A 62709-nucleotide genomic window follows, 5' to 3' on the forward strand; every position below is an offset into this window, starting at 1 on the left:
TTGGTATCTGAGAAAATAGCTTTGCTAGCCCTCCTTCACGTACTTCAGTGGTTTGGGGCTGACAGCTGACTGAAGCATTTCTCAATCCATTCTCTTCCCATCACCCCGGCACTCATTTCAGGGGGCCTCTCTGCAAGAGGCTATTTGGAGAGCTTAGCCAAGAGCATCATGCAAGTGCAGGTGCTGCAGCCATATGTCTGGGGCTGATTTGGCTGTAATTAGGGAATTTTCAAAAACCTTTCCAAGCGGGAGAGAGGGAGACTTGCTGTAGTGGCTTGCAAACCATTCCCCTCAGCCTGCAGCCAGCTGGACACCATGGTTTGGAAAGGTCTGATTTTCAGAGCAGAACAACCAAAATTGTGTCTCAGAGAAAGAGACAAAGGGCAGAAATGCAATTTGTCCTTTAAAGCAATCTGTAGTTTTTGGTGGATTCTTGTTTTGGCCAGCAAAGTCTGTATTTTTGGGTGTGTGTTTGCTTTCTGGCCATGCTTGGAGGTAAGGCATGAAGTCTACAGGACCCTTTGTCAGGAGCAGCATCAGGGCTCTGCTCTAACACCAGTCATTTTAACCGCAGACGTAATAACCCCAGAGAACAAAGACAGCTGAATTCATCAGCTAATAAAATTACACAAATTGTTGTACTGGGCCAAAGAGCATCTGAGATGTCTCCATCCCCACCAGGGATGAGGTGTGTACCTGCTTCACAGAAGAAGGATTCAGGGCTGGGGCACTGATTGGATTGTGGGGCTGCCACCATGACAACAGAGGAAGGAACCAGCAGCGGAGCTTTCAGACACATATAAAACTGACAGTAACAAAAAATCTTGCATTGAAATCAGCTTAAAGCAGTCCTGGAAATTACAGTCCTGAGGGCATTATTTGCATGCCAAATAAACGAACGGGAATGAAGCATGTTGGTTACGTATAAGGCATTTGGCTAAGCATAAATTATTAGGGACAAAGCTGCAGAAGCCTATAAAGGAAAATCTTCCATCTCAAAACATATAAAATTCCTTCAGTGTGCAGGCAAACCAGCACATATCTTTTATCTAGACTGTCAAAAAAATAAAGAAGTCATGGATAAATGAACTCAGGCACTCGTGAATGCCCTCGAGGCCTGTCGCTGTGTTACTAGGTACTCACCAACCTTTGAAAAGATGGTTCTGAGAGGAAGAAATCGCAGTAGTTGTAAATGGTAGAGAGTTACAAGTGTTTGAAAACAAACTGCTTATTTTAATTACCTGTCATTGTTGATGAAACAAGAAGTAAGTCAATGCCATTGAAACACTCCAGATTCAAAATTGCCTAGGAGATGGATTTTTTTTTTTAATAGAACGTAAAATTAAGGCAATTAAGTACTGGCAAGACCAGGAGTTTTGCTGGAACGAGGGGCTCACAGAGCAGCTGAGAGCACCTGGAGGCAGATGAAGGGTGGGAGCCTGAGCTGCTGCGTGCTATCTGCCAGTCCCCTCTCTTCCTTTCATCTGTTCTTGTGGGAAAATGCTGGACTCGACAAGCGGCTCCATGGGCTGTGGAACTTAAGAAATTGATCAGTGATAACTTTCTATGGGTTTGTGTCTTTGACAGGCTGAATTCTCTAAGGTTGCAGTGCAGCTCTGCTGTTTATAAGACATCAGAGAAACCATCCACTACGAACGTCCTAACCACGGGAAAAGCTCAGTGGGAGCTCACACTGTGTTAATCACCTGGGAATCCACTTGAGAGAGAAACCTGGCCTGAAGCGTGGCTTTCCCAGTGGCTAACAAGGCATGCACTCCCACTACAGTTTTTCCCAGGGTTTAGTTCATTCATTGCCTGTCTCTTGGTTACAGAGTGACCCTTCTTTGTCACTCTTCTCTTTCCTGCCGCTCTAGCACAGGTGTGCTGGGGTGCTGAGAGAGCACCATGTCTTTGCAGGCCACTTGGACCTGGCTGCTAAAAGCCCTGCAATGGGTTTTCACGCATGTTTCTGAGCTCTGACTCCTGCCCATGTTAACTGCACCATCGCAGCACCCCGAGTCGGGCTGTGCTGCCTGCTGCTGCTCCAGGGCAGGTCAGGGGACCGCGTGCAGCCTCAGATTATCTGTGTCGGGCTAATCTCATCCTGGGGAGGTGCTTTACTGCTGCCACCAGCACCGGGAGCTCGTGCTTGGCATTGCCCTGCGCAGGGTGTTTTGGAAAAAGCCCAAAGACCGCAAAAGCCTACACCCATGCCACTGGGTGAAAACATGTTTAGTATGGACATTTGTCTGCCTGTGTGTAAGTGAGAGTAGAATAGTGACGGTGATAACAAGAACTGGGTCTGCAAAGTAAATCCCACATGCAGCGTGTAGGCGTGTCTGGATAAAGGGTGAGGCTGCGCTGGTGCCAGCTCTCTGCTGGCTGGGTCCTGTGGCAGCTCCTGAGGTGGTTTTATAAAATCCCAGCAGGGCTTGCTTTTGCCCAGCACGGCCTCACTCTGGGACCGGGAACTTTTCTGGCTGCGTGTCTCCCCGCCCCAGCCTTGGCCCTTTGTACCATGACGGATTGCGCGAGGGGAAGCGGGCAGTGCCCCGGGAAGCGGTTGGGCCGCTGTTTGACAAACAGGTTGCTCAACACTGGGCTGACGTTACTGACCACATCTCCCACTGGCTGCTGAGATAGTGTCTGCAGGCAAGCCTCTCAGCTGAGCTTGATTCCGTCTGCCTCCTCCTAAGGCTGCAGGTTTCCCTGTTCATGTGCAAGGCTGAGACCCAGGTGCTTAGAGGGGGAGAAGAAGCCAGCAGCAAGACATGATTTCCTTCTCATTCATGCAGCAAAAGGAGCTGGCACAGGGCTTTTGGGCTAACGTGACAGCTTACGTATATGTCAAATGAAACCAATGCCCCTGTACCAAGAGCTCCGCACGCCCAGAGCTGTCCCCATGGGCAGGCTCTTCACAACCACGCAGCGGGACCTGCTGTGCCTTACAGAGGCTGGAGGAGCTCGTGGGGCCCTTTGAGCCTGCAGGTCCCTGGACCAGAAAAAATAACCCCACTAAATGTGAATTTCCAGGGTTGGGACATTGCTCGCAATTCTGACAGCAAAGGTTATTTTCCTTATTTGTATTACAGTTGTTTGGGGGCTGCAGGCATGGGTTGGGGGTCTGCTTTCTGGGATGTCAAAGAGCCCCGGAAGTTGAGCACTAAAGACTGGGTCTGCTTCATCTGGAGAAGCACAAGGCAGAGAGCTCAGGATGATGCAAAAAGAGAGCTTAAAAATGAAAAAAAAAAAAAAAAAAAAAAAAGATGCAACAGAATAATGCAATGCAAATAATTTTATGAATAAAAGTGTTTGTTTCTAGAAAAGATCTAGGCCTTTTTGTAGCCCGTGAAACCGAATTTTAGGGTTATTCACACATATAACGTTTCTACGCAGCATCTCATCTATAGGAATGACACTTTGTATGTACAGCTGCCCTTCTCTTGCACAGCCATTGCAGTTCCTCTTTGCTTTGTCTCCCTGCCCTTCCACTTTACGTGCAGTGCTTGCTGGAGCTGTCCCTGTGGCATTGCCCCGTTCTTTGCCTGGGAGCCCAGCAGCCCGCCTTGCTGCTCCCTCTGTGTGCACGCGCTCCTTATGCTGAGCACGCAGTTTGGGAAGGATTTCCTTAGGTGGCATTTCCTGATGATTTCTGACTAACTGCAGAGGAAGTCCAACCAAAGACATGATGAATCTTCAATTTTTTAATTTTTAAAATAACTTAAAAACCCTGACATCTCTTATTTTTGCATGGCAAGCAGCCTGCCTGCTACCCTGCTCATGGCCTCATCCTCACGGATAAAACACACACCAAAGCCAAATCCACCTTCTGCTGGGAAGCCCTTGTCCTATTCTGGGAGCTGTATTTGCTGGCTTCAGTCCATCAGGCTTGCCCAGCACTCTTAAGGAAGTAGTTTGTAGCCTGAAAGAATGCTCCTTTGGATTTTGTCTCTTTCAGAAATTAAATTCCATGCTCAGGAGCTTGCAATGTTTTCATGCAAGGGAGCAGCTCCAGCCTCCTCTTCTGGAAGCTTCCTCTCTTGGTCTGTCTTGAGCTGCAGAAGTGTCAGAGCTCCTCGTGAACCTGGGTCTGGAAGTCCCAAGCCAGAACAGCAAGTAGGATTCCCCATGCTCTGTGATGCTCGGGTGGGGAGGGGAGGGAAGCAAAGAAATAAGAACAGCAGTGGCAACATCAGCCACTTCTGGATTGCAGCACAACCACAGGCACTCCCAGGAGCTCAGCTCTCGGGCAAAGCATGAAGTATGTTTGAATGCAAACCAAAGTGCAACAACAACAAACATACGCAAGGAAAACACCCAAAGGCTGCATTAAACTATAAAACTTTTGGCAAGAGCCACGCCAGCAGAGCAAGGGCAGTACAGGAGGGCGGACGGGGCTGAGTCTCTGCCAGGCAGCTTGCAAGGAGCGAGCGCTGGAGGTGCTGCTGCCGCCGCCCCAGGCACTGCTGTCAGTGTAACAGAGCCAGGCCCCTCTGCGCTGCCTGCGCAAAGCGACCGGGAGAGGAGCTCCGCAGGCTGTTTGATGGAGAAATGCAGATCTTAAGTGCCGGCAAAACCCAGTGAGCAGCCTGTGTTACTTGGTGGCAGAAGGCTACGGCTCCGTGGACCCAGAAGCTTTCTGCTGCTGGTGCTGGCCCTCGGGGTGTCACTGCCCCCCAAGTGCACTTTGCAGAATCACCAAAGTAGCTTGCAGAGAGGCGTGAGAAGCCTGAGAGCTTCCTCATTACATCCAAAAAAGTCACAGCTTAATAATAGAATGAAAATGGAAAATAAAATGAAAACTGTCGTAAATTCAAAGAAAAATGTGGCAAGTTTCCCTTTGTTTATCAATTAAAGACCACAGCTACATTTTATATTAATTTATTAGAAAAAAAAGATACACAGTTGAATGTGCAAATATATACAACAAACATTGCAATGAAATGTCAGGAAGGGAGAGCTCCTCCCCTCTATCAATGACTTTCCCCTTTGTAACAGTGATGACTGCTTAATGCTTCCCCACAGATTTACAAATACAAAAAAGTGTAATGCTTCATTTGCATGAGACGCAAGTTTTATTTGAACAAAAAATATTCTGGCTTTGAAACGACAAAAGTCTGCTATTTTGGTGGTTTTCTTTTTCTTAACCTGAGCAATTTTTGCGGAACAGGGGAACAAAGGAAAGGCATTGCCCTATGCTTCGTTCTCATCACAGCATCTGATGGTCTTTGAATTACTAAACCACTGAATCACTTACAGTTAATGCAACTCCCAAACCCACACCTACGATGCAAGCAGCGGGACGGGGCAGCACGGGCTCTACCCTTGGCAAAGTGAGCTGGTCCCTCCACCACCCAGCTTGAGTTCAATGGCTGTAGGCATTACTCAGGTAAAGTGTTCCTATCCAACAGTAAGGTACTTAATGCCATCTCCTGTAATAAAGGAGTTATAAATGGAAAACACAGCTCAGTCCAAAAGAGTCCTGGATCCTGCAATGCTCTTTGCTCATTGCGTGATCACTGAATGACTGCAGAACTGCTTTATTAAACCCTAATCGAGTAAAGGCGTTGGGAATGAGTGCAACTCCCAGTAAGCACTTAAATCCTGCTGTCTTCGGGAAAGAAGTTCAGAGCAGATTAATCTCTTTATGATTCTGCAGGATTTATTTCAGGCAGGTGTTTTTGCGCCCATTGGCCGCAGGCAACGACACCGCTCGGCTTGCTGTCCTCCTTGTCATGCAATCCAGCTGCATCTGAAAGCTCCACAGAGCCATGTTGCTATTTAAACAGAGCCCACTCTGCCTGCTTAATGTTCCTCTCCGCTTTGAATGAGAACTCCCAGCAATGCTGGAGAAGGCACTACAGGTCCTGAGCTGGGCAATGCTGGGTCCCCAGGGGCCGGGAGCTTCACAAGGAGCCGTCCCGTGCTCACCAAGGTGCAGAGCCTCCCTCTGCACAAGCTCCCCTGATATTTTTAAAGAACTACAGACAAATAACAAAATAATAGCCCTACAGCAAACAAAAGACACTACCAGGAGTGTGCCTGGCCTCCTGCCTGAGCTACATTTTCAGACATGACACGTCAAAGGCTGATTCAGTTGCCAGGTGCTTTCACAGTTTTTCTTTCGGCTTTGGCTGAGGAGCAGAATGAACCGAGCACTGGCTTCTTTTCTCTCCAGCATCTCCCCTCCTGCCAGCAGGTTGCAGGGATGTTGCCAGCAGCCAACAGGTCTATCACTGACGGACCACAGTGGGGCTGCTGCTCCATTTCAGACTGAAGACCCCAGTGATGGGGGTGACTGCAGCAGAGTTGGCTTTTGCCATCCTCACGTCATCCTCCTTTTCTTTACCCTCTTTGGGGTATTGCAGAATTTGACTACATGGGAGAAAAAAAAATGCTTTCGGGGAGGACTGTTCTGCTTTTAAACTTATTCTGTAATTTTTTTAATTGCTCCTGTTTTGTATATTGTACTTGCACAAGAATGCATCTTATGGACTCTGGAGCAGTTGGACCTTAAATGAGAAACCTGAACATCACCCCAAACTTAACTTCTAGTTTAAAAGTGAATGTTAGAAACCAGTAAGCCGTGTCTGATGGAGATAAGACAGCTCTGGGGGCAGGTAGGAGACACACAGAAGTTTAAGGGGGGACGGACCGAAGGACTGCAACATCCAAACTAAATGTTTATGTCTATTTAAGAAAACAAAACCAAAAGAGCTTGCTGTTTTGTAAACTTCTGAATGACCCAGTAGCCAAGTTTTGTCCAAGTTTAAACAGTTTTACAACAAACCACCACAACAAACGTGTCAGTTGTCCTCAGTAGCTTGGTATTTTTCCACTTCAGAAGATTTTCTGACAGCATGAAAAGAAACACTCCAGTAGAACATGAGCTGATTTGCACGCTACTGCAGTCTGAATCAGAGGCTAGCGTGTCATTGCTTTGCAGTTTGGGCTCTGCAGCAGCTTAGCATAATTGTGCTTGCCCTTTACAGATGCTTTCTGTACTTTGCAAGGTTCCTGAGTGTGATGGTCCCCTACCACAATGCACACCTCAGCTGAGTGTAAACTCTGTACTATAGCATACCTTGCAAGCTCTCAGTGACACTTTATTATTTGTACGCTTTATGACAGCAATGTGTTTGAGCAGAAAGGCCCAAGTCCTTGTGAGCATGGCCCTGTGAGCTGTGCTCTCTTGCAGCCCCCAGAGGTGTGGATCCCCACAGTCCAGTTCTCCTCTCCCACAGCCCCACTGGAGCATGGCTGTGCAGCACTCACCTACACTGGGTTTAGGACCAAAAAAAAGGGGGTTCAGAAACTAAATTTCACACCAGATTTTGTGCTGAAAAGCCTGGATTCTTTGTGAAACTTTTCTGGACATCAACTTTCATTTTAGAGCTTTGGGTGGGGTGGAGAAGAGGGAACATTCTGCAGCATAAATCCAATTTTCTAAGCATCTCTAACCCAGGACAATTTCTGCCTGTGAGGCCAGGTGACCAGTTTGCCCTTGGGTCAGTAGAGGTGCTGGAAAACCTCATTGCTCTTGCAGGGTGTCACCCGGGTACCCAACTCTGCATTTGATCTAAGGAAACAGCAAGACTTGTGAGCACTTCAGCTGTCCTGAGGTAGGAGGAAAGCAGTGTTTCTGCGCTCGAGGCGGCCTGCAGGGCATGCAACTCAGCCCACCCAGTGAGCCCAGAGGCTGGAGGGAGAGCAGTAAGGAGGGGCCTTCAGTGCCAGCGATGTCTGCAATGATGTTTCCATGGCCGCTGCTTGGACAATCAGCATTCTGGGGAGGTCTGATGATAATGCAGTACAACAGGCACAGGATGGGGCCAGTGACTTGGCTCTGTCAAAGAGGAAATCTTCCATGCTGGCAGGATCAGGCCTCTACGGCCAGTGGGACTTACCTGCACGAGCAAAGACTGCTGGATCAAATCCGGTGTGGGTCACCACACTGCAAACTGCCAGTACTGCAGTGGCTATGTGCCATCTTAAAATAGATTGCAGCCGAGCTTTTAAAGTTAAATATGTCAAACTATGTACATATACGATCCTGAGATAGTGTCCCTAACAAAACCCAAGGTAGATAAGCTTCTTGAATGCAAAGGTCCTCACGCCACGTTGTTGTTCTCTTTTGGTAGGCCTGCTAGCCTCTCACAGACCACGCTGCATTTCTTAATTTCCCTTTTTTTGGGGGTGAGTCTGATGAAACAATCAGTTTGACAACTGCTACCAGAGATTCCGAATGCATTTCTTCTGCAGTTTGAATGAAAGCATTCTTGATCCTTTGCCAGGTCTCCCAAGACTTGCAGAAACAGGCTCACAGCTTCCCTTTCTATTTTTCAGCCAGCTGAGAGCTGTGTGTCAGCAGCCTCCTGCTAGAGGAGCAGCTGTGCTGTGCTGAAGACACTCCTCAAGATAGGGAGAAAACATCAGTAGTAATCAGAGCGAGAGGTGACAAGTATGAGCCACAGCGGAGAGAAGAAGCCTAACACGATGGTCATCAACCAGAGGGTCAATGCCCACACGTCCCAGCCCATCAGTACATAGTCTTGTTTTGAGCATCTGACAGCATCAGCTCAGAGTCAGACCATTTACACACAGGGGAAAAATATTTTCCAAAATTCTCTTTGCTTGAGCGCTATCCATTTAAAAAGTTCTTCTTATTGTTTCAGTATTTTAGCCCTTAGTTGATTAGTCATCGATACCTGTCAGATGCTTGCTGCCACAGGCAGCCTGAGCATCCACAGTGTTTGTAGGAATATCAAAAAATAGCTTTAGCAACTAGAAATTATGCAACAGAGGAAAAAGGCAGGACCAGCTAGATTAATGCAACATGTAGTGGATTTGTTAACATTAAGTGTATGACTTGTCCCAAAATCATGCCAGAAATGGTACCATGTAGCTTACTGGTAAGGGCAGTAATAAGAGTAATGCATTACTTTAATAATCAGTGAACCACTCACTCATTCAACATACTACTTCCAGCTGAAATCAAAGGTTTCTTGTAAAAATGCCGCTCCTCTGTAAGCGTCTTGCAGCTTCTTCACTCTCTCTGCCTTTGAACTCTGTGATAGCTGCTTCATTGACATCATGGTTCCAGTGCAAAAAAAAAAAAACTCCTCCAGATCCCAATCTTCTTCCTTTAAACTTTTGATTGCCTCTCATCTGTCCATTCCTGCTTAGTGTTCTGTAAAGCCTGAGTCTTCTGTTCATCCACCTGGACATAGTCCACTCTCTGCTCGTCAGAAAGAAACGGTTTCTGTGAGAGACAAGGGAGAAAAACATCACATTCATTTTAGAGCAAGAAGGGATGCTAGGGAAGCCTGGCTTGGTTTTTTGCTATCCCTTATTTTCTGATTGCCTCACTTCACCCTGAAGCTCGCAGTGACATCAGCTGACAGAAGCGTTGCTTTACAGCCTGCAGTCATCCATCCGCCACCCTGTTGCTCAGCCCAGCACATGAGTGAGGGAAACGGCTGTCCTGGCTACTTCCATGCAGATCACTATCCTCATCAAGCAAGCAGTCCTGCTAGTGGGATAACCTGCCTGCACTTTAACCAGGGGGACAGTTTGCATTCAAGAAGGCTTTGGTATCCAAAGTCTTTTGCCTCCAGCAGTGCTAGTTGATGGGGAAAACGATCTATGGGACACAAAACTTCCCAAGCACAGTATTCTTTGCTTGCAGTGGTACCTGCTCACCACCTGGCCAGGCTGTAATTTCTTTAGAACAAGGATTGCATTTTCTCAGCATTGCTAAAGAAATTGTTTTTGGAGATGCAAGAATAAGGATGCACATTTTGCCGTGTTACAAGAGATGGTACAGTTTTATCTGGTGAATATATCATGGGCTGTAAACTTGTTACTGCAGAGATTTGGGGGAAAACTAGCAGGAAAGGGTTTGTGGAGACTCAGTGAAAATGGGAGAGCACGCAGAGATCCTGCAAGCACCAACAAGCTTGCCCACAAGCCCTCACTGCTGCACAACCCCAGGGCACCTAGAAGAACATGGCTCTGGATTTTGTTTTCCTCGCAGTAGATACAGGGTGAGGAGGTCTGGGGTTTTTCGCAGGGGACTCATACCTTCTGTACAGGGGATGGGGAAGCAGAATTAAAATCCAATGCTAAGTAATCAAGGTTAGATTTCCTTGTCCATGGAAAAGCACCACTGTATGGAGATGTTGCCTGTCTGTGCTCCTGTCGGGAAAGAAGAGAAACTTTTAATGCTCTTAAAATATGATCCCAGGAGGAAGCAGGACAGCCTTGGATGCAGAGACTCTCTCGACAGCAGGAGTGAGGACAGCCAGCACCCACAGGGCGGTCCATGCCAAAGGGGCATTTGGTGACTAGCTGCAGGGTAGTGCTGATTAGCTGTCACATGCCATAAGGGAGTGGAGAGTGCCTTTTCCTCCTGGTAATTATAGCAGAACAAGCAAACCATGCTGAATCTCATCCTGATTTAGACAGTATTCTCAGGAAGGAGCTCAGCTTCTCACCCCAAGCCCCTGGAAGGCTTAGATTTGTGGGGTACCAGCTGAACTACTGTGGGGGTAACTTTTCCAAATCTAGCAACTGAGAGTCTCAGGGAATGAACAGACGATCACAAACACGTGGAGGGTTTTAACTGACTGGAAAAATCAGAAGGGGAGCAGTTACACCTGGAACTGCCCTGTCGAGCAGGTTTTGATCTATTAAAGATGTGGGTTAAAATTTGAGATGACCGTTTATGGATTCTGTGGTCAGTTTTGCAATGTATTTGAATAGCCTTTGCTGCTGGGCTTCAGCTCTGGAGCCAAATGTATAGACAGTGGCTCAGACTGAGGGATTTGAAATGAATTTCTACCCAAAACTCAAAGGAAACCGAGGTTCTGGTCTTTTGCAAGATACGGCTAGAGAGTGAATGAAGAAAAGGAAGCCACAAAGCCAGATGTTCTTCTCTCGTGGGATGGGAAGTGGGGTTAGTGCCACCAGCCAAAGCAGAAGCAATAGGAGACTGTAATGGGTGTTCTGTTTCTGCACAATATTTGGTGTGTTTCTTTAGGAAGTGCGCTAACGGCTTTCTGTCATTTCCTAGGAGATTTTGCACGGCACACTTTTGAAAGGTGAAAAGATTTAATTTGCCTTTGCCTTAATGAGTTCTCATGTAAATATGGCTGATCCCTGTGATCTCTTGGAACTGCTCAGCAACATTCGTGGGCGAACAGCTGAGTTCTGCAGAGCAGAAGAAGGGCTCCCCTTATCTCTCTGTAAATTGGTCCCACTGTCTTTGGTTTAAAACCGTTTCATCATTTTTGTTAAAACAGAAGGCAAAGGACAAACCTCCTCAACATTTTTTCTTAGAAAACAAACTTCTACATTCTCCACCGATGTGACAGAGCAGAATAAAGCAAAGGATGGCTGTGTGAAAATGAAGATTACCATATGAATGTAACTTTCTTCCTCTTCTCCGGAAACTGAATTGGCAAATATTCTTGCTGAATTAATACCGTCTCTTTCTGGTGAGATAAAGCTCATTCGATTGCTATGAAGAAAAACACAGGAGAGGTTAAGGAAGCATCTTACAGATGCTCTGAAATGAAGCCAAAGCCTGACACAGTCCATATGGTGAATAAACTCACACTAACGCTGCAGCCTGTATGGAGAGGATATCCAAAAATATTCCTTAGTTCTAGAAAAAGTGTTATAATCTTGTAATTGTCTTAGTTGCTTTTATTTTGGGGGTTTTAATGAAAGTTTACCATCTCTGCTATGACAGAAAGCATAAATATTGGAGCCATTCTCCATCAAGGGGCACAAGCAGAAAGTGTTCATTTGGGTAACGAGTGACAGTGGGGCAGTTCATTGTGTGGGTACCTGCTTCTTGGAGATTAACATGAATTAATCAGCTACTGGAGGGGAATGCAGAGGGACTTGGCTGGCTTTGAACACCATGTAAACACATGCTGTCTGTGAGTAGAGATGGCTGCAACTCAGCCCTTGTTCAGGGAAATCTCTTCCACTAACATTGCTGTCAGAGGTATATCATGAGTGAATTATTGCAGGCTGGCACAATGGGGTTAGTTACTAGGAAATTGGATAGCTACTTCATGCAGCATGAGCAGTGTAATTCCTTCTGCTTTATTAGTTCCGGACATAGTCCTTTTTTAGTTTTGTTAATGTGAAACATGCAAACTCCCTCTGAGCTCATTATCCTTCAGGACTCTGCACTGTGTCAGCACTCATTAACTGTGGCACTCTGGCAGGGATGCTGGGAAGGGAGGCTACCAGGCTACCCTCAGGCAGCCTGTGGAGGGCAGCTGAGGGGTTACCAGCTTTCAAGGGTTGGGCTGGGAGAGGGATCAGCACAGCCAGGCTTTCCCTCAGGCACCTCGCTGTGACTTTCCCCACTCACGAATTCTCTGAAGTTGAAGTTTAGCGATCACAGCAAGCACTCCAGAGCACAGGTTAGCTCTGGTCTTTTTAAAAGGAACCTTCAAAAAGGACTCAGTTTTGAGCAAACCCTAATCTGCAAGATAACCAACCTACGTCTCTCCTGGCAGCACTGCGTGATGCTCAGCTCACTGGAGCTACCTGTCTTGACAGGGAACCTTGACTTTTAGAGACAGCAAAAAGCCTGGGGGATGTTGGAAGGAGCCCTGTGGAATTCTGGTTTGTGGACTTTGCCAGGAAACTCTATCTTGTGGAATGTGATCAGTTATTTTTAACTCCATTCCACAATGTTAATGCTTGAAAGATTGCAGTGGTGGGTTTCTTGTTGACTTACTAAGGCACGGTCCACATCCTGGTCACGGCAGCATGCTCCCGGATTGTGGAGAGGTTTCTCAAGTCCAAAGGAGGTGGCCGTGCTGCAAGGAGATACAAAAGGAGCTACATTTGCAAGAGCAAGACTCATGAAAAGCATGGATTGATTAGGAAAATGCAGTTTTTTAATAACAGCAAGAAACTAACAGAGTATTTCACAAAACTTAATTGATAGAAATCAGTAACAGATGACTGCTTCAGTCAGTGCAGGAAAGCAAAGTTCCTCATTTATCCAAAACCAACAGAATAAATACAACGGGCATTAGGAAAACAAATGCCCTGCAAGACGCCTGTCCTGTGTGCTGCCTGCAAGGAGAGCGCAGTTCACCTTCAGGTCAAGGCTTTGGGCTCTCTTCTAAACCCAAAGGTCCTACATGTGGAGAGGATCACCCCTCACACCAGTGTACCTTTTCTACTCAGTTCTCAAAACGCTCTGAGAAAGGACCTGAGCTTGCTCTGCTTTCTGGCAGCACTCTAAATTTCTCTTTCTGCTTCATGTAGCATTTCCTCAACAAATTTCTGAGTAGCTCTTTGGCTTTGTAGCCCAAAGAGCTTAAATACAGACTTGGCTTCAGCAATTTTTTCTCTGCAGAGCCAGATTTTGTGCTCAGTATATCCTCTGGAAGTGCAACCCAAATTTTGGAAATACCATGAGAGGCAGAAAGGAAAATTACCATCTGCAAAAACATGTACAGGAAATTCCTGATGAAAGAGGGACATTTGCACCTACCAAATGAAGATCTAACCAATGGCCCACATCAGGTGTGAGGATGTGAGTGCCTGGACACCCTGCTCCTGGAAGGCAGGAGGGCTGGTGAGGCAGCAGGACACAGGGTTTAGCCCCCTGTCTCCCAGGCTACATCCATGTGGCCATTTGCAGAGTGGATCCACACTCCTGCACTATACAAACACATGAAATGTCCCAGAGGAGGCCACCTGTGTCCCCTCCACCAGGGCCCTCGGCTAGTGGTTGCTTTTTAGGTCTGGCCTTACATTTCCTGCGAGGCTTGAGGTCTCGGTTCACTGGGGGCGGCTCCAGGTCGGAGGGCAGCTCGGGTAAGGGGCTGGTGACTTTTTCAGTGCTGACAACAGGGAAGGTGAAGGTGGCCGAGCTGGGGCTCATGGGGATGTAGCCGTCAGGGGAGCAGTCGGAGCCAGGTGCCGAGGGAGAGGTGCTGGGGCGCATGGGCACATAGTTGTCTTCTGCTCCATCCACAGCTGTTGAGTAGAGCGGGGAGAAGCGGCAGGGCTTCGATGGCGAGGGAGGAAAGGAGAGAGAAAGGGTGGTGAACAAACAGCTCGCCCTGAGCAAACTGAGAGGTCTTGGGGAGACCTCACCAAGAAGCGCGTCCTGGAAGGACAGGAGAAACATACATGATCAGATGCTCATGCCAGATGTGGAGGAGCCCACAGCTGAGCTCTGACACTCACTGCTGGAAAGTAAGACCAAATTTATGGGTAACTTCAGTAGGTTAAATCCTCTGACTTCAGCAAGGCTGCATTTGCCTCTTCCAGCAGCAATTCTGACCTATGATATGAAGGAGGCCCTTTTATACGAAAGGAGAACATCTGATGAACTAGATTTTTGCAAACGCAGGAGCTGAGAGAGCAGAGGTGCAGACATACAAGTTCTTTCTGACAGCTGAGAACAAAAACTAGAGATTCATTTCATGCAGGTTGGTGCTGGCTGAGCATTGAGGAGAGAGGACCACCAAATCCGCAAGCTTTCAAAGAGGAGGTAGGCATCAGCTGCACACCACCAGGGCTTGCATATCAGCAGCAGAGGAACTCTCACTCAGAAAACAATGTTCAATGCCAGGCAGGAGGCTGGCTGCATGATGCTTGATGGTGCTACACATAACCCACATCTGTCAAAAGCTAAGCCAGGAGCTTTGGGCTGGCAGAGTTCTGAATCGCAGGGGCTTTGAGGCAGAGACTTCCCTATGTTCTGAAGATCCTCGGGATCAGGAAGCAGTAGGCTTCTTTAGACCTCTTTTTTCAAGAGAGAAGCAGTTTTCTCAGGTGCTTGTGGTCAGCAGGTTTATTCTAGAGTTTACCTCTGTCCTTCACAGCAGACCTGGCATTTTCTGCTTTAAAAACGGGGGCTCCGGGTTGTGACCTCCCCGTCCCCATGGCCACTAAGAAGTGGCACAGAAATTGTCCAAAGCCAAGGGCTTCCTCCATTTTTTAAGCTTTTGCTGAGCACAGGAGAGAAGTGACTGTCTATCAGGATGTGAAATAACTCATATTCTGAAGTTTGTCGTGCACATGTGTTTAAATTTATGCAGAGTACTTACCAAATTCAAGCTAAGCCTCTTGTCTCGACTTCTTAAAGAACTGCCTTCCATGTCTGCTGCAAGGAAAAAATGTGATTTAAAATGTGGCAGGCCAGAGCAACCTCATGGAGATAACTGGAGTAAAGCATATGGCTTTAACATAACCATGGCTTAACAGAGATTGAAGAACTCCTGCTATTTACCCTAAATGAGGAAAATCAGTGATATACAGGAGCAGAACTAACTTGGTAGTGTTTCAAGAACAATTACAGCTATTTTAAGTATGATGAAACCAAGGAAAATACTCATATGTAACCCTGCTGTAAATGATGCTTCCCATAGACACAGGCAGTTTGCTGGGGAGAAAGGCTGGTGTGGTGCAGAGCAAGCAACCAAGCAGATCAACACTTGAACACAACACCTGCTCTAGCCCCTCTGTTGCCCATCTATCATATAAAAGTCATTATACCAAAAGGGACTGGAGGGAAGATTATTTTGTTATTGTTTGGAAAGCCATTTAGGTGCCTAGGGTATGAGGTGCCAGGGAATCACGTGTTGTACTGAAGGTATGTGACCAAACGTAACGTAGGGGAGAAATTCTCTTTGCTGCCCAGAAATGTTGATGTGATGCATGTGCCTTGTGCTGTGGAGGACAAACAGCCAGAGAGAAGGCCCCTGGTCATGGTGCCCCTTGTCTGGATTGTCTTGGTGTAGGTCAACTTCATTTTTTAAGGAAAAGGAAAAAAGAATGTCATTCAGTGCATGGAAGATCAGTGGTGGGAAATGCTAGGAGGTTTCTTCTCTGTGTGGTGAGATTTCACTCTAAATAATGGAAGACTATAACACTTTGTTTTCAAGAAGAGCAGAAAATAGGAACAGGGAGATTTGGAGGAAATAGAACTGCTGTCACTCCTACCTACCACATGTGTTTGAATATATATATATGTATGCACACATAGGTGTATATGCTTCTACCTCTGCTTACAACTACCATCCTACTTTAGAAAATGATTTTCTGTGCATAAAACTGTTTTCCTGTGCTGTACAGAGTTCCTGGGCAGGAGCATCATGAGCCCGCACCCTGCCCTGGCCCCCAAGACATCAGTGCTGCACTGCAGCAGGGGCGTGGGGCAATGCCAGCAGCAGCAGAAGTGCTAAGCAGGAAGGTTAGTGTGGGCTTAGATGGGTTTGGATCGGCAGGCACTGACTGTATTTAGTTATTTTGACAAAAAGGCATTCAGGCAACAGTAGGTGCCACGACATGGGTGCTTTACCTGCACTCACTGCCTTTGCAGCAGGTTGACTTACAGCAGCTCAGTATTTACAGGTTGCCGAGGGCAAAAAAATAAACTAAGCTGCAGGAGCCCACAAGGAGCAGCTGCTTTCTCTCTGCTTCTTTCTCAGATCTTTCTCTGTGAAGCATATTTTAGTTCAGAGTTTAACCTTTCAAATAGCTTCAGCTGCACTTAGGAGAAGGAAAAAAATAACAGCACTTATTAATTCATTGCTGCCCCCTGTCAGGCAGAGATAACCTTGCAGCATGGTAGCAGAACATGACATTTGGGCACTTAATCCTCTTAAGAGCATTTTGGCGTAAATTGGGATGGAGAAACGTTAACCATCTCAAGCGTGCTGCTGGTGTCGGAGCGGTGTATGCGTGGAAGCAGAAGTAATGTTTTTCAGGGAGCAAGCAGACGTAACAGATAATGAAGAACAGCATTTCCACTGATGGGTGTTTCTGCAAAAACCTTCCAAGAATTGTTTGTACATTGATAAACAGCCTGGGGCAGAGGTCTCCTTGCTCTAGTGCCTGAGCACTAGGGCAAGATCTAACAGCCCCAGGCACTGAGTGTGCTGGACTAGATGATCTTGGTGGTCTTTTCCAAACTTTATGATTTTATAGGGGGCTGGAGGACACTCGTCCATAAAGCCCTGCATTTTCTTTGTCATCCAAGAAGACATGTCACTGAAAAATAAGTGATGCTTTCCAGGTATTTCAGCTGCTTCTCTTTGTTCTGTGGCTCCACGGAATAAAACTCTCATATACTGTGTATGCTGGACTTTGACATCTGTATGTTCTGGATTTCCAACCATTATTTTGAAATGACTGTATTTCAAGAACAAGTGGAAATGCACCTCACCTGGAAGCTGAGCTTGCTTTGCAGCTATCTAGCTTTGCAGTAGGTTTTCAGGCTAGCCAGAAGGAAATGCAAGGACAGAGGGGATTTGCTGAAGGACACAGAGTCCCTGGTTCAGCCAGGATTACATCCCACCCCCAGCACCTCCCTGGCTTCCTGTTCTTTAAGCATATGGAAAGACTGCTGCTTTTATAGAGAGGACTCTGTGTGGAGTAGCACAGCCACAAAGACATCCTCCCTCCGAAGACAAGCCCATATTTTGACCTTCAGAAGCAGAAGGAGAGACAAGAACTGAATGCACTGATAGACAGGTTGAACACTGCTTGCAAACTGGTTTGGAGCAAACCCTTTGGGATGCAGTTTTGCACTCACCTTTCCAGTTCCTGACATTGTCTAGGCTGGACAGGGAGATCCTCCTGGGCACCAGCGCCACTGGAGCGCGGCAGGTCCCCGCGTGGCCGTTCTGCAGCACCCCACTGCCCGCCTCATCCCCTCGCCTGTCCGAGAAGTGGGTGGGCTTGGGGGGCCGTGGTGGGGGCGTGTTGGAGAGGACATCCAGCTGGCTCACACGATAGGGCAGTGTGCTTTGGCTCTGCTCCATTGGAAAGGTTGGCGTCAGCGGTGTCCCCAGCAGTGGAGAGGAGGAGGACAAGTCGCTGGCTGTCCCACTCATGTCCGTGCTCCTGGGCACCGTGCCTGGGTTTGCCAACGGGGCCCCGTCCTGGTGCACGGTGCCGGATGGCTGCACGAGGTACAAGGAGGGCTGGGACTGCAGAGAGTCGATGAAAACATCATCTGATGAGGTCTGCTCCAGCGATCTATCTGAGTTGGACCAGCTGTCACACCTGCATGGGGCACAGAGCAGGACCGGCATTGCCTTTTCTCCCAGTTGCAACTGGGTGAACGCATGAGTGTGGGAACCTGGGGGGTGCAATCTGCTGGGAGAACTCCATGAGCTGCTTTTCATTCCCAGTTGGAAAATGCCCGCTGATCCCTAAATGCTGTTTGCTTTCTGCTTGAGCTCGGCCCAGCGCAGGCCTCATCCTTGCCTCCCATGGATGCTCCTCTGCCAGACCAGGACTTCAGTCCCCTGCATCAGCAGTGAAGAGACTGAGCTCTCGCTGTACACGAGAAGCCCTCATGCCTCCACTCCTCAAGTTTCAATCTTTATGCTGCAGTGTTCACTAAAATACCTGTATCTACAAAGTCTGGTTCCCAGGCAAGGGGAGAAGCGGCTCCCAAAGCGAGACATCTATCGTGTTTCAGGAACTCAAGTTAAAAACCAGAGGGACTTTCAGAGAAGGAAGGGGAGGAGCAAGAGCATTGTTCTGCTGAGACTTCACCCTTTCTTTCCTTCTGAGGCAAATTCTTCAAATCCTTCTAAAGCTATGGAACGTCCCCCCGAGCTGGGGCATGGGGCACTCTGAGGAGCATCTTGAGCAGCATCAGGCAGAAAGAGCACTTGGGGGAAGATTGCATGGGCCAGGACCAACAGATGATGCTTGACTGCTCACCTTCACTATGAGGTGATCCTGTAAACCGGATTAGGCTGACAGCCTCCTGTTGGTTGCAACAGCCTCCCTGGAGCTGCAGGGCTCAGGGACCAGTTCACCCCCATCCCCCAGAGCATCGCTGGGCAGGCATTGGGTGGCTGCAGCCTAACGTGTGCACAGACCCCAGTTACCTGGTGTGGCTGAGCTTGCCCGACTCGCAGTTGGAGAGGAAGAGGTAGTCGGGGAGGAAGACAGACTCCGACTCGCTAGGGGTCTCCTCTGCAGCAGAAGCATCAGTGGCAGCGTGGTCTACCGAGAAGGAGGGATCAGCGATGCGGGACGCGTGGGTGGAGGCGGCTGGTGAGGGCTGTGGGGATGAGGTCGTGTGGGACAGGCTTTCCACTGAACCTGCAAGGGGAAGCAAGAGCCCGGGTGAGTGGCAGCGGGGTGAGGTGATAACTGGTTGCAGGGAGCATGCCTCTGTGGGCCAGATCCTGCACCGCGCTGCAAGGTGCGAGATCCCCAGCAGGTCAACCCAGTCCTCAGCACTGCGAGAGCCTGCACGCAGCTCAGCTTTGCAGTCACTCCTCTGCCCAGGGTCAACAACAAGGAACCAGCTCTCCAGTAATACTGAGACCTCCGCATCAGCCTTCAAGCACCTTCCTCCCTTAAGCTGAAAGAAGCAGGAGATAGTGGTGTTTTCCCTTTAAAGCAGGGAGGGAGCCATCTCTTTCCTTACCCACCAGCACGGCTTGCTGCTGCTTCCCCTCATTTACTTGGAGGTATGGTGTAGCAGTGAACCCCAGATTGCAAAGCGCTATTACACATGCTTAAGCTTACTGAACAAAGCATTTGCTTAATTTTAGGCAGGTGTTCACAGCAATGGGACTTCAGCAGCCCTCTTCACCCCAGTGATCATCTGAAAGACACAGCAATTATGGGCTTTCAGGCTAGTGAAGCAGGGCTGACAGCTGAAGCCTTCCCAGCTGAAAAATAACTTTTTTCTTTTTCATTGTGCTGGCTCAGGCAGTAACTCAGCTTGCAGATATTGGACTTGGAGCTGTCTTGCAAGCTGAGTGTGATCGAATATGCACCAGGCTAACTCCACAGGGACCTCAGCAAAGCATGTTCACGTCACCATCTGACCACATATTTATTAAAAAAAAAAAAACGCACAACGTACAAGAAAAATTAATGACATTCTGGATTATTAATGCAGAGAATGAGCAGGCCTGAGCTCCATCTGGTACTTGCAGGGTTTAGCCTCAGATTATCCCATCAGGAAAGGCTGTGGGCTGCACAACACATGCCAGGTCTGCACCATCCCCATCCCTCCTGCTTGCTGTGTGGCTGCTCTTTTCTGGCCTTCAGGGGCTTGGAGACCCACAGCCAGCTCCTAACAGATCATCCCCTTCCCTGCCAGCTCTGATGGTAACCAAACCAGCGTGCATTAAAGTTGTGCTGTGGCAGCAGTTGGGGAGAATAAATTATGCATGCTCATTTTCTAGAGAGCAGGCAGAGAATAGGTTTGGTGCCTGTCTCCCTCTTTGCCAGCATGAAAGAAGATGGCTTCATCTGCAAAATAGCTGTTTTGGTGGGTACTAAACCCAACATTTCTGCCCTGTATCGACAAAGATGCTGCAAAGGGTGCTTTGCCCATCAGTGCAGGGCCACTGCTTGAAAGAGGAGGGAAAAGCCTTCTGTTTCAGGCCCCAGCCCCAAAATGGTCATTGAGCAGTGGCAGCATGAGGACACAATGAAAGTGGGGGGTCCCTATGTGCAGCATCCCCCACACTGGGCTGCATGGGGGTGGAAACACTGCCAATGGTTGACATGAAAGAGCAGCCTTGAGGAGCACTGGGAGGGATTTCCTCCCACAGAGGAGGCCTGGGAGGAGCTGCGACACTTCCCCTTGACTCCACTCAAGGGCCAGGCACTGCCCTGCTTGCTTTGTATGGGAGCAGAGGGGGGAAATAAAGCAGTGACCTTAAGGGGAAAGCATTTCTGCAGGGAGAGCATGATCCCTTGGGGAACAGAGCTCTCAGTTCCCATGCTGCCAGCACACTACCTTGGCTGGCCGAGATGTCCCCAGAGTGGCTGCAGTGAGGTGCTGGGGAGTCAAACCAGCCCCAGGTTAAAAAGAAGCAAAGAAACCGTCGGAGAGGAGCAGGAAGGGAGAAGGTCCCAGCTGTGTGCAAATATGGGTGCGAGCAAGAGTGACCGGAGCTGTGGAGAGGTGTGGGAGCAGTGGATGGGGTGGAGGAGCAGAAATGCTACCATCCAAGCACCAGCATCCCAGGGGGACATGGGGTAAACAATTACTTCAGGTGATGCTGCTGACACCCTGGACATCAGTGTGGTCCTGGGTGCTGTGGGAGAAGGCAGAGCAACTGGAGATCAGTAGGGATTGTAAGGGCTGCACAGGGAAGGAGGCAAGGCATTCACATGGGATGTGGAGCTATACCTGAGGCCCATGGAAGAAATGCAGAGGGAATCTGAGACAAAAGGTCCCTCTCGGCCTTAGGAGCTGCCTGACTAGGTGTGGCCTTGGGGAGCACTTTATGCACAGTTACAGTCTTTAAAAGTAAGGCTTCCTAATGACAATGAAATGAAAACCAACTTTCTCCCATTAGAAGCTGCTATACTGTGTTGCACCCATCAGTTTCAGTATGCATATGAGATGTCGTGTAGCCACAGAGCTCCCTGGCCACCTCATCTAATTCCAAACCATGAAGGGGCAGCTCCTCCTCCTGCAGTGCCTCCCCAGAGGTGCCAGCCCCGCATCCCCTCTAGCCAAGTGCCATGGGGTGAGGGTGGCTACTGGCCTGTGTGCCTGCTGCCCTGCCCGCCCAGGTGCTTCCTGACAGCTTCTGGAGCTCATGCTTCCTCTCCACCGGCTCTTGTTGACTAAAAGGTTTTCCTGACGCGGCCAGCAGAGGTTTTGATAGCTTTGGTTTGGGTCTGGCTGCTTAAATGCCAAACCAGAGGCCTCTGGTGAGGAGGGCCTGACTCTGAGTCCAGCTTCCCTGCTGCTGGAAGGGCTGAGTACTGGGTGGTGTTTGGGTCTGAGTCACTGTACACACCCCGCTGCACTCTGCACATTAAGCAGAGAAAGCATTAGGTTTGGGACTGACCTCAGAGTCAATCTCAGAGCAGATTTTGAGAAAGATGAGAGGATTGAGAGTGATTGATTTCATAATATAATATTGGCTTTGAGAGTCATTTTAATACACTGAACAGCTTATTAAAATTTCCTGCAGTGGATGTGTCTTTCTTTTGATGATTCATTTTAGGAACTATTATTTTTTGTAACAGTAGCATTCATGTTAAAAAAGTATATGGCATTTAATAGAGCTTTTCTCTTCTTATGTTAATTTTCAAGGGTAATACGTTTGAACCTACAGCCTCTTGGGGGATTTAGGTGCTTCCAGAAATCTGGAGAAATTATCATCTATTTGAGATGTACTGTGCAACCTGTGGAACTGTGCAGACTTATATCAAAGGAAAGGAATAGGATCTGAACGTGCCCTGTGGCCTGACTTGAATACACTCCAGACCCAGCCACACCAACAGTAACTGCAGGACAAATTAGCTATCTGCCATTAGAGATATAGAGGTGTATGCCTGGAAGCTTCACTTGTGCTGTCCGCGATGCAGGCTGCAGGTTCAGATGCCATACTATACAATGAACCAAGCAAATGCTCTGCCCTGTGGGGGATATTTGCCTCGAGGAACAGAGCAGAAAGCTGGGATGCCAGCTCTCCAGCCTGCCAGAGCAAGGGCTGTCACTTCTGGTCCATCAACATCTACACTGGTGGTCTTTGCTGGGAGAGAAATAATACTGTGTGATACTGCCAATACTGCCCATGTGCAACCATTGTGCAGGGAATGTTATGCTCTACCAGAATAACAATAGAGTATTCCAGCAAAAATACATCTATTCCAGATATGGCCTTAGCTCCCCTGCCACAGATCATATCTTCCTGTGCACATCCTCAATGCAGTGCCAGAAGTATGCATGCACACTTGAGAGATGAAGAAATAAATTTGTTTTCTTTATTTTCTACGAGAAGACTTAACTTCATTTCAGACTAATTGGTAAAAATTATATTCCAAATAACATTGCAGTAAAAGCAGCAACTCAAGAGCAGTATCTTAGTTCCAGCGAGGGCAGATGAGTAGGAATTGTGTTCCTTACTGGTCCTTGGTTACCCTCGATCTTGAAAGGACTATTGACAGCTATCCCAAAAGGCCACCAGCTCAAATTTGCAAGTTGCAATGGCACAGAAAGATTGTGCCAGCAAGATTTCCTAAAGGTCTCTAAGATGAATGCAAAGACAACAGACATCAGTTTATAAAAGGAACACTGCATCGCTTCTCCCACTCCCAATTCCCCCCAGAATAAACTACTGAAAAAATTATTAAAGAAGGCCAGGAACTGGAATAGGTTAAAATGAAACATCTCATGGCCTTTTCCTTCCACTTGCTACCAGTTAATGGTATATCCCTGCAGCAATTGCAGCCACCAGGATTAGCAGATGGACCAAGGCAGGATAGTCCGCCCAGCCCACTGTGACACCCCTAAACATATTGCTGCCCTTTGAGCTATCTTGGATGGGGCCAGGTCTCTCCATCACCACCCTTTTCAGCTCTTCTGCTAGCTTTTATCACAGCAAAGGACTTCATTGTGACTCACTTTCTACAAAGCTCTCAAATTGCTGCTGTATCTGCCCCTTGGAAATGTCAAGGGAAAGACAGATTGTTGTTATCTAAGCCCGGTTCTCTCATTTGAAAGGCAGGTTAATGATGACACAGGTCCTGGCTTTAATTACTGGCTAGATTCATCTTGGAGTGATTAACTCCTGGAAGCTTTCCAAGAAACTCGCCCTACTGCCTACACACAGGCACAGGGGCTGGCAGAGCAGGCCGGCTTCATGCTGCACAGGAGGGCCATCTCTTAAGTCTAGGCATACGCTCCCAGTGCTCTCCTGTCCTCTGCCTTTGCTTTGTTTTTCTTCTTATTAATAGGCAAAGATAAATCAATGACAAAAATACTGAGCTATGTGTACATATACACCCAAATCTGTGCACTTTCCACATCCAACAAAGCCTGAGAAAATGCAAGTTTTGCAGGACGCTTTCCAGGAACAGGTGTCTTGCATTAAGCCAAACTAAATAAATATGGGATGTGTAATGAAATAAACGGCCCCAGAAGATAACACTCAGTCAGCTTTTCACATAAACAGTACCTTTTCTTATTAAAGGCCTGCTGTTTATTCTAGCAGCAATTGCTTCATCGATGTGAGACCAAGTGGCCAGCTTTATTATTTCCACCCAGCAGAAGCCAGATCCCTGATAATCTTCAAATCAGGGTCTAGCACCATCTCAGGGCTGTGTGGATCTGTAGGAAATGTGAAGTTCCACACTGCTTGCCGCTCCAAGCAGCTCCACAGTCCATATTTCCTTTTGCCCCAGGCAATGCCATGGAAGAATCCAAACCCACGACAACCTCCAGCCCCCAAGACAAGCATGATCCTACCTGTGCCATCTTCTAAATGCCCGAAGTTGCAGATCTGGCTGATGTTGCGCACCCAGATCTGCATCTCCTCCTCGGTTTTGGCCACCAGGTAGAAGGTGCGGTAGGTGGTTCTCACGATGAAGACGAAATTGTTCTGGAACTCCTTCTTGATGAAGTTGGGCCCCGAGTGCTTCAGCACCTCGCACTCGTTGAGGTCGATGATGCGGATGGGCTTCTTGGAGTGGTTGTTCCTGTAGTACTCCAGCACGTCTGGGTTCCCACTCATGCGCCCTCTGCGCAGCACGAACCAGCGCTTCCGCCAGGCCTGCAGGCGGCACAGACAGGGCTCCATTAGCATAACACAGCAGTCGCACACGTGCCTGTTTTTCCCTCAGGTGTTAGGACTATTTTACTAAGCTGGCTGAAGTGTGACCTTGATGCTTGCTGTCAGCTTGTGTATGTGGTAGGAGGCAGAGGGCTGTCAGGTGGGAGGCCATGGGGAACAAGGCTTCTCCCTCCTCTCCCCCTCGGCCCGCCACCGTGGTGCAGTTCCTCTGATGCTTCCCCTGCCTTTAGGTGCCGTGGGTGAACCAAGAAGAGAGAATGCATTTCCCTCTGTGAAATGAAAACATCCGGGTCCACCCTGTGCGCTGTAGCACATAAGCTAACACCTGCAACAAAGACCTCCTGCCCAAAGCAAGGCCTCCAGGTGACCTGCACAGCTTCCCTCCTGGTTCCCAGGGCCAGTAAAGAGCTGTTAATGAGCTGCCAGTTACTTCTGGAAGCCCAGAACAAACCTTAGGGGAGCTGTAGCGCTAAGAAGTTAAACAAGAACCTCCCAAAAGCTGTGGAACAACATCTGCTTACACGGACACTGCTTCCAGTGACACTTCAACCTGAACTGAGCCCTGTCAGCACTCATGCCTCTTGGGCTCCTATGGCTGAAGGTACGGATCCTGTACAGGCTTAAACGGAGCTTTGGGAGGACGAAGATGCTGCATCACTTCATTAAGCTACACACAAGTTTCTAGGAACAAAATAGTATTTTCCACTTTTCCAGCAGCTGTTTTAGTTCATCAGCACTATAAGCGTCCTTGTGTTGATTAGAGCTGTCACCAACACGCTTACTTCAAGGGCCAGAAGGAATCCACCCTGAGCACGGCTTTGCAGAGGAAAGCTGAAACAAGGTGCTACAGCTTCCTCCTCACCCAGCTCCACACAAACAGCGTTGGAGCCTCTGGCTCCATGGGGGCAAAGGGACTCGCACACTGCTCAGGTGTGCAGGCAGGCACCATCCAGCCCCCGGCTGCTCTAATTGCTGCAGTAATTAAAAGTTCTACAAGGAAACACCTGAACAACCAGGACCACTTCCCTGCCTGAGCGTTATTCAAGTGCTCACTGCAGGGCAACTCATCACAACACAGACCTGGACAACAGCTTGTGTTCAAGTTCACACTTGTTTTTCAGAGTGACCATTTTTAAACTGGCAGATCCAACCATGTGGCCTTGATGCAAAACAGCTGATTTACTGGGACACCTGGGGATCAGCACAGGCACTACACATTTCACCTACTGTTCCTGTGGATACAACGATGATGAAAACAACCAACAAAAAATAGTCATTAGTCAAGAAAAAGCGGTGGCTGTTTTTTTCTCCACTCAAAAGAGGTTTTCTTGCAGGGCAAAGTTTTTCAGTCTTTTCATACTCACAAAATATTTTATCCATAAATGTATCTACTCAGCTTGGCAGTTCTTTAATCTATTTTGAAAGCAAAGGACAAATCAAAAACAACATCCAGGGACCGGAGGCTGGAGTACTTAGAGCTCTCACAAGGCTGAGTGAGCGTGCAGCAGCCTAGGGAAAGGAGTGGCTCTGAAAGGGAGGGTTGCATCGGAACAGACACAAAGCAGAATTGAACTGCAAAGTATTGCACGAAGCAAATTCAGGACCCATCAAGGTTTGAAAGTGATTTGATCTCCGTTGGAAGTAGCTAGAGGTAACATCAGATTACTGATCGTTACTCAAGTTGCCTGAGAGATTGTGTGGGAGCCAAGAAAAAAAGATGTTCCCTCACCCAAAAATAAAAGAAATAGAAGCAAAGAAAGAAGTGTTTACAGAGAAAATGCTTCCTTGGGTAGCCAATTTCAATAGTGGAGCACAGCCTAGCAGGTATCTTGCTTTGTACAGTCCCAGACAGAGTCCACACCTCCACCACCTGCAATCCAAGCACCATGTATGCTTCATGTGCACCCTGAAGATGCACCAGGACAGCCAGGTCAGCTCTCCTAGCATGCTGTCACCCCTGAGCAACAAGAAGAGAAATGCCTTTGGAGGAAGCTTTAGTGAGTCTAAAGGGGCCTGCAGGCTTCAGAAGAACCTGGGCAACCAGTAGGAGGAGAGCAGAAACCCATAGCTGTGCATTGTGCCAGCTGAGGGGTGGCCCGATTGCCCGCTCCCTGCAGGCAGGCAGCCTGAGGAGGCTGATGGGAGCAGTGAGTGGAGGTGGGGGGCTGCCTGGTGCTCGCCCTGCTAGGAGAGGAGAGCAGCATTGAGGCTGTGTGAGAAACTCTGGTTATCACACGTGGTCAGTCAGAGAGTAGGGCTGGGTGGAAATAATGAAATCAGTGTGGGTGCAAGGGGAGGGTGCAGCAGGGTGGGCTGATGGGGACTTCGCTGGGGGCTGCTCCTTGCCTGCTGCCAAGGGAGCAAAACCAACAGAAACTGATGAATCCCTCATTGCGGGGTGGGCACCATCTCTTCCACCTCTTATCCTATTTTACATTTTCAGTCCTACCACTCTTTTCCCCAAAATAGCTCGTTTCTATCTTGAAGCTTTCACCGAGCTCTACTTGCAAAATTTGTGCTCCAAGCCATTTTTGCTGGTGCTGCCTGGCCCGGTTCTTTGCAGTGTCCTATGGAGCAGGACATGGTGTGGAGCAGCACGAGCCTTCCTCCTCATCCTCATCCCTCAGCCCAGCCAGGGCTGCCCTGCACCATGGCCGTCCTCCTCCATCCCAGGCAGTGCTGTTTGTGAGAAGGCTGTATCAGAACAGCACAGCTGTAATCAGACAAGAGCCAGTGCCAATCCAGAACAATTTTCATTTGCCCTTCATAAGTGGGAGCATTCAGTGCCAAAAGGAAGCCGGAGCTCGCGGCGGTGCTGGTTGAGTGCCAGCCCGTGGCTCGAGTCAGCACAGACGAGCAGTGTTTTCTTTATGCTTCTGAATTTCTCACTTCAGAAGTGGCAGAGCTGCTTCTAGAGGGGAGAGGAGTGGCTCTGTTTCATTTCGGGAGGGATTTTAAGAAAGCGATAGCTGCCTGCATGGCCTGGTGTCTCCAGTGTGGAGCTGAACAAGGGCTGCTGCTGCACGTGGGCAGCTGCTGAGCAGGAGTGTTGGAGGCAGTGCCAGATAAAACAGGCCTCAAGCAAACCTGCGAGGTGCTGAGAAAACAACCAGCTGGTAAACAGGGGAGAGTGGGAGCTGAGAGCCAGCACAGGAGGGCTTCAGCCAAGGACTATATGACTGCTCACCTCCTGCTGGGGAGCATGTGTTTGCATGAGATACCCAGCATCCGAGATCTAAATAATTAGCTGCACCACATATAAGCTGCACAAGGTAAATTGGCCTGAAATATAATCTGTCCTGTGAGTTTTTGATTTTTTTTCTGGTTGTAATAACAAAACGCAGAATAGCCAAAAACCTTGATGTTTTTTATCAGCTAAGTTAATGCTCACGACTCCCCCGTGAGGATAATCTTCACTGTACAGAGCAAAGCCATGGGGATGGCAAGGGCAGCATGACAAGCAGCGGCCACGTGCTGGCAGCGTGTGGCCCCTGGGGAAGGTCCAGTGGGGAGGAGGCCAAGGGCTCAGTGGTGGGCAGGACGGCGGGGCTGGCTTCGAGCCACACAGTCTCTGGGGCCAAACCACAGGGCATCCCTGGGGATGGCCGCCAACATAACCATGGGGCAATTGTCCTGTAGCAGTGCCAGCATTTGGGGCAGCAGATTTCAAAGAATCGCTTTTAGATGTCTTATTTTAAGGGAAAAAACCGAGGCGGAACTTGATAGCATTTCCTATACATGATTTCAAAGAGGAAGTCAAAATTCATATGTGGACAGCCTCGTGAACAGCTGATGTCTCTGCCCGTTGAGAGCAGGGTCGGAGCTGCCCACCCACAGGGCAGAGCACCAGGAAGGGTCAGGCCAGCTCCCCACAGAATCCTCGTGCTTTGGGAGCCCAGGATGTCACTGGGAGCTCTTCCTGCCAGACTTTGCAGGAGAAAAGACTGTCTGCCTGCCCTGCTGGGCAATTAGCTCGCTCGTGGAAATCTGAGATGAAGACGACCTCTTAAAGAGCCCAGCCTTTCCCCAGCTGGAGTGATGGCTTTGCTATTTCAGTCCTGGCTGTTGGGCGACAGATCCCATCAGCTCTGCATAATAAATCTCCTTAATGAGGCTGCCTGTGTGCCCCTGCACTGAGGACAGCTGAGCTCACTGCCCATCACCCACAGGCTCAGCACTTTGCTTGGGTTTTGTCTTCCTTGCTTGCTGTTTCCTCCTTTTTTCTGCTCCAATCTCACCACCTTCTTCAGCAGTGAGAGCCTGAAACTCACAGTCTATGGCTGGGAAAGAAAAATCAATAAATATTCAACTTCAGAGAGGAATACTTTTCCTTTGGGACCTTCCTCTGCCTCCATCAGCGTGCAGCACTAACATGACCTCTGGAGCAGAAAGAGACATTTTCTGCAGCAGTTTTTCTCCATTAACTGGCCACTGGAGATGCTCCCAAAGGCCAGACCCTTCCTGGCTATGCCAAGCCATCTCTTTGAGAGCTGGACTCCCAGCAGCAATCAGCACAGGTTGGTAATGCCAGTTTGGCACAACCTGTGCAGAGGACCATAATGCAATGATTTTGGGACAGACTGCTGTCTAACACTCTATTTCCATCTGCTAAGTCGTGAGTCACTTACTGAGTCACTTGTCTATCTGCTTGTGGTAGTTTCAGTATGACTCTAAATGAATCTTCTTTCAGGAAAGGCGGCATGAGTTCTCCTCAGAGGAGATGCCGCAGGTGTAAAGTGTAAGGGGAAATACCTTCTTCCTTGCAAGGTGGTACAGATACATTCATTGACTAAAAACGCAAACCTAAAAATTTCCTATGCTGTAAGTACAGTGAAAGCTTCGCAATAAAGCATCGAATGTGACGTCCTTTAGAACCAGGGAGCTTTCCTTTGTTGCTGTTTCTCATAAAAAGGAGCCTGTGGTCTGTGTAGAAAAAATGACACACACTGAAATAACGAAGAAAAAGACCCAGACTCAAATGTTGCCCGCTAACCTACACATATTCCCACTGCCTGCTCCACATCCCAATCCGTAGTATTTATGGTGCTTTACATACAGAAACATCTGCAACAGAATGAGTCACTGCTATTTGATAAACATGCAGATTCTTTGTAAAGCAAATGGGTCCGCCTGGGTTCAGAGAGTCAAAAGCCTTGAAACTTGGGAGGTTTAAGTTCTTAGAAGCCTTGTAGAAGATAAGAAAACAAGTTCTGAAAGCAAAATTCAAAATGACACCACTCATAAATACAGAAAGTGATTCCACCAATGCATCTGGCTGTGTTTCACTGTGATCAACACGGCAGAGAAGACCGTCTCATGTGCTTTTAGGAAGAGATGTCTGTGCCTACAGGTGGGACTGTGCCTGGGCTGCCATCGCTCTCAGCAGCCTGTCACTCATCCTGATGGCCCTATGAGGGGCTAGCCAGAGCCAAAGGCAGCCTGCTCTGCTCCTGCCCATGGAGAGCAGCCAGACCCTGTCCTACCATAATCCTTGTGCTCTCCCCTCTTTCTCATTTTGTTTGTTTTTCACATCTGACAGAGATGTAAGGCAGGTTGTGGTTCAGAGGAGACATCCCCACAATAGAAGACAGCCCTGAAACGATCAGGCAAAGGGCTTGGTTTAAAGCCCCTGAAGCGCCTCTTCCCACCCAAGGCCCTCCTCTTCGCTGGGGCACGCTTCTTCCTTTCCGAGGGCAGGCTCAACAAAGCACTCATCCCTTCTCGCTGCCCCCCAGATGACACCTCCTGGCTGCCGCTCCATTTCTGCAGGCAGTTAAGCTCCCTGACAGTGAAGACTCACAGGCTGGGCCCTTCACATGAGGATGTTTACAGCCTCGCCAGCCAGCCAAGAGTTTTAGCTCCATATTCCCTCACAGCACGCTTATGTGCAGCATCTAAAATGACATTATTATTATCATCATGAACACAGCTTGAATTTCTAGTGTGCTTTCTTTCACCTTCAGTCCTGAAGCACTTGACAGCTGGTACAGGGTTGTTACACAGCACATATGTGGTGACCAGTTCACCTGCCATGGGTACACCTGCTTCTGAGCCACGCGGCACTCCTGATGCTCAGCACGCTTGTCTGCACATCAGAGCTGTGCACTCACACCTGTGTGTTTGCCTTTGGGCAGTCTGTGGTGCAGCTCTTCTTTCTGAAATCCTCATTTACCCATGTGATGTGGCAGAGGGCAGTGGGTATCAAACCCCTGCACTGGCTTACTGCCACTCCTTCACCAGCTGCAAAGCAAAATCCTGGCTTCTCACGATGCATGGGGCTGGGCTTTTTGCAGAAATGTGTTAATAACATGGAGAAAGGAGAAATCAACACACTGCCACAGACCCTCCTGGGTTTAACATCAAAACTTCATTTTCTGTCAGCAGGAAAGAGGGTGCTCATGCAGCACAGCAGGGATTCCTACGGCTGCACAAAATCTACCTGTGTAAAACCTGTGTAAAAGCCTGGAAACCTCTCACATCTTTCTGACTTGTTTGCAATAAATTCTTTAATACCAACACAGTAATAAGATAGCATCTTGCCTAGAGGTAATTTCAAGTTCTTGGAAAGGATTTAATCCAAAACTCTTGCTTAATCCAAAAGGATTTTTATAAGGCTCTGTGTGGCTCCTTCAGATCTTACTACAAGTGAGGCTGCCCGCAGGTTGTTCAAGGGGTACGACCATCTGCTGGATGGCCGAAGATATTCAAATCAAAGGACTTTTCAGTTATTTTTGGAAGCAAACATAGGAAAATGTATACAGTAAAGGGACTGAAGTTTGGACAAATTTTGAGCAAATTTGCTAAACTAATAGCTTTCATGGAATGGCTCCAAACCTCCCCTGCTAAAGAAAGAAATCAACTTGGGGCTAATCCCCTTCCTTGTAAGTCACCAGCACAATGTAAATACAGATGTGCAAAGCAGTTAGAGCCCAGAAGGAGCTGCAGGTTCCTTAAGCCTGGAGATTGTGCCCTGCCTCTGGCTATCTGGAGTCCCTCTCCTCTCTTTTACTGAGAACTGGCAGTTTTCTCAGTATTTTTACACAAGCAGAACAAATTTTGCTGTTTCACCTTGTTAACTGAACATGTGGTGTGAGGTCAGCAACAGTCATGCAGCCTATCTATAACTGTCTGAGCTCACATGATGCTACGGCTCTGAAGAGAAGGAACATAAACAGGAAATTGGGCAAAGTGACTCTTTTAGTAGGGGACCACAACACCATTTTTTGGTGGTTTTTTTTTGGTAACTCAACTCTTTAACAACACCCTGCTGGATCTGATGAAGAAAACCAGAGTGGCCAGCGCAATCAGAAAGAAAGCCACAGATGTTTACGCCGTGACACTTCTGCCCAACAATGACAGCGTGGCTCAGTGCGGGGGTCAGATGCATCCCCGCATCCACCGTGGGCCAGATCTTGGCCCTCCGTTTGTGTACCCGCGTCAAACTCCCCACTTCATGCTGCAAAGGCTTTGACCTTTGCATTCCATTTCTCTCCCAAAATTGCCTGGAGAAAGGAAGTGTGAAGGAGGCAGCGGCGGAGCGGGAAGGAGGCCACATGCGTGGGAGGGCTTGTTTTGGGGAGCAGGCCAAGAGCGCTGGAAACAAGAACCAACCTTTCTGTAGACATGGACGGAGATAAATAGAAAAAGAGAAAGAAGTCCAAAATCACAGCAGTAACCACCAATGTCCAGAAGAGCTCTGGACCCCGATGTGCAGGGAGCACTGGTTCCCAGGGGATCGGCGCGCTCCCTGCTGTGCAGATGCTGGAGATCTCTGCTAGGATCTACGTGCTGGCTTGCAGTCCATCCCGTGGGAGCCACCGGCCCTTGAGATGACATTTAGACTCTATTGAAGTAAATGGCAAAGCTCCCACTTGCTTGGAGAGGGCCAGGTCCTGCTCTTGACAGGAAGAACTGAGAAATGCAGAGATTCCCAAAAATGGAAACACCGGCTGAAGGAATTATCTGAATAAAGAAAATCTGCCTTGGACTGATGAGCAGCCTTTCTATCAGCCACATCAGACGATGAACTCACCCCTCGTGGCTCTAGCCTGGGGTTTGCGTGTTACTCACCGGCTGCCCTCAGCCCTGACTTTTCTGCAGCCAGGCTGCAAACATCTTCTGTGTCGGGGCAAGAGAGGCCCTCCTACTGAAGGGTGCTATCTGCCCCTCACTGTAGTAAATATCGTAATTGTACTTAAGGGTATGCAAAGGGTGTGGGTGAGACTGACTGATGCATATGGGGCTGAAATGCACGGGGCGAGTTCTTTTGCTGTGTGTGCACAGGGGCTAAGCTGGGCCTGGCTGAGATGTCCAGCACCGAAGGAGGACGGCTGGGTTTTTACCGATTGCTCATTTCAAAGTACAGTGTTAGAAAGCCAGTGTTAGGGAATTTAGACATCTATTTTGACTGCAGTTCTGCTGTTTTCAGCTGCCTTTCCATTGACTACATTGCTAGTTTACCCTTTGGAATTGTGCTAGGCAGTGGTGCATTTTATGAACTGGTTTTCCTTCTTTAAAAGCTCTCCTAAATTAATCTTCTCTGCTTTACATTTCACAGAAGACTGAGCTGGTTTTTAGACATTTTTAGAATTATTTTTTCTTTCTCCTTAGTTTGTGGAAAAGTGGTCATCACTCATACGGCTCATAACAACATCTCCTGCCCGTCATTTTTTATTTTAAAATACATAAATGTTAGGAAAAATATAAACAGCGCTCCCCATGCCAGGTTTTCTTTTGTTTGTTTAAGAATCCTCTCGGAGCTGTCGGAGTTTTTCTGTTGCCGCTGCATCCCACGCCTCCTCCCAGCAAACAGGGTGTGCAGGGCGATGCTGCGGGCTCGCACCCCAGCAACTCGAGGTGTGCTTCACAAAGTCAGCTGGCTCCAGTCAGCCCCAGGATCCAAACAGCCGTTGTGTAAACTTCCCATGCTTCGGGGGGAGCCGCACATTTCTTCGCTCTGTGGTGGGATGGCGGTGCTGCCTGTGAAATTCTGCAGACCCGCGCGGTTTTCCTCACTGCGCTGCTTCGCGCTCTGCCAGCTTCACCCCGGCACATGGAGCCAGGTGCTCCAGAGCTGGCCCTGCTCCCAACCTGCATCACTCATCCTCAGTCCTTTCTCTTCTCCCCTCCTGCTGTGGGACTTTCAAGCTGTGAGCTGCAGATCAGTGAAGTTTCCTCAGACCCCTGTTAATGCTGCAGCTTTGGCCTCACCATGAAGACATCTCTGTGCCCTTGGCTGGCACCTCTGCACGGTGCTGCTCCTGAGCCACGCAGTCAGAAAGCAGCATGGCAAATCCAGCACCAACAGAGTATTTAATGTTTATCTTAATTTGCATGACTTCTCAAACTTCCCTTGCTGAACCCAGCGATGAAATCACAACATGTTCAGAAATATTAAATCATTTCCTCAGCCTCTGAATATAACGGGCTGCGAAAGGAAAACAATCACATTTGGCACATTGCGTGCTTTCGCCTCAACGCTCCAAATTCTGGAGTGCCTTCATGCTGCAGATCTGCACTCTGATCACAACAGCTCTGAAAACAACTATGTGCCATGATTTATTCCTAGGAAATCCCCAGACCTGCCAAACAGCAGCTTTGCCTGGAAGCCTGAGTGCCACAGCAGCACCCAGACCGGGCATGAGCCCAAAGCTGCCTCCTAGCCCTGGCCATGGGCAGCAGGTCGGTGCCCTTCAGCCTGACTCTGTCCTGCCATCCCTGTGGTGTGGAAAGCCAAAATTCAGCATGGCACTAATATGACAGGGTCTCAACCTCCCTGCTGCAGCTTGCAGAGGATGGGCTGGCTTTCCTGAGCAGGTGCCTTCTCTGTGGGGTTACATTCGGGCAGTTGTCAGTATTTTGTAACGTAGACTCTGTGTGAGCACAGCGGGAGTGAAGCTCTCTGCCAAACTCCACGAAGAGTGGAACGGTTTGGGAGTGAAAACAGATTTCAGAAATGAAAGTTCAGCTCGATCTATCGGGAACAACGTGCAATTAATGTTCTCAACAGTATCTCAAATATGAGCAATGTGGGAGAAGGGTAATAGCTCCCTTTCCATCATTTTTCAGCCTGTCGGAGCACTGATCTATTAAATATCAAAAGCTAAATCATTAGCAAATTTCCTAACCACCAGATTTGGAAACTTAGAAAATTCCTTACCAGGAAACTGGTAAACTGGGAGGCAGGCAGCAGCGGTGTGCACATTACCCAGACGTTTTTTTTTTAAAAAAAATACAGTATAACTATCAACAGAGAATGTGCTTGTGGGACGGTGAAATAGGATCAATGTTACTGTTACAAAAGTGAGGACAAAGAGCCAGCTGGGTTTTTCCACAGTCATTTTCAGAACTACAGTGTTTATTTCTGCTTTTCTGCAGCTTCTTTCTCTTTTCTCATCCCTTCCCTATCCCCTCTTTCATGGGTTTTGCACATCAAGTTACACCCAGAAAATGAGACCACTGGCCAGCTCTCAGGACAGGGTTGCTGCCTGTGCCTTTGCACTACTTGCTGCTTGCGTGCTGCCCCGCGGGGTGTCCTGGAGGCATGAAGGAGGTGGAGGCATCGAACCTGGGCTGTGGCAGGGCAGGGATGGCCACAGCTGGTCCGGGTGCCAGCAGCACTGTTACAGACATGCCTTCTTCCTCCCCCTCCCCCCCCAAAATGAGGGACATGAAGCACAATTGGCCGCAGCTCCAGTAGCTCCGTCCTCCTCTGATGGGGAGGCTTTGCCATTTGCTCTTCTTACTGATTTTAAAGTCATTCTCTTCTATCTAAACCATGCCAAAATTTCATAAATTCTCAGAACCAAAAGTGTGCAGTCCAGTGTGCAGTCTGCAGTGCTTGCATGTACTCCAGAAGGAAGTGAATTTAAGAGTGGCTGATGCTAATGCTGACGCTGTCAACCTGCTCTGCTAAACAAAATCTGAAGTGAAATTCAGGCGAGCTTGGAGTTCCTCTGTGATTTTTGAAATCATATAACCTCATTTTCAGTTTTTAAGTGCTTTTTGTTTCATCTAACTCCATGGGAAAGATCCATGAGGAAGAGGAACGCAATAGCAGGAGTGCTGAGACATCCTTATACACTGAGATCTGCTCAAAGCACGCAGCAGATGCCCAAAACCTCCTGGTGTTCCATGGTTGTCACTACTTCCAGGTCAGTTAAGCACGAGAGCAGAGCCTGTCTGCAGGCCCGTGTGGGCATCCTCTGCCCTGGCCTGGCCTCTCCCACTCCTCCAAGCAAGTTGGTTCAATTACCAAAGGTTTCCCCCACTCCCATTGCTGTCAGCCTTCAGCAGCAGCACAGCCATGCCACTTGCAGGCAGCAGCATGAGGAGGGATGAGGGCTGCCTTTAAATGGGGTGGTGTCGGGGGTTATTGTCCTACTAGCAAAGCAGAAGTAGGTGATGGTGGGCGGTTTCAAAAAGAAAGCTAAAGTGAAAGCTCGAGGAGACCCAAACCAGCAAGAAACTTGGAAGGGCAAGAATGGAAAGGGCAGAAAAGCTGAGGGAAGAAGGACAAACAAAAAATGAACATGTGGGGAGAGGGGCTGCACTGCATCACCGTGCCCTGGCTGGTCACTATGGTGTTTGGAGTGTCTTCTTGCTGGCACCAAACAGAAAGGAAAGCAATGCAACAGGAGGGAAGGGGTTACAGGAAGGAAGGGGCCATTCCTGAAACCCTGTGAGGACAGTGGGGGTCAACAAGAGACGTCCTCATGTCCCTGCTGCAACTATGGCCAAAGCATGGCCTGCCAGGGCCTGGACAGCTTGGGACAACACAGCCACTGCTGGAGAACGACCTAGAGCCCCAGAAACCTCCTGTTTTGCTAGCACACTGTGAGCGTAGGGCAGGAGCTAATCAGGACTTGTGCTAATTGCGCTGCCTCTTGCCGGCAGCGGGTGGGGAGGTGGCTGGGAGCCAGCGGCAGGGCGGGCGGGCCTGCAACCACACGGGCTCCCCTGTGACCTGGCTCCCCAACCCGGGGGCTGCGCTCCCCTTCCCCTGCTGGGCCTCCTGTGGGCCCAGGCTGGCCGTGACCGAGCCCCCAGCACCCCATGCCTCCCAGCCCTGGCCCATGGGGACGTGGCTTGCTCTGCCTGCACTGGGGCTGCTGGGACTACTGCTGCTGGCACCGCTACAGCCTGGTGTTTTTTGACCTTTTACTCTTCCAGAGATAGAAATGGGGTTTGTCTGAGGCTTGGAATAACTTCCTGTGATTGTGCTGGAGAGGGCTAGTCTGACTTGCTAGATAGCTGTGTCTGTCGGGCTGGCTTAGGAACGGAGAAGGCCTCAGCCCCATGTCTGGGCTGAAGACAGATTTAAAAGACCCCAAAGACACTGGATGTGCCTCAGAGAAAAATAAGCTGATAGCACTGTGTGCTGTCCACGGTGGGGCAGCAGGGCCTGGGCAGCCACTAACAACCCCTAAAGCAAATGGTGTCCCTACAGGGATGGTTATTCCTCAGGCGGTAACTCACAAATCCTCCCCAGATCAGTGAGGTACATATGTTTGCACGTGTGGGAAAGTAGATAATGGCCTGGAAATTGATCCTTTGGGATGATGAGAGCAAATTGCATTGTGCAAACCTCCCCTGCTCCTCCAGCTTTCCCCTAGCACAGCCTTCTGTGGCTGAGGCAAAGAGCTGCTCTGTTCTCATTGCACCTTTAGCAGCCCTTGTGCATCTTGCCATTATACCCCTCCCTGACTTTAAAAGCAGCCTTCATGAGAAGCATTGCCAAGTCAGATGTGTTCAGCTTGGCGTGTGGCTGAGGAAGTGAAGGAGCCCAAGGCCTGTGCTGTGCTGGTGCTCCGGCACTGTGGGGCACCTAGGGGGAGGCTGGAGCTCCTCTTCCTGACCATGATGGAAGCTAATGTCTTCAGTCTAGTAAAACTGTGCATCCCTGGGAATCAAAAAAGGACTTGGTGCAGACCTTGTGTTGTACTCCTTAATGGTCTTCATCCATCACTCTGTTGTGCTAGCCAAAAATACTGAACCCCAAGGAGTTTTACAGTCACAGCCAGTGCACTGGAGCTCACAATGGTCCTTGCAAGAGCTCCAGTTGCTCCCAGGTAAAGAAGTGCCAACCAGCTCCAGCCTGAGCCCTAGTAAAAGCTGGTAGTTAACTTCAGTGCCCAAGCTGCCATCGCTGTCCTGTCCCCGCACTGTGTCACTACAGGGAGAGACAAGGCATGGCCTAACCCTGATGGCTTCTTGTCATTTGGCTGAGATGCTGGGAGCTCCCCCAAAATTAAGGAAATATGTACTTTAAACAAAGGCTTTTAAATGTTTCTTGTATTTTAGTCATCAGTAGGCAAAATCCCTGTGCACAAGTCATGTGTGCTAGAGTTTCCCTGTGTGACTCACTCAGCTGGCTGCTTCTTTTTGAAATTTGGAGTAGGAATGATCTTTGCTTTATACTGATAGTCCTTTGAACAACTGAGCATACTGTCACCTGGTGGGCAGGATCCTGGGCTGAAAAAAGCAGGTTAGCCCTCCTCTGGCCCACGGAGTCCAAGCAGAGCTTGTTGAGGTTGCCATGTGCAGGCTAGTGTAGCCACAGCCCAGTCTGCTCCCCGGAGGGCTCTCCTGGGATGAGGGCTCTCCCCAGCCTACAGCCAGTGGCTGTATCTGTGCCTTCCCCAAGTGAGTATTTCAGAGAGGTTAAGTCATAGCGGAGTCAGCTGCTCCTGACAAGCAAAAGCCCAGCTATCCCAAAGCCACGTCACATTTGTGTTGCAAGCAAGCACTAAAACACAAGGCCAGTGCACTTAGCATTTCCATGCACGAACACCATCCACAGGCTTTCAGCTTCAAGGGAATTTAGGAATTACTGGTGCATGTCAACATATGTGATTTACAACATGATTTTGTAATATGGCATGAAAGGTAGCATCAAGCCCAGGGCTTGGGCTGCAGTGCACAGTAGTTCTCTTAAAGAGACGAAGGAAGCTGCTCTGGACTCTGCAGTTCATGAGCCAGCTCTGCAGTTCTCAGTCCTACGTGCATTCCATGTACTGCTTTCTAACCGGGTACCATCAAAGAAACTGGAATTTTGTATTCAAATTGTTTTTAAGACAAAGAGAAGTGCAATCAAAGAGGGATTGCACTCTGCATAAAAACCATCTAGCTTATTTGTAGGGAATTTCACGTAAATAATTAATTTTAAGTGCTTTAAAAAGTTTTTAAATGCTTTTGTGCATTTTTACTGAATTCCAATTTCATTCAAATGCAGCTTGCTTCAAATCACATAAAATAATCCCTTCTGGGGGAGTAAACACTTTGTGTAATGCTAACTCTCTAATACCAAAATATTAATTAAAAAAACGTGAGTAATTGTATACTAAGCCACACAAAGGCTGAGATAGCTGTGAACAGATACAGAGCATCGTCATTAGCAAAAATAAATGCCTAATTTTTTCTTAAAACTACATTTAGTGCTAAACCATTAGCCATCAACTAATGAAAGTGTATCTTGATGAAAAAAATTGAGAAGTACCTGTGGAAAAAAATGAGATCAACATGTTCTTATTTAATGTCAAGGTTTTTACCTTCTCATTAGAATTATGATCAAAATCTGTGATAATACTCGTCATCACCAACTAATGCTGTATATAGGGAAACTCTATCAAGGGGATCAGACTAGTTAAGGGAAGTATCTAGAGGCAAGCAGCTGAAAATAAAAATAAAAATACAAGTGCTAACTGTTTGAAGAAAACATGCAGCCCATGACAAATGGCGCTGCGTGCAGTGCTCCTTTTCTACCCCCAGTCACTTATGTCAAAAGCAGAGTGATAGATTGTCACAGCACGGAGCATCTATTCACCCGCTCTTTGAAAGGCATCTGAGGGCTGAGTAATTAGTCCTTCTCATCGCACTTTCATTCCAACAATTTGACTGATTCTTTTGGTTGCTGTGTGGTAAGAAACCACCATGTATCTTCACAAGTACCATGGGAACAATGCATGTCGGCAGATTCTTCTGAGTTTCTCATGCGTGTGGGTTTTTCCCTCCTGCCCTGTTAGCAGAGTCTGAGCTGGTGACTGCAGACACACCTGCTTTATTTAAGGACCAATATGCAATTACGCCTAATATCACTTTTGCCATTGAAAAGGCCATACTAACAGCATGTACGTAGTTGTTCATGCTGTGGTAAGCGTGTGTGAAGCAGGCCCGTGGTGTGGTGTCAGTCTGGGTACAACATAACGCCGTATGTAGGTGTGAGAGCAGCCTTACCAGACCAAAACCAACAGCGGATTCCCCAAAGAGTCAACACAAATATCGATGCAAAACACTGCAGCTCAGCTCCCTGAACGCTCAGGTTCTTTACTACCCTTGAAAAACCAAGCCCCAAACAGAGCACCTGTTGCTCAGACTTGCTTCAGACTTTAGCTCTTTTTCCCTTCAGTTTCACTCTCCATGGTGAAGCATTGCAAGATTTGTTAACTTTTCCACGCAAAGCTCTCAGTCCTCTGACACAAACTCAGCTGGGCATCCCACACCATGGCACTGTGTGATCTGTCGGCATCGAGGTACTCGCATGGCAACAGGCAAATTTGGTGTCAGCAAAAGTGTTAAATTATCCTGAATATCTACATGTGCTCTTTTGAAGTTCCTGAAAGTCTGCAAAAAAAGGTCTGTAGTTTGGCCCATGCCCTGTTCCCGAAGACACACATCTTCTCATACTTAGACAAGAATTTGCTTTTGCTGCTTGACCCAGTTCTTGGCTTGGCCACAGGGCAGGAAACTGTGCCCATGGTACCGTATCTTCACAATAACAACAAAACTCAACATGATCTGCTCCATCTACAGAGCACACGAAGCAGCGATTGTGTCAGGAGCTAGAAGCAGAAGCGTGAAGTTCACAGGCACTGTTTTTGCTAGCTGAGTCCCACAAAAAGTGATGTGAGATAAGGGCAGTTTGAGTGCAGAGCAAACAAACAAACACCCTAGAGTATGTTGGTCCTGAGGTTTCAGGATGGTTAGCAGCATTAGGAAAGGCCCTCTATCCTGAGAGGGATCCCAGAGGATATGGTATCCATTTATCCCAAAGGATAAGTACACTATTCAGCCTCCCAAACTCAACCTGACAATGTTTTGATGCAATCTGTTTCCTGAAGGGACCAAAAAAACCAAATCATTTACAACCAAATTACTTTAGATCCCAGCTCCAGAATGTATTCACACTCTTCACAGCAAGTTCAGGAACAGCCTTTTAACTTCAATTTAACTAAAATACTTTGAGGAATTGAGCCCGACTCGTTTGGGCTGCAGTCCAAGTCCTCCCCACCATTTTCACTACCTGAAGCCTTCTCAGTGTCTGGCAAGATGAAGTGAGAATCTTCACTCCAACCAACTGCCGTTAAACCACTTTTTTTTCTTTCTGAAAAATGCAACTTCACAGTATTCATTTGAAACATAGATGTTGGGTATGGTGTCATGAAACTGAGTGGACATTTCCTCTTCTTGTGTGAATGCAAGGCACCGGGGAGAGCCATGCAAGCACTGTACATGAATGTCCGTGTGAGTTATGTGGAACTCTTTCTCGGTGTTGAACTTTGGATGATCAACAACTTTGTGTAGCAAGTGGGGCATGCAAAGCCAACAGGAATGCCTGACTTCTCCCCAGACAGAAGACATCTCCCCAGCATGCAGCAATGAGCACCAGGCAGGGTTTGCCTCTGCAGGCCTTGCAATGCTCCATTCGTTTTCTTTGGATTTTAGAGGGATCCTGGGGTATGGAAGCTTGGGATGTACAAATAGAAAAGCTGTTTGTGCTTTGAGTAAGGAAGTTTAAATCTGACCTGCAGTTAGGCTGTGCAGAGGAAGGGCTTTATCCACTGCTGTGCTCAGAGCAATCTCTCTTTTGTCTCAAAGGCCACTATGCTATGACTCACACAGCCATCAGGCTATTAACACTTTTATTCCAACTAGTTATTTCTGGATTTCAGCAGTCAAAATAACTAAAGCCCAGAGTGCTTCCAGTGTAACTATAGAAATTACAAAAACAAACAGCAGCTCAACACATGGGTCTGCTGAAGCCAAGCTCTGAATCACACTCTTATTTTTTACCTATAGTTATGAAGTCTGGATAACAAATCAGCATGATTCTCAGCCACCTAGCAGACGCTCAGTCGAGTTCAGTGCAGATGCTGTCAGATGCTCGCTCCATCTGTGGGAGATGCTTCCTATGGGATAGGTCCCGCACAGCTGCCTTGAAAAAACAGGCAATCCCAACCAGAATATCATCAGACATGATTTGTAAATCCATTTGAGGCTAATAAATGTTGTGAGTTCATCTTTCTTCATCCATATGCATAATTCACATTTTTCAGAGAAATCTTTATAGCGTTCCACTATGTTACTTTCTTAACTAATGGGAAAGGATTCTGTTGAAGCTCTAGATCTCCCTCACACTCTCAGTCTTCCTGTGCCTGCACAGCTCACCGTCAGCTGGGTCAACAGTTCAAAACTTCAGGCTGGAAGGAGTAGGCTCTTCTGGAAGAAGCCAGAATGCCATCTATTCATTCAAAACTGTTATCTTTTGTTTTTAGCCAAAATACACTTCCTTATGCAAGACCTTGCCTGTTGCTTTGTCACAATGGATATCTTTGACTCCTCCCTCTCTCTGAGTCAAAATTCAGCATATTTTGATTTTTAACAGTATTATAAAGAAGGAGATCTCAGTAACCAAATACTCCCCCAGTATGCAAACCAAAGGCTGAAGTGCAATGCGAGAAACCAGATTAATTGCAAATGAAGAACAAAATGGTTTGAACTTCAGTACGCATACATTCTAATTGTATAAATAACTGAACTAGCCTCTGGAGACCTCTCAAAGTGCAAAGAATGCCTAACAACTCCGAATGTAAAGAATAATATATATTTAAAACAAAGAGAATGGTCATCAGTCCTTTATTAGTGTTTATTTACTCTCTACAAAAACTCTCTATCAAATCTTTCAGCAGAGCAAGGACCGAGAGAGTGGAAGAACAAAGCTAACACAGATTACAATTCATTAAAGTCATGAGCTTCATCCTAACTGAAAATAATTGGAGCTAAACTCAATCCAAAAGCTCCAAGTTGAGAAAAATAAACTAATACATTAAAGAGGAAAAGGAAAAATAAAATTAAGTTACTTTTTTCTTCTGCTTTCATGAAAATGTACCAATGCAAAGTGCTGTCTACAGACTGGAAGCCAAGTTGCACAGAGGAGAGGAATTATGTCCTGCAAAGGCTGAAATAATTCCTGCACACGGTCCCCAGAAGGGTGGTCCTGGCTGAGAATACAGGTTTTGTATGGTGTCATCGGGGTGTTGCACGCTGCAACAGTGCCGAGAGAAGCACACAGGAAGCACAACTGTAAAACCATGGGTGTTGGCAGGGGAATTCAGGGATGGGCACTGTGTTGGAAACCTTTGTAGCTTTCTACTGTGGATTAGTTGGCATTTTGAATAACAAATCTTCTCTGTTCTCCAGGGCAGAACAAGGCAAGGTCCAGGCTCATGCCATACCCCGGGTCCTTGCCGATTGCCAGGGCAGGGATACTGTGGGAGTTGGCTTTCAAGGATAAAACCAGGCCAGTGAAATCCCTTCCTTTGATCCCTCCTCCCCAACAATGCAGAAAACTGCTCATTTTTGAGTAAAAATGGAGCCATAGTCACAAGCAGTAGCAGACACAAAAGAGACATTTGAAAGCAGTGGTTGTACACAGAAAGCAGTAACTGCTTTCCATTTTTAGATTTCATGGCTTATTTGTTTAAACCACAAGAAGACATTTGCATGCTACCCATTTCTGGTCAGACAAGAAAAAATAAAATAGAAATAAATACAGAGCAAAAAACATAGCGTGCTAACTTTCGAGGTTAATTTTAACTAATGAAACACTTCAGCAAAATTGGAATTTGCTTTTTTCTTAAGAGGTAAGGAATATTATCAAAGCTGGCTTTTCAAAGAGGTGGAAAGAAACAACAGAACCCCAACTATTATCTTTTCTTATTTTAAACTGCATCCTACACTTGACACAAACTTAGATCCGAATGCGGGATTACTCCTACTCTTCTCCTTCACTTACGACTTTCTCACCCTGTTTTTCAGAGAAGCTGTTTGTAAATGTGACTCGCAAGGATGCAGTGTACAAGTAATGAGTGTGCCAGTCATTCAATGAACCAGGTTGAGTGTTGCAAACACGGTTCCTAAAACTCTCAGACTAACTACTCAATTCAACCGAAACCAACTGGGAGGTCAAGTACCCACTGGTGAGAAGGAAGATTCATGATACTGAAGTGCACAATGCCAAACTGTCCAAAAGTAAGCAGATTCTTACATAGGAATTTATGGAAGTGCATCAGCCACGCAGTAAATGCGGCTGCACTGTGAATGTTGGCCATCTGGAGGACAAGGCCGTGGTGCTGATGGACTTAGGCTTTTTGAGGGCAGGCAAAGATACGGTAAGAGTCAAGGATATACATGAACTTAAGAGAAAGTTTAACAATTGATCTGATTGTTCTGTGCATAGAAAAGCCTTTTCTAAGTAGAAAATAATTTAAAAAATGGTTTACAAGGCCCTGGAAGAATCACATGGTAATGCTGTCTTGTTTGCTGTGTTGGAAGCCACTGCAAAATCCCAGGGAGCTGCTTCCCTTGAGTCACGGAGGAAACTGACGAAGCTTCCAAAGAAGGCAAGGGAGAATTTTGCTGATGGTCTTGGTATATACAGCATACAACACAATGAGTTTCGCTCTGCCTTGGCTGCCAACAGGCAGGTCCAAAAGCTGCAACATTTGCTCAGCTGGGATCTATCAGATTTTAAAGAAAAAGGCAACCTTACTGTTTTTTTGTGGCTTTCCTATCTGCTGCTTGGTTTAGATGAAGCAATTCTTGTGCCACTATTTAATTCCCACATCAGCAAAGGACTGGATGCTGCCAGTTTTCATTTACCCTATCTTTGATATACTGGTTTACTTTTTATTGTAAAGAGGTGACACGGGAAACAAAATGGATTAAGATTCTTAGAAGACTCATGCAGTCTTACAACTCTTACAATCTAGCCTGGAAGCAACAGAATATTTGTAACTTTATTACTAAAAAAGACACCCATTACCAAGAACACAGCAAACTAATGGTGTCACGCTCTTCTACACATTTTTGGTCTGCTTGGCAAGAAATAAATCTTAATTATTTTCTCACTTCTGAAAAGCTTGATGCGTGCCTTCCAATAATTTATTCATGCAGTGTAATCAAGCACAGAATCTGACCCAGCTTAGCAGAGGCCTGATTTCCAGCTCTGTGGTTTCCACCTCTGCGCATATTTGCTGTTTTCTTACCAGTAATTACATCTCTTGCTTTGAATTCTGCTACAGAAAGAAGTTTCTAGTTGGTTTCCTTAACCTTGAAGACTTCATTTAAAGGCTTAGGTGAATGGCGAATTGCCATGAACCAGCTAATAAGACCATTTGCAATTTTCTTCTTCATGATTGCTCACCAAGTTAGCCATTATTCACTTCTGCCTGAAGTGCCCTGGCCAACAATTCCTGTCTGCTCATGAAGAATATTTTTTTTGTTGTTTAACACACCCTATACCCAAAGGGATGAATGCTTGGAAATGTTTACAATTGTTACTTGTTTCTTGGAAATAACGATCCATAGATAAAAAGAGCAGTTCTGCACTTACAGAGCTTCTGGTCTTACTGATTGTTTGAATTCATTTTTGAAACCCATCATATACGTTTGTATTTTATTCTATGCCTTTGTTATTAGTTAAAGTGAAGCATTACGGTGCATCTAGTACGGTATTATTATATTATTGCAGTACTACTGTCATGGAGTTGCAATATACATACACAATGATTTATTTATTTCAATTCTCACTAAAATCAAGCAGAATAATCTGATTGCCTTGAAAGGGAGCTGGAGCTGGATTAGGACTTTGCATTTGATCAAGCCAAGAATCCTCCTCTGAGGCAGATTCTGTGCTCACTCCTATCTGACAAATAAAGCAACAACTCCCAATTTTATTCGCAGTGAAAAGCTACAGGTGCACTGAGTGCAAGACTCATCTTTCGGTTTTGCCTTGCACTGCCACAGCAGAGAGCTGCTGCCTCTGTCGTGCTCCGGGGTCCCCATGCCTAGCGCAGCTGCCTGCAGACCCACGTTACTTTCCCAAAAACATCATATTTAGTAAAGAGCAGTTATGAACTAAGGATCCAGCCCACTAAAGGCACTACGTGTACAAGGCTGGAGTCTTTCTTATTCAGCCAAACTAAATTAGCAATTAATGACATTTATTACCAAAAAGCTGAGCAAATCCAGGAATATCAGCAAGCTGGCTGTGTGACACATGCACTTCCAGCGAAGAGGGGAACAGAGCTGCCTGGGCCTTCTGTAGGGAGATGATGATCTGGATAGCAGTACCGGGAAGAGGCGGCACCACCCGGCACTCGCAGGGTGATAACCGTGTGTACCCGGCGCTGCGCACGTGGGCTGCACTGCGGCTGGAAGTGCTCTGGCCAGAAGGGTATCTGCGACGGCAGAGCCCTTGTCAGCAGCCATCAGCCTCTCCTCTCCCCCTCTAGACCCCTCCAAAGGCAGAAGGATGAAAGCCAGGCCTGATAATGTCCGCACCGAAGTAAAGAGGACAAAGCAGCCCTGTGGATTTTGTGGCCATGAGATGACTCACCTTGGGACTACGGGGGCTGAGCCCTACTTGGGGGATTCTCACCGGTGGGATTTTGTCAGGCTGCTCTTGGAGCAGACCTTCAAGCAGATGGTGGCTGTTTTTCCAGCAGTTAGACATTTCTGTTTGCTGTTCTGCAGGCTTCTCCAGTGCCTTTCCCGCTGTTCCCACAAGGCTGGGGATGGGGTCTGAGAGCAGGGGCAGCCCCTGGTGCTGACCAGTGCCATCTCCAAGTAGGAATGGTAGAAAACTAGTCTGGTTTAGCCTTGTCATGTACCTTCCTGGCACAAACCACCTTACCCAAGCAAATTAAACAAGTCTTCGGTTCTTTGGAGGGGATTTCTTCACTGGGCCAATTCACTGAGTACACGTCACACATCAATTCACTGAATTCATGTAACACTTACTTTTCCAGATGATCACTAGTGTTCAAGAATGGAGGAAACATGGTCAGAACGTTGCATTCCGACTCTTCTATTGCACAAGTGTGTTATGAAAGAAAGAGTTATGTAAAATTCATGGCGGATTTCACTATTTCCTATTTAACCGTTCTGCTGTAAGCATGTACAACGTCCCAGAAACTCACCTCGCGTACAATAAATGTGAGTCAGAATAACATAGCTTTTAACATCCTTACAGTAAAACAGAGGATGATGCTGAATTTTTCCTCTGCTAACACAAAGCCTTCCACTTTGACTCACAGTCCTCATGCTGACAGGTACTCTGGAGAGTATTATTTAACAGACAGTGAATATAGATCCGGAATATTTTTACTGTTGTTTGGCTGCTGTACGTACAGAACGTAATTACGGCAGATTATTATTATGGCACATGATTTTCTGGAAAAAACATTTTCCTGCGTATCCCTAGCACATAGCAGTCTCCCTGCTAAGTACACTCCAGAGGTCCCGTAGTGAAATATCCCTGCTGCCAATGCTGCTGCCACCCCATCCCACCCACCGCCACTGGGGCTCCCAGAAGCAGTTGGCCCAGTGACCGGCCCACCCAGATGGAAGCTGGGGTTTCCCCCTGGACAAGCTCCGTGCCTTTGGTAGCCTTAGTGCTGGCTCCAGGGGGACCATAACAAATACAGGAGGAATTCAAGGATCTCTTTGTTTGCAGTCCAAAGAAATACAGCAAGGGCAAAAGATCTACAGAAACTGAACTGCGGTCTTAAGACAGAAGATAATAAAAGGAATTTTGTCAAGATAGTGCGTTGGGAAGTGGGGATTACCACTGCCCTTGTCATTGCTGTTTGAATCCAAGGGCTTTTCTGCAGTTTTACTCGCACAGCCGAGCTGCCACGTATCTGCTGGCATAGCTGTGCCATGGGAACACTGATAGTGGAAAAAAGAGCATTTTTCCTCGTTTAGTTTATATTGTCTAGAAGTGGCTTAAGATAAAGGAAAAACATGTCACTTGTCCTAAGAACATTTAAGCAAGCAATTTATCACCATAATAATATTGATTTAAATTCATGCGTCAGTGTATATGTATATAATTTTCCTGTAGACTGCATTGGAAGTCGAGCTTCTTGAGACAACATAGTGGTGGTCTTTTCACCAGCGTTATCTGTAAACTGGCTGGTGGGACAGAATTCTGCTGTATCACAGTGCCTGGATTACTGGCATTTCACATATATTGCTCTGGAATAAGAGGTTTGTTAGAAAATCACAGGGGAAAAAAGTCAGCTGCTAACACCACTGATAGTGCGTGGCAGTGCCGTGTGGCAGCAAAGTGGCAATGGCTGCTCTGGGCTATTAGTTCTGAAGATGCTTTTTCCAGAATCTAGCTCTAATGGCATAGCTGCAAAGGGAGCCCAGCTGCCACAGCAACAGCAAGCAACAAAAGAGGGTGTCCTGGAGAAAGAGGGATACAAACAGGTCAGTTTTTAAACAAATAATGGATTTTTTGAGATTTTCTGAAGTGGATAAGCGTTTCCCCCAAATCCCCAAAAGGCTGCAGTCGTCAGGGAAGGTGCACGAGATCTCGAGGAACTGGAATCGCTGGGGCTGACGGCTACAGCAGGAGGTGTTCAGCAGCCTCCATCTTGTCCTTGGATGAACAACCCCTCGCAACAGGGAGACGTGACCTGCACTTGCCTCCCACTGCTGGTGCTGCCCCATCAAACAGGATCACCATTTCAAAGACGCAACGGGAACTCCCCAGCACCTTCTGTGTCATGCATGACTTCTAGGCCCTCGCAGTGCTTCTGGCTGTGAGTCATGCAAATCTTATGCCACGCAAAGCAAAAATGGCTGCACCATGCATAGATTTTATCTCTCGAATAGAAAGTGAATTTTTTTTTTTTGGTGACAGTTTACTCCTTTGAAGAACGTATCGATTTCTGTGTAACTCTGCTTTTTCACCATAGTACTGTCTGGCTCTAATCTCTTTGAATGGAAACATTTTGTGTGAAAGACGTTACACAAAATCAACCGAAACTCTGCATTTTAACATCCATTGTTTTCAGTTTCCAGTTACAAGCTAATAGAACTGCAGGTCCCATATCTCATACCACACCCCCAAGTCTCACTGGCACTGCTTGAAGCTCTCATGATGGCAGAGCCCTCCTCTCCCCATCCCACTGCTGCTGAGAATCACGGCTCTGCCCTTGATCTCTGTTGTCCCAATTGATGCAAAGCTCAGCCTGCCGAAGAGAGAAGCCTGGTGCTCAACTCTGATATTCAGCTTCAGTGTTTAATGGAGGCAAGCTATCAACAGTCATAAGGTGCTGCTCTTCGTAGTAAGGAATATGTGGGGGAAACAGCTCAGGTTATTTAAATGTTGCCCAGAAATGCAGTCCTAATGGTTTAGAATTTGAGACTTGCATTTTCTGGCTCCCGGTTTCTCCGTAAGCTCTGATATTGCTAAAGAACCATTTCTATTTCAGGACTTTTCTTTCTGATGAGTCCAACCAAATACTTACATCTGAAATCCTTTCAGAGAGGACAAAAAAATTTCTCAAACAGATTTGTGCAAGCTGATAAACTTAAATGAAAGCTTCAGATCCAATGCTCCAGCTTGACTGCACACCTGCCCAATTCCAGCAGCTTATTAAAGACAGTGCTTACTTATGGATGCATTTTATTTAGCAAAGGAAAAGTTTATTGCTTAATAGTCTAGATTCAGTTGCACTGCATCACTGTGCCTACTTGCTGCTGTTGCTCTGCAGCATCATTTGCCTTTTCTTGCTGGTTCCAGCAAGGACCCATGAAGATCCTGCCCCACTCTTGAGTCTGTGTACCAGATGTGCAGTGAATTCGCATGACCATATTCTAATTCAAACAGCTATCTTGACTGCAGCAGCAACCCTAGGTGCAAGCCAGAAGTGGCCCGCTGCCCTGCTACAAAATGATCCTGTGTGCCTGAACCATCAACACGACAAGGCCGTCTATCTGAGCTTGCTTTCCTCTGCTCTGTTATCTTTTATTCCAAAGCATAGATGATGTGCTGAACACTTCCTGTCTTCAAAAAAAGCCCCAACCTCTGATCTAAAATCCACAACGTTATGATCATATAGAGATCCCAGTTCCATTTCCAAATCCAGTGAAACCGAGTCAAACCAAAACGTGCCTGTGGGTGCACAGTAAGTTCTGAACAATGACAACTAGGGCTGACACTGCTGAAATCTCCACCTAGCCCACGCTGTTAAACTGCATGCAACTCATTTGCCTAGAAATGTGCCTGAGACATATCACTTGGGTGCATCTCTGCGACTCTCCAGCTCCATCCCTGTTCTGGAAAGACCAGCACGATGACATCTTCAAGCAGGCTCTGCCCGGCTCTTCGCCCCCAGTTTGTGTCCCCTGCTCGTGGATGCTGGGTTTCACCAAAGCCTCTCTGGAGCCACCATGAGGTAAGTGCCGCGGTAAGGGGAGCCCCTGGGAACTTAAAGCAGCAGTGTAAACAAACTTACTCTTCCCCTGGCTAGCTATGGTATATCTGAAACCTGGCTGTGTCAGGCATCTTCTGCTTGACAAAATTACATTCAGTTTTAAGAATCCACCTACTAACCCCAACAAAGAAAAGAGGCAAATGCCATTGCAGCCCACTAGGAATACTCAAATGGCAAGCAGCTTTAACTCAGCTGCCAGCACACCAAGTTTATAGAGTTTTGAAGATCATTTCAAGCACAAAAGACCTGGAAATACAATGAGAGATAAATTGTTCCTTTAGGAGGAGAGCATAACCTAACAGAGCTGCAGAGGGTGTAACTCATCCTCCTTTTCATTTAGCAATGCTGATGGTGATGGTGAAGGCTGGGCAGGTTGCTGAGTGTGAGCAACAGAGGCCTGGAAAGGATGGGCTGTAGGTTGCAATTCTCCCAGCTGGAGATTTCAGTGCAGAAAACGTCTCGTAAAATCGTATTCACTCTGAAGACAGATAAATCATAGTAATTGTTCTTCAGAGTCTGAGATAAATGCAGCCTCTGGTAAGGGTACAGGATTTGAGTGGGCTCAAAGCAGAGCTTGAACTCCACAGGGGACAAGAAAGCCTCTGTCACTCACTCCCTCAGCATAAGGTTGAACACTGCCTGTGCATGAAAAATATAAATGTCTGTAATCATGGCAGCAATCAAACTCTTCACATAAATAAATAAACGACCCCAGTGGTCATGTGCTGACACAGAACCTTGTCTGCGGACATGGCTCAAGGTCTAAGGCACTGGGGATTGGCTTCTGGCTGAAAACCAGTAAAGCTTCTTATTAAACCAGCTATTCAAATCCATCATGTAAAGAAATATTCCTAGCCGTTCCGATTCCATCCCTCCTTTCAAGAAGTGTTAACAAATAAAAAGAGAATTACAAAAGCCCTGCAATTCAGGAGCAAGGAAACCTGTACTTAGCATCATTAATTCTTGCTGTACTCTCTAATTTAGTTCTCCTCTTTAAGTTTCATGGTAAATGTGGGATTTTCTGGAATGCCTCAGATTTTCACTATGTATCCTAAGGTCTCTTGGGTAGGGGGTACATTTACATGTTATGTTGGTAGGAAAGCAGCAGATTTGTGGAGGTACAAAGCACCACAAAAAAAAAAATCTCTGAGGGGTTTCCTGTACCAAACTGGTTTAGGTTATGGTTGTGGGCTTCTTCCCTAATTCACAAGGCAGTCAGACACCTCTTGTTGTGCCGCATCAATGATTTGTTTACAACAGCCCCCTTGGTGGCTGCGCTGTGATCACAGCTGGGGACACCCTTGGAGGTGCCTTTGTGTGAGTGTGACCCAGCCCTCGTGCATGTTCACCAGCCTGCAGAGAAGTGAGACGGCCAAGGGTTCAAGCAGGTACCCAGGGACACTTGTGCGAGGGCCTGCGCATGTTGTTGTGTGCCTGGGCCTTGGTCACCAGCCAGGCTGTCCCAAAAAGGACAATGGATTCAGATTTCCTGTTTCTAGCTTCACAGTGGCGTGTTTTCTCAAAGCTTGTTCTCTTTGTCGCGCTTTCCCTCCTGAGCACACCTTTCCAGAGAGAATTCTCGGCCATGCCCTGTCCCTCAGGTGTCCCGGAGCAGCAGTTTGGTTCAGAAGGGCGTAAGCTGCCACGCTTCTGCCAGAGTTGCTCTTAAAAATTTGATCATGTAAGAAAAAAAAAACAAAACTCTCGGTGAAACTCCATAGGTGTCAATTTAAAAACAGACTACTACTGCTAAAGTACTCTTGCATACCATGAAATTCTGTTGTAATTTCCTTCTAAGCAGCCTGGGGTTAATGAGGCTGAAGAGAATGATAGGAAGGAAATTATATATTCTTTTTTTCTCAACATGTCCCAAATGTCACCTCTGACCTGTCTTTCTATTTCTGGCATGGACTAAACTGCCTCTATTTATTTAGCAGCCTACACACCATTGCAGTAACATAGCAACAGTACTTTCAGTTGTGAATTTGTAAAAAGAACAGAAAAAAAAGAACACATTTTTTCATAAGAAAACTGTTAAGGCCTTACATTCTAGTAACACTTCAATAAATGCTTCTGTTTTCCCTTTTACAAGCCAGGTTCCCACTCTGCAAACCCAGTACAGAGATGCCCAAGGGAAGCAGGCAGCATCACCACTGTGATGGCCCCTAGCTATGCAAGTCCCACTTGGCCCTGACCTTCTTGTTTGCTTGTCCTAATGACGTTTTGGCTAGAACAGTTCAGCAGAAACGAAAGCAGGAGTTTGGGGAGGATACTGAAATAATGATGGAATGTATGTGGTGTTTTCCCCTCACGTTTCAAGAACAGTCTCCCATTATCTTAACGATCTGCAGCTCGGGGTGATACGATGATCGGGGTTATTTGTCCAGAAGGGACACTACCGAAGGCACTGAAGTGAAATAGGAGTAATAGTCCCATTTACAGCCAACATTTAGCAGTTTAGATCCCGCTACAGGAAGAGTAAGTGAGCAGAGAGGCATAAAGCACCCCTCAAGTCAGAGGGGCACTGCCTGAGGACACTTTGCAAATCCTATCTCAGTGGGAGCAAGGTGCCGAAGTATCTCAGAAAAGCAATTCCCTCAGCAGTGCTACTTATTTTTAAGCCTAGGGCCTTGGTGAGAACTTAATCACTTTATTGGGACGGGTTCGAAACGTTGAACTTATTAAAAATAAAACTACTTAAGATTGCAAAGCTTCTACTATAAATATTAGTAAACAACACTGATGTAGTAGCTGGAGCAGCAGCGAGCGCTTCACCCAGCAGTGTGGGCCTTGTGCAAGCACGGCCTCGCTGCCTCTGTAAGCCCAGCTGGCACCTCTTCACATGCTGCTTCCCTGCAGAGCTCTGGCCAGCACATGGGCACCCAGCCTGCCAGCGGCCCTGCAGATGTGTGCCTGCCCACCTCCAGCCCCTGTAGACCAGGATTTCACAAGGCATCAGCTCAATGCTTCTGCCAGTTTAGCGGCTTTATCAGCCAGAGCGTGAAATCTGCAAGTAACAAATGGACGATGACTGCTCCCAACTACTGGCTTCTCCTTCTTGGCACCACCAGCTCCTGTCAGCCTGAACAAATGTCTTCACAACTGCAAGATCCTTGACCTTCCACAAACAGTTTGCAAGTCTGGTATGTGAAAACAGACTGTCCGCAAACTGTGCACTCTGCTGAGATTACAATGGTTGCATTTTCAGAAAGGGCCCCATTACGACCATTATTCTGCTCAACAGAAATACGAACGCGTAACCCACAGTCCCTGAGACACGGGATTCACAGGGCAAATGATATTTGCCATTAACAGGGCTCGCAGAAACGATTGTCTTTTAAACTGTACTCTCAAAAATGAGTCAAAAGCTTTCAGGTGTCAATCCCAGTTCCATTTAAATTAACACCTTCATTTAAGTAATTTTAAATTCATACTACTAATGACATTTTACTGTCTTTTCATCAAATGTTCTATAGGAACAGATACTGAGCAGCTGACATGCACTGCTCCAGGCTCTGGTGGAAAGCTGCAAGGCGGTTTTGACTGCAGGGCTCAGTGGAGTTTCTGGCATCAGCTACTTCAGAGGAAGGGGACTAGCAAAATCTCTAAGAACAGTTGTTTCGATCTGGCTATTAGAAAGCTATTAATGAGTTAAGCTCAGAAAGGAAAGAGAATGTTTTGCTGCTGTGAAGGCTAGACACACCAGTTCTGTTTTGTTTTTAACAAATATGAAGTATTAAATTATGCAGCAGATTTTAAAACTGAACTTTGCATGGCTTTTAGGGCTTTTTTTTTGTGATGCAACACATACTAGAACAAGAGAGGAATACTGTAAAGCAGAAAATAAGAAAAGGTTGAAATCTAGCATTTTATTCAACAATTAGGTGAGAAAGAAGAAAATCTATTTTATCTGGCTGCTTGTAATGTTTTGACATGCAAATTTCATTTCAAACATGGCATTCTTTCCTTGTCTTATCTCATTGTTAATTCATTTCCAACTCAAATGAAAAGGACAAGCAAACAAATAAAGAGACTGTTTCTCTGCCAAGTAATGTTATAGGAGTAAACTTACCCTTTTCCCTGAAAACATCACATTGGCATAATGTGCATTCATAGCATTTTGACACATCGTTGGTAAAAGTAATGTGTTTATTCACATTACAGTTTTCAGGCTACAACAAATAGTTCACCGAAGTGCTACTTTTAATGCTTTTTCCTCCAGTGTCTGTTCAACTGCATCGCGAGCTTAATTACCACTCAAGTTAACATTTCCTTCTCAATTTCAGACATGTTTTTTTAAGTCTCTACTTTTGAATGCAAAGAACTGATAAGTCGTGGGTTTCTGTTTTGAGTAGAAACCAATAGCTGGACATTCCTGTGCACTGAAAACATGTAGGCAAAGATTAAACTGGGGCTTCAGAGCTATTACAGCCCCACCCAAATAAATAGTCTGAGGGAAGTTATTCTGCTTAACATTCTGATACTCAGGTTGCCAAGAACAGCAGTGTTTTTTAGAAATTATTTTTTCTTAGAAGTCAGCCTATCTCACTAAACATTGCGCTTAAACTACCAAAACACAGTTAAGATGGAAGAAATTGGTCTATTCTACAAACACCGCGCTTAACCTACCAAAGCATGGTCCAGCGGCGGAATGGGGTCTGATTTGCATCGAGCTAATTATAAATGTTTAAGGATGGAAGTTTAAGGATAAATTTTCAGCTGCTGTTTTACCTGTGAGATCTGTTTGTTCAGTGTTACACATAGAAGGGGATGTGTAGTCCACAGCACAGGAGCTTCTATCCTCAAGTCCTCATCTGGTATACAATTTTCTCAAGACCGATCATTTCCTTCAACCAGAGAGATCTTACGTTGGGCTTTAAAATGAGGCAGGAAAGACATAGCTACAAAACTTAGAACTACAGCCAGCTAGAAGCTTCCATGATCTTTCTCCATCACATGGCACTCTAATCCCCACCTTCCCAAAATTTGCATACGTTGTCTAAATGCACTCAGTTATCTCAGTGCGAGCTGGGGATATGGATTCCGGCAGGGTATGAAAGGTGGCCATAGTGCTCTGAGGACAGAGCATGAGAGGCTTTGTAGGAAACATCTGGAAGCGAACAGGCTGATGGACAGCAGTTACATTCTAGTTATTTTTTTGAAAAATACCCCAACTCCCAAACCAGCAGCAGAAGTATCTGAGTTCACACAGCACTCGGGGATTTCTTTTAGATGGAGGTGGCAGTGTCACCAGCCCACGCTAGAGCAGGGAGCAGCTCCACATCTCCCACGCCCCTTGCTGTGCAGAGTGTCTTGTTCCTATTACTTGAGTGAACTCTTCCATAGTTCTACATTACTTTTTCTTCTTAGTGGGCAGTAACTTCCCATTTGCTCTCCTGATAAACATCAGAACTTCAGCTAAAAATGAGGAAGTCATCTAAATTCTCTTATCGCGTACAACCGTAGTGATGGGCACAATGGTCAAGTCTTGGCCGATCCCCCAGCAGAGGCAGCCATCTCGTGCTACCTGCTGTGCCCTTCTGATGGCCCCTCCCACACAGACAGCAGCAGGGACAGTATTTTCCTACCTTCTTGATTCATAACACTGCTGATTTTGGTTCTGTGAACTTACCCAACTTGCCGTGAAAGCCATAACTCCATAGGCTGTCTTTCAGCTTGGCTTGAATTGCCAGAACTTGCCTACAGACACCCTGTGTGACATAGATCCCACACTCCAAAACCTGAATGGATGTAAACTGTTAGTCTCAATCCAGTCAAGTTGCTCATCTGATGCTGGCTGAGCCCTCTGTTTCCCTTTGCAGCTCAGACACTCCAATAAGTAGAGTGTTAAGAAGTGCAAATCTGAATTTTGCACCCTTTGGTTCATTTTGGACTCTTGTTCTAGAGATGCTGAGAAGGAATTTTGGTTTTCAATAATGTCTAAAGAATCCAGTTCCTCAAGTAATGCGAGAGACTTGCTTTTTTTGAGCAAGTGGTCTTCCCTCATCAGTTTGTATAGTACTGGAGATTAAAAATAGCTCTTCAGCTGGGGTACAGCTGTGCAGCGCTGACTTCACGGAGCTGCACAGAACTCACACCAAGCAAGCGTCTGTCCGCAGCCTTTCACTCCAGCTGCCCACCTAAGCAGCACTCCCTGAGCAGTGGGCAGGCTGCTGACTGCCACTGCTGCTCCCAGGCATGGGGAGCCACAGCACAACGACTCAAGGGCGGGTTCAGATTACCTGCCTGTTAAAAATCTGATCTCCATCTCCTTATCAGCACATGAAAAATATACCTTCTCCGTGGCATTTATCTCCTACTTCATTAAGCATCCTCTGTGCCCTTGCCATGCCTTTATTTCCCTCGTTGTGACACTTTGCTTTGGCTGTAAAATGCCCTTGTTTTCCAGGCCACGAAGCGATTTTCTCCCTGTTTCACTAAGCAGAAAACAACTATTACGATTCAGTGATCAGATATACCTCAACGTGAAAGGCAACATAAAGCTTGATGTTGAAGGCCGATGTTACAGAGCTGGGCTACAACACTGTCCTGAGCGCTGTGACTTTTATTTTTAACAAACACGCACTTTTTCCCCTTGAGGCTCCTTCTGCCTCACCCAGCCCCCTGGCTGGAAGCGCTGAGCTCTTGCACAAGGCACGGAGCAACCATCAGACTTGCAGCAGGTTCTCCCATGACATCCAATTTCCTGCAGAGGCTGGTACTCTCGATCCACTAATGCCCATAACAGACATCTCCAGTGGGGCCAGGTTTTCCTCCCGCAGGGCTGAGTCTGCCTGAAACTGTGTTTTCTGTCTCGAGCAGGACAGGCTTCACCTCACCATGCCACTTCCCAGTTTTGCAGAGCGCCTGCTTCCTCTCTAACCCTCCCTGCGCCTGGCTCCCCTGAGCCCCCAGCCCACGTGGCCTCAATGGGCAAGAGACCCTAAAACAAAGTTGGGAAACGAGAGCAGCACAGCTTTCAGGTCACACAGAGGGGACAAAGAACAGCAGCGAACACCCACAGTTCTCCCAGGAGAGTTCTCTGCGTCCCCAGCCAGGCTGCTACGGCACATTCGTGTTTCAAGTGTCAGGCAGAGGAGCAGAACTGCGAGTACTATGAGCACAGTATCAGAGTGTTTGCCTGCTGGAGTGAGGCTCCCTGTGCTTTCTAATGAATTCTCGGCGTTTAGCACTAAGCGCTCTGTTTTTACAGAAAGTTACACGCGGGTAATTAATCTCATGTTCGTTTCCTGCACATGTAAGGGAGCAGCCTTTGTTAGGGAATGATAAGACACTTCTAAGAATAGTACTACTGAGAGCATCAGCTTTGCAAGACTTTACAGGAAAAATACATGCTCCTAACACCTGCTTTTTGTTTCTCAAAGTTTTGAAAATAACTGCTAACATAGAGCCAAATCCTGCCCTTGTTTATGTGTAGAAAACCAGACTGGTCTCACTAGAGAACAATTAAAAAGGCGGGCATGCTCTGGTCTTTGGGGTCCCATTTTGCAAAGGCGTACTGCCCTAATTTTATAAACATTACACATCCCCACTGGCTTCACAGGGACTCTCTGCAGTTCCCAGTTCCCAAATTCACCATTTTGCGCAGATCCCAGTGAATGTCACGGGACTTTCTTAGTGATGGGGAGAGCCTGAGGAGTAAGAAGGGATCCATGCTCAGGCAGAGAGCCCAGGCCTGATGCTGAGCTCAGGGAAACGTATGCTGGGAGGTGACACAGTGGGACCCAGCAGGCGCTGGGCAGCCCCGCAGCCCCCGGCCAGCTCTGCCACAGGCAGTGCCAGCAGGGCACGAGGGCTGCTGCCACGCCGGGGATGTGTGGCTGTTGGCTGCTCTGCGGAGTCTGTTGAAGTGGGCTTTGTTTTGCAGCTCCGTTGCTTTCAGGCAGGCAGGGCGGTTCGGCTGTGCCGCCTCCCAGCCCTGAGCGAGATGCCCAAGCTGCCACGCTGGTGGAACTGTGAGAAGTGAACACAACGGCTCGTAGCACGTGGGAGACGATTTCCATTTGGTGTGCAGCATCTCCTCTGTCACCAGACATATGAGAGGGGACACCAGCCTTAGCTGCGCTTACAGCAGGTTTCTTTCCGCTTTATTGTGGACAAAGGGGTAGTTCATCCTCCTGATCAGAAAACAAAGCCTAATCTGCAGAGCTCCGGCTAATCTCGTCGTTCTTGCTGGAAGAATAGCACGGAGCCATTGCCCCGGGTTTTGTAGCTCAAAGCTCGAGCGGAGCGGGCTGCAGCCTGTGCTGCAGAGCCCCTGTGCTGGCCATCCCCCTGACTGCATAATGGGGGCTTTCAAGCCCCAGCTTTATCCCTTTCTGTTTTCTCTGCTTTGCCCTTTTATGAGTATCGAGTCATCAAAAATAGCTTCAGTGGCAGTTACTAATGGTCCCAGCCGGGTGAATCAGTGGCTCCCGCGCTGTCTGCTGCCTGCTGCACAGGGCTCTTAGCACCCCGCTACAACACGCCACGAGAATGACATGTCCGTATTTTATCTGCAGCTCCCTGGAGACACAGCACTGCGGTTATTTTAGAACTGGAAAACGTTAGTGGAACAAAGCAAATATTCAGCCACTTCAACGCCGTACTACGAGCTAAGAGAAGAAACTCCGGCTTAGAGTAAGTTAAAGTAAATCCTAACCTCAGTCAATTCGCCTTTCTCCTAGTTTTAGCAGAAAGGAAAAATACACCACCCAACGATCTCTGCCGCGTTCTTCACGAGGCACTTATTCCTCATACGATGAGAAAAAGCTCACATCAGCAGCCCGGCCAAAAAAACGCTGATAAACAGAAGCGAATACGACGGATGACGTGAGCCGCGCTCGGGAGCGGGGGCAGGCGGGCGGCAGCGCGGAGCGCGGGGCAGGGCAGGGCAGGGCGGGAGGGCACGGAGCGCGGTGCGAGCAGCAGCAGCAGCCGGGCACCTGCACGGGGAGCGGCAGGGCGCAGCGCGGCCCCCGGCGGGCTTACGGTTTTACTGCTGGCCCAAGCGAATCTATTTATTTATTTATTTTTCGAGGGTCATTTCTTTCTACTCGGAATGCCTTCCTTGCAGCTCTGCGGGGATGCAGTTTCCTATGTTTGCCACGCACACCCGTATTTTTTTTTTTTTTTTTTTGCAGAAAAACAGATGCAGCGCGGAGCGGGGGCCGTTCGCACGGAGCAGCGCCAGTCCCCGTCCCCACGGCGAGCGGCGGCTGGGCAGCACGGCCCCCTGCTCCCCCTGCCCCCCCTGCCCCAGCCGCCCTGGCAGCACCGCTAAGTGACCGCCTCTGGCGCACTGAGCTGCTAAATAAAAGTATCCCGACCGCGGCCGTTAGCAAGCGTTACAGGCATCTTAACAAAGCTGAGCCTCCGAATGGAACGCGCTGGCTTTTTTTTTTTTCTTCTTTTTCCAGGAGGGTTCGCGCCCTTCCCTGGGGAAGATGCCTCCGAAATTCTGTTACGAGGCTGTTGGTTACGGTAACGTTAACTGAAAGCGAGCTGCGGTTTTTAACCTAGGACACATTGCATAACAGCAGCAGGGCTGCGCCGGAGGAGCCGGCAAGGCGCTCGGACGGGGCACCGCAGCCCGCGGGCGCACGGCCGGACCGCGGCTCCGTCTGCTCGGGCCGGGACGCGCCGGGAACGAGAGCCCCGCGGGGAGGGACGGGCTCCGCGCGCACTTACATATCGCTTCAGCTTCCTCTCGGGGGGCGACTTGATGAGCCAGCCGGTGCAAACGACGTCTCCGGAGCTCATCTTCCCCCCGCTCCGCGCGCGGGTCCGCGGGTGCGCGGCCGCGCCTCGTTCCCCGGCGATCGGCGAGCTTCCTCCGGCCCCGCTCCCACAGCGCTCCGGCCCGGGGAGGAAGTCATGACATTGATCACTGACACGGCCGGCCCTCCTCCCTCCGCCGCGAACACAATGCAGCACACCGAGCACGTGATGGGGACGACGGGGACCGACGGCCGGGCGGGGTCCCGCCGGTGGCCCCGCCCGAGTGATGCGGCGCCGCGGGCGGTGAGCGCGGGGGGCCGGTACCCGGGGATGTAGCCGGTACCCGGGGATGGGGCCGGTACCTGGGGATGGAGCCGGTACCCGGGGATGGAGCCGGTACCCGGGGATGGGGCCGGTACCCGGGGATGGGGCCGGTACCCGGGGATGGAGCCGGTACCCGGGGATGCCGCCGGGCTCGCGGCTCCCGCCCTCCCGAGCATCTGCCCGCAGAACACCGTGCCTGGCCTCGCCGCTTTTTCGCTCAGCTGAGGGTTTTGTTTTTGTTTTTTTCCCTTCTTCCTAGAAACTTCCTAGAATAAAAGCATAAGCAGAGGAGCCTGCATCGGTAACTGTGGGCATTGTTAGAGAGAGCAAGATTAAAGTGCTCGCCAGACCGATCTGATATGTGCCACTAGCAAAGACCAGCAAAGAGGGATCGGACTGACCTCAAACACAGGTGCAGTTCACCTCAGCCATGTACCTAAGAGGAGTTCTCTGCTTGTAGTTAAAGTTCTGCTCCGCTCCCCTTCTCAGGCTCCTGATGTTTCAAAGTAAAACAACCCCTGGCTACTGGTAAGCCAGAAGAGAACAAATTGCCCGATTGCATTTTGATGGGAAGCAGGAGGGGCAGCGACTTTTTACATGATCTAATAGTGATAGAACAAGGGGGAATGGCTTTAAACTAAGAAAGAGGACATTTAGGTCAGATGTGAGAAGGACATTCTTAACTCAGAGGGCAGTGAGGCCCTGGCACTGCTGCCCAGAGCTGTGGGTGCCCATTCCTGGAGGTGCCCAGAGCCATGGATGGGGCCCTGGGCAGCCTGAGCTTGGGGGGGGGGCAACCAGCCCACAGCAGGGGTTGGATCTCAAGGATCTTTGAGGTCCCTTCCAACCTCAACCATTCCACGATTCCATGAGTCCCCCATGACCCCACAGTCGCCTGACTGGAACACACAGGCGTGCTATTTGAACCTGCTCATTTCCATATCGCAGAGCTAATGGTGCTATGATGAATGCTGAGAACAGTGTGAAAGCCCTCGCTGAGCTGCCGAGAGAGAGGAGCAATCAGGAGGGAGAGGAAGGGCAGAGCAGGAGGACTTATTTGGTTCACAAATGTGCGGGTATCGAAGCAGGAAGAGATGCCAGAGTAATCCAGGCTGACATTCTCACAAGCAAATGTTTTTCCCACATCTGGACTAAAGCACATCTTTTAAAAAGCTATCTAATCTGACCTTCAATATGTCAAGCAATGGTGAGGGAAAATATTTCCTTGTAGCCTGTTCCTGTGTTCTTGTACTGGGTGTGTTACATTTTATTTTAAAGCTGAATTCATCTAAATTTGACCTTCTGGTTATTTTCTCTTGCTCTGTGTCTTTTATTTTATTTAAAAAGTCCACCACAACAAATACCAAGCACGTCTCACTGAGCAGGGATCGCATCACCCCTTACCTTCCCTCCTGCAGCCAGTGGCTGAGCTCCCATGCAGCTATTTATAAGGACAGTTTTCCAGAGTCTGGGTAATATTTATGTTTTCCCTTCAAATTCTCTCCAGCTATTTCCATCTCCCTCTTGGCATACAGAGACCAGAACTGGTATCCACCACTGTTAGTCCCTGTTTCACTCATACTGACTTGCACTTCCCTAGCTCACCTTTTTACAAAAGCAACAGTATTGCATTTTCCCTCACTGTCTTACTCTAATAACTCATCTTCAGGCAACACAAACGTTGGCACTAGGACACTCCTGGGATGCTGATTTAGAAGATGTGCCCCTATCATACGACCTGTGCTCTTTTCTCTCTGCTACTCGCCTGCATTAGATGATAAAGGATTACACTTAACTATTCAACCCCTGTTGCTTGACAAAGCTGTCTCCATGGACATGCAACTACAGGCAGCAAAGGAACCCATTGCTGGGAGCATTTCTGCCTCTGCATCTTTTTCTGGCCTCTTGGTTGTCCTTCCTTGTCTTCTTCTGTTCTGCTCTTGTGTGCCCTCAGCTGAGCATCCCTGTTAGAGTTCCTATTCTCTTACTTGAGGTTAATAATATAAAAAACCTCACAGGGACATCTAGGAATTGTATGCGGAGTAAGAAACGGTATTTTACCACAGCTGTACTCTCTCTGATATCCAACAAAAATACACATTCAATTGGGACACACTTCCAAAGTGTCTAACTAGCAACCTAACCCCATGCTGACCTACAAAGCCTCACATAGATTGGGTGCAGCTGAGAGCCAGCCCCAGTCTGGGGAATGGCCCCGTTCTCTCACCCGGTGGCTGAACCCTGTTTACATGCAGGGCTCCCACCACACTTACTCAGCAAAATGCTGGCATGCGTCTGCAACATTCCCACAGCCAGCAGAACGCCCTGTGCCACTAAAAAGCCATGACATGGTATATATGTTCCAGCTGCTCCTGACAGCTCCCACTCTGCTCCCCCCACAGACAGCGTATTTCACTCTACCCATTTACAAGGACACATTCAGACACGTTGCAAGAAACATTCAGCCTCTCCTCTCCTCTCCTCTCCTCTCCTCTCCTCTCCTCTCCTCTCCTCTCCTCTCC

At 47.7% G+C, this 62709-nt stretch overlaps 1 protein-coding gene across 2 annotated transcripts; it reads right to left on the reverse strand.

Annotated features, from left to right (window-relative positions):
- On the reverse strand, positions 4866–60088 carry GAB3 (GRB2 associated binding protein 3). Of its 2 annotated transcripts, none has more exons than XM_021406175.1 (10): positions 59834–60088; positions 24248–24551; positions 18900–19116; positions 17588–18060; positions 15099–15151; positions 13795–14050; positions 12764–12845; positions 11419–11521; positions 10084–10197; positions 4866–9262 (listed from the first exon to the last, which is right to left on the reverse strand). In XM_021406175.1, exons 1-10 carry the CDS (start codon positions 59903–59905, stop codon positions 9146–9148), a joined length of 1791 nt encoding a protein of 596 aa, XP_021261850.1. In that variant the 5' UTR covers positions 59906–60088; the 3' UTR covers positions 4866–9145. The 2 variants fall into 2 exon arrangements, with proteins under 2 accessions (XP_021261850.1, XP_021261849.1); XM_021406174.1 differs by having other exon boundaries at positions 15099–15154.

The sequence above is a fragment of the Numida meleagris genome, chromosome 8 (genome assembly GCF_002078875.1).
Source record: "Numida meleagris isolate 19003 breed g44 Domestic line chromosome 8, NumMel1.0, whole genome shotgun sequence".
NCBI lineage: Eukaryota > Metazoa > Chordata > Aves > Galliformes > Numididae > Numida > Numida meleagris.

What these genes read in the sequence shown, in the direction of transcription:
- GAB3 (XM_021406174.1), bottom strand. Translation starts at nt 59,905, where the DNA reads ATGAGCTCCGGAGACGTCGTTTGCACCGGCTGGCTCATCAAGTCGCCC. An exon ending in GGCAAGCTCAGCCACACCAG is followed by an intron (nt 18,061 to 18,899) that starts GTAACTGGGGTC and finishes TGCCCCATGCAG; the next exon opens with GTGTGACAGCTGGTCCAACT. An exon ending in AGGATGTGGACCGTGCCTTA is followed by an intron (nt 11,522 to 12,763) that starts GTAAGTCAACAA and finishes TTTTCTTCATAG; the next exon opens with CAATCGAATGAGCTTTATCT.